At 45.5% G+C, this 72,089-nt stretch overlaps 1 pseudogene; it reads left to right on the top strand.

The window, feature by feature from the left end:
* Window positions 1-48,206: 48,206 nt before the first annotated feature.
* Window positions 48,207-48,814, top strand: LOC112628896 (annotated as a pseudogene).
* The last annotated feature ends 23,275 nt before the right edge of the window (window positions 48,815-72,089 follow it).

Raw genomic sequence — 72,089 nt, 5'->3', positions numbered from 1 at the left:
ACTATGTATGTCTTGTCTACCACTGTGCTTCTCATTGTGCCCGGCACATAGGAGGTGGTCATTAAATATGTGTTAAATAAAAAATGAATGAATGTAGGGATGAGTGCATGTCTTAAGTCCCTAGTGGCAGACTTTATGCAGATGATAGCTAAAGAGACTGCCCTTTTTGGTAATACACTTAATAAGAATTGGATTTAAAGTGATCTTAGGGGCCAGGTGCGGTGGCTGACGCCTGTAATCCCAACACTTTGGGAAGCCGAGGAGGGCAGATCACTTGAGGTCAGGAGTTCAAGACCAGCCTGGCCAACCTGGCGAAACCCCATCTCTACTAAAAATACAAAAACTAGACAGGCGTGGTGGCAGGCACCTGTAATCCCAGCTACTCAGGAGGCTGAGGCACGAGAATGGCTTGAACCCAGGAAGCAGAGGTTACAGTGAGCCGAAATCGCACCACTGTATTCCAGCCTGGGCGACAGAGCAAGACTCTGTCTTGGGGGGAAAAAAAATACAAGTAACTGAGCCAGAGCAGTCCAATGTGGAATGAGAATGCAGACTGTGGAGGATGAAACATCTAGATAGGGCCAGGTCCCCAAGCAGCCCCTTGGTCACTTCTGGCTAAGAGCAGTCATGGGTGCCTTGGTGAAGAGGAAACTAGAAATCTGTGTAGCAGCCCTGGTGGCCCCTGCGTAGTACGGAATCTTGCTAGATTGCTCCCTTTCATAGTGTAGGTGTCTGCCATTCTCAGTGAACCATGTTGTCATCTTCATCAAATGAAATTTAAAAAGCTTAAAGTATAATAAAAATAAATACATAAAATAAATTAATTAATTCATTAAATTAAATTAAAACATTTTTTTTTTTTTTTTTTTTGAGACGGAGTCTCGCTCTGTCGCCCAGACTGGAGTACAGTGGCCGGATCTCAGCTCACTGCAAGCTCCGCCTCCCGGGTTTACGCTATTCTCCTGCCTCAGCCTCCCGAGTAGCTGGGACTACAGGCGCCAGCCACCTCGCCCGGCTAGTTTTTTGTATTTTTTAGTAGAGACGGGGTTTCACCGTGTTAGCCAGGATGGTCTCGATCTCCTGACCTCGTGATCCGCCCGTCTCGGCCTCCCAAAGTGCTAGGATTACAGGCTTGAGCCACTGCGCCCGGCCAAAACATTTTTTTTAAAAAGCCCTCTGGGGACCGCAGGCAGGGGAGGGGGCTCGTGGCCCTACCTCTCCCTGATCCAGGCTGTGATTGTAGGACCTACTGTCATATTCTGCTGGTGGGAATGTGCTGTGTTGCAACTTTTCTGGAAGCAAATTTGGCAAGATATATTAAAAGCCTTAAATATAGGCAAGTCCTTTGACTCGGTAACTCCACTTTAAAGAAGCTAAACCCCACTGAGAGTTTATTTATTTTCCTATTATAATCTCATTCATACTTTGCAGTTGTTACATGGATTAGTTTACATCATACACATCTGTACTTCCTTTTTTCAAAAGATAGAAAAGTTTCACAATGTTTTAATTTAATTTTATTTGTTTTTTTGAGACAGGGCCGCTTTCTGTCACCTAGGCTGGAGTGCCGTGGCACAATTACAGCTCACTGCAGCCTCAGCCTCCTGGGCTCAAGTGATCCTCCCACCTCAGCCTCCTAAGTAGCTGGGACTAAAGATGCAAGCCACCAAGCCTGACTAATTTTTGTAATTTTTTTTTTTATAGAGACAGGGTGCAAGGTAATTTGAATTTTAAAAAAAATCCCACAAAATACAAACCTGAGTGTCTAGTAGGAATCTTCTTGTGCCAAAGAAACATTCAGATGCAATTATTAAAACGTTTCATCAAATGATTAATGGAGAGTATCTTTATCTGATGAGAATATTAATTAATTTTATCATTACTTTCCAAATTTTCTACCATAAGCATGTGCTGCATTTATAATTATAATAAAACAATAAGCAATTTTTAGTCCCAAGAGAAAAAAATCCTGTTGCTGTGAGGCCACATGTGAGATAAACTACTCCCCCATTACAGAATTGGTCTTAGCAGAAATGTGCCCATTTGCTTCAGCTCTAGCCAGAACTGGCCAAATGTGCCCAAAGGCATATCTAGCTGCAAGGGAGGCTGAGATAGAGAAGGTCCAGCTGGGTAGCAAGAGCCCTGCTAATAGGGTGTTCACTGTGAGTGTGAGTGGGCAGGTGGGTGGGATTGTGGTATGTTCGTAGGGATGCATATACATATTCACTTATTCATTTTAATTTGTTTTGTTTATTTATTTAAAAAAAAATGAGACAAGTCTCACTATGTTGCCAGGGCTGGTCTTGAACTCCTGGACTCAAGTGATTCTCCCACCTCGACCTCCCAAAGTGCTAGGATTACAGGATTGAGCCACTGTGCCAAGCCTATGTATTTATTTGAGATAGGGTCTCACTATGCTGCCCAGGCTGGTCTCTAACTACTGAGTTCAAGCGATCCTCCCACCTCAGTCTCAAGAGTAGTTGGGAACACAGGTGTGTGCCCCTGTGCCTGGCTCAGTTGTACTATTTATAATGACGAAAGAAAAAAAGGAGAGAATGGATGTTGGGATGTAATTAGCCATTTGAACAAAGTGAGGAAAACAGGCAGCCAATGGGCATGGAACACACAGCTGTCTTTTCTGAGCCGGTATAAAATGTACTAATTCATCTACATGGGACAGTCCCCAAAGATTCCAGCACAGCCAGCCCTGAGCCAGCAGGCCTGTCTGCTCTGCTCACAACCACAGCGGGACTCGACTCATAGTAGTCAACCCGCAGGAAGCCCTTCCCCGGGGCCATTCAAAATGGGCATTTTGAATTCAGAGATCTTGGCATTTTTCTCACAGCCACAGAGCTTGGAAATTTTCTCTTACTAATTCTTCCCCGACACTGTGTGTACTTGTCTAATGGTTTTCCATTCGACACATGTTTATGAAGTGGCCGTTCTATGTTGGACACACCATCGCATGTTACGCCCTGACTCCCCAGAGTAACTAAGGAGCAATGTATTACTGTCCCCATTTTACCTATGAGGAAACAGAGGCCAGGTAGCAAGAGGCAGAGCTGGGACCTGAAGCCAGATTTCTCAGCTACAATGCTGGCAAGCTTTCCAGCACACCACAGCCGCCTTTTGCTTCAAAGCCTGGAAAAGTTGATGAGCCCTGCATCCTTCTGTGAAAGGCCTGCAGAAATGAACTGCCAAGCCTGCTTGACAGAAATAGTTGTGGTCCTCAGCTTCCTGGAACGAAAACACTCTTTCCCGAGTGGGGACCAGCCCATTAACCCATCCTTTATTTCATGCAAGGCGACTCCCCACCACCCATAAATCATTTTCCAGGCCTTTCCGCCGGGCAACTCTACTTCAGAGATGCAATGTCCCACGCAGGGTGACTGTTTAGCCTTCTGGACTCCATCAGTCAGGCAAAACAAAACCAGAAATGTCATGTGGAGCTGCAAACCTAAAATAGATTACGACTGAGACCCAAACACACAACCCAGAGAGGAGAGGGGGCAAACACACAGCCTCCAAGTGCAATTTTAAAGTTTCCAGGTCTTGCAAATGAATTAAATAGTGCTACTACCTGCCATGGCCGTCCATGAGGTTTCCTGCTACGGGTTCACAACAATAATTTTTTCGTTTTAATTTTTGATCAGATTCTGCATGGGGCGTAAAATGGGTTCCCAGAAGGTTCAAGCTGGAAGTTTACCTGGCTCTGTTACTGGACTCCATGTTGGTGAGAGAGGGCATCTAAGCTCGACCCTTGGCTGCTCCGAGAAACAATACCGTGGAGAAGGGACATCTGATTTGATCAAACACAGCATCTCTTGGTCGCAGGAACAGACACCAAAATAACAGAAAGGAGCAGAAGAGGACAACGATTTGCCATTTATTCGGGGCCTGCCTCGTGCTGTGCACAGTGCTAGGCACTTCACATATACTGCCGTATTCATTTGTCGGTAAGTACTGGTATTTTTATCTTACAGAAGAGGAACCTGAGGGTTGACAAAGTCAGAGGCCGAGTTCACCTCATAGAGAAGGGATAGAATGTGAACTTTAAGCTGGTGTGTAATAAAACATGATATGGTTTAGCTGTGTCTCCACCCACATCTCATCGTGAATTGTAGTTCCCATAATCCCCACGTGTTATGGAAGGGACCCAGTGGAAGGTAATTGAATCATGGGGGCGGTTACCCCCCTGCTGCTGTTCTTGTGATAGTGTGAGTTCTCAGGAGATCTGATGGTTTTATAAGGGGCTTTTCCCCCTTTCTCTGGCACTTCTCCTTCATACCACTATGTGAAGAAAGACATGTTTGCTTCTCCTTCTGCCATGATTGTGAGTTTCCTGAGGCCTCCCCAGCCATGCTGAACTGTGAGTCGATTAAACCTCTTTCCTTTATAAATTACCCAGTCTCAAGTATGTCTTTATTAGCAGCATGAAAATAGACTAATACAAAACACTAGTTCCCATTAGTGAAAGGCTATGGACTAAGCCTTCCTAGGGAAGGCTCATGTATTCCCCTCATCAAGACTGTGAGATGGACACTATCATTATGTGCATCTTACAAGTGGAAAACGCAAGGCCTGGCAGAGATAGATGCAGCATCTTGCCCTAGGTCAAATGGGGTAACTTGCAAATCGGGGCTTGAACACAGCCAGTCTGCCCCAGACCTCGTACTTTGATCACTACACTGCGTCTCTGTTTGTGTGATGCTGCATTAGGGAGGTGAGGTTCTGTAGAAGCCATATGGCTCTTGAGACCTGAGAGGATCCTTCAGTGACCCTTCCCCTAACCTCTGTTATACTGGTGGACTAACTCAGGGATGGATGGGAAAGCGAATGACTCAGGTCTCTAGGCTGTTCAGCTGCACCACTAGGATTTGCCCAGGGATCAAATTCTGGGGCTCTTTCTACTACCGTATGCCATCTTTTTATTCCTGAATTGGCTGCCATTTAATCGTCAATAACCAAGAGAAATAGAATGTGAGCCACAAGTGCAAGTCATCTATGTAATTTAAATATTTTTACTGGGCACATTCTTAAAAAGTAAAGAGGAACAGGTGAAATGAATTTAAATAACATATTTTAAACCCAATACATCCAAAATTTTACCATTGTAACATATAATCAATGTAACAATTATTAAGGAGATATTTCACCTTTGTGGGGTACTAAGTCTTTGAAATCTGGCATGTATTTCACACTTAGAGCACATCTCAGATTGGATGTGACATTTCAACAGCTCAGTGGCTGCATGTGGCCAGTGTCTTTGTTATTGGACAGGATAGCCTTCAGCCCTGTTATTCAAAGTGTGGTCCATGGGCCAGCTGCATCAGCATCACCTGAGAATGCATGAGAAATGCAACATCTCAGGCCCCACCTAAGACCTCCTGAATCAGGATCTGTATTTTATTTTATTTTATTATTTATTTATGTATTTATTTTGAGATGGAGTCTTGCTCTGTCACCCAGGCTGGAGTGCAGTGACGCAATCTCTGCTCACTGCAACCTCTGCCTTCCGGGTTCAAGCAATTCTTCTGTCTTAGCCTCCCAAACAGCTGGGACTACAGGTGCCTGCCACTACCCCCAGCTAATTTTTGTATCTTTCATAGAGACGTGGCTTCACCATGTTGGGCAAGCTGATCTTGAACTCCTGACCTCAGTTGATCTGCCTGCCTTGGCCTCCCAAAGTGCTGGGATTACAGGCATGAGCCACCGCGCCCAGCCAGAATCTGCATTTTAACAAGATTCCCATGTGCACATTTGTCTGAGAAGAGCCATACTATAGTTCTTACCCTTTTATGGAAGGAGTCCCGGGAACCCTTCAGAATAGTTGAAAGCCATGAGTTCTTCTTTCCAGAAAAATATTAATATGCAAATGCACACAGATTTCTGCTTACAATTGCAGAAACTTCCCCAACTCTTGGAAGCCCAGTCAAGGACCCTTAGTTCCATGGATTCCGCATTAAGAACTCTGGCTCTGGAGCAGTGGTTTAAAAAATAACTGTAGAACCAATAGGAGACAGATGGATGGACAGATGGATGGATGGATGGATGGATGGATTGATAAATAGATAGATAGATAGATAGATAGATAGATAGATAGATAGACAGATCGATAGATAGACAGATAGACCTAGATTATTACATGGAATTGGCTCACTGATTATGGAGGCCGGGAAGTCCCACAATTGGCTGCCTGCAAACTGGAGACTCAGAAAAACTGATGGTGTAATTTAGACTGAATCTGAAGGTTGGAGAACAATAGAAGCCAGTGGTGGAAATCACAGCCCAAGGGCAGGAGATGAGATGAAATGTTCCAGCTGAAGTAGTGAGAAAGAAAAAAAGAAGGGGATTCTTCCTTCCTCCGCCTTTTGTTCTACTGAGACCCTCAGTAGATAGCATGGTGCTCACTCGCACTGGGGAAGGCCATCTTCTTAAGCAAGCCTGGTAATTCAAATGCTAATCTCATCTGGAAACACCTTTATAGACACGCCCAGAAACAATGTTTAATCTCAGCGCCCGTGGCCACTTAAATTGCCATACAAAATTAACCATCACAGGCCAGGCTCCGTGGCTCACGCCTATAACCCCAGCACTTTGGGAGGCCGAGGCGGGCAGATCACCTGAGGTCAGGAGTTCAAGACCAGCCTGACCAACATGGTGAAACCCCGCCTCTATCAAAAATAGAAAAATTAGCTGGGCATGGTGGTGGGCGCCTGTAATCCCGGCTACTTGGGAGGCTGAGGCAGGAGAATCGCTGGAACCTGGGAGACGGAGGTTGCAGTGAGCAGAGATGGCGCCTTTGTACTCCAGCCTGGGCAACAAAAGCAAAACTTTGTCTCAAATAATAATAATAATAATAAATAAAATTAAATTAACCATCACAGTACCTTAGGCCCAGTGTGAAACTCCCATCCCAGGCCAGCGGTTCCCCACCCCTGGTCTACTGATCACAGCCCATGGCCCTACACAGGTCACCTGGATGTAACTTCTTCTTTTTTCAATGTTTTTTATTTTAAACTCCCCGATAATTCTGACAACCAGCTGGATTTTGGAAACCGATCTAGGTGATCTAGGGTATCCCACCTGCCAGCAATGTTATAAGATCACTTCCTGTGAAAAAGTCTCAGAACCCAAGATGGCCTCAGGTGGCTTTCTGTACCTCCTGAAATTACCAAATGACAGAGGTGGAAGGCCCTATGTCATCAGTTCTCCTCACCCCTCAGAGTGACAGACTATGATCCAGTGAGCAGATGGAACATGTCCCAGGTCAGGCCACATCCCCCTTCCCTGTAATCTCCTTGTGCTGGCCAAAGACCTCTCTTTGGACCATATAAACTGAAAATTTCCGATGGGATGCAAAATGTAGTTCCCCAATTTCTTTTCCATGCTTTGTCATCAATGATTTTCCCATCTTTCTCTCTCACATTCACAGCTTGTATGGGGGCCACACTGCTTCGATAAGGCCCACTTTTGACTATCTCACATCTCTGCTCACTGGAGATGATTTACTGCCATGCTAGTGAAGCATAAGCTCAGGGCCTGTTACTTGAGTGGGCTGCTTCCATGACCCGTACTTTTGTATGCTTTTATCTTAAGGAGAATCGCTCAAATTATATCAGCTTTGGATCTCTCAAAAACTGCATCTGCAACTGCTACTCAGACCCTTAGAGGTCTCCAAGACGAAGTCTTGACTCCTGCAACCTTGTCTGGCATGGTTTCTCTCCCACCTCCCTGCACACCCCAAGCGCTGGCCAGCTTTTGGTTTCTGCCAATTGCTGAACTTCTCCTGCTCTTCCTCTAGCTGTGCCCCTGCTTGGTGCATCCATCCAGGTCTTGCTTAAATACCTCCACCTGGATGAAGCTGTCATGGTCTTACAAGCCAGCCCTTGCCCTGTCCTGTCCTCCTGTATCCTCACCACTCTCAGGATCACCTTCTGGGTTCATATTTCCAAAGCGCTGAGAACAACGTCTGCCAGAGTGCAAGCAAGCTGTGTTTGTTAAATGAAATTAAAACTAGAAGTACACACCAACAATGTGCACTGTACCTTCCCCGACTTCCCAGACTACTGGAAGCAGTCGAGGAACAAGAACAGCCTGTTGCTGTTCCTTGATTATAGGACACCTCACTTTGCAACTTGCCTCATATGTCCCATGTCTCCAGGGGCAGAGCTGGTTTAGGTCCCTCGTCCCAGAGTCATCATCAGCAAAGTCCACGTTCTCTCGTGCAGTGTCCTGATTTGGAGGCTAAATCACTGGTCATCCCCTCCGTGGAGTTCCCTCCTGGTTAACTCTGGGCATCCTTAAATGCTCAGCTTAAGAAATCATGTCCTTTAAGAAGACTTTCCTACTAACTGATATGTTTTTGCCTACAGATAAGGGAAGATCCAACAAAAGGTGATGAAAACAACAACAAAAACTTTATTATCACGCAGAACCAAAAGTCACAGATGAAGCAATTCTAGGTGAATTGTGCTGGCAGTTTAATGGGCTCTAAGACAGTGTCACCTACTGATGATGAAGACCAGAGGCAGAAAATGGGATAGTTCCTCCCCGAAAACGTTTTATTTTGTTTTTTGTTTTTTGAATCAGCAAGGAAAATGTTTCCGAGAACCTCCCACCCCACACCCATGCCAAAGGACTTCCCCTCATTTATAATTGGCCAGAATTGTGTCACATGTCCCTGGCTTAACCAATGGCTTGTGAAAGAATGGATGCCTCCGGATAGACTTGGACCAATCACGGTTCATCTTCCAGAGCAGGGGTGAGGCTCAACCTTCTGGGAATACATGGCCGCCATGTTTGAAATATTTTGTAAAATATTGCTGCAGGAAGACTACTTGGCTTATAGGAGGGAAGGGGGAAGGAGAGACTATCTGTAGGCCAGGCCACCAACAATGTGTACTGTACCTTCGCTGACTTCCCAGACTACTGGAAATAGTCGAGGAACAAGAACAACCTGTTGCTATTCCTTGATTATAGGACACCTCACTTTGCAGCTTGCCTCTTCCCCTGGCCCCAGGCCATAAGCTGCACAAGATCAAGAAGCATATCTTATCCACCTTACTCACCTTGCATGGGGCCTGGCACCTTGAAGGAGCTCAGATATTTAGATACATAAATGTCCTCCCTCACAGTGTTTCCATAGAGTATAACTGACTCCCTGTTTTGGATATCTGTTATGAAACGGTTCATATTGGGAAAATTGGAGAATGTTTCACATCCAGCTTTTAAACTGTGTACTCCCTGAGTGCAAGGCCTGCGCAGGGCACATCACTGTATCTCTGGCACCTCGCACAGTGTCTAATCTATAGAATATGTTTATAGTCCAGGAAATAATGCACAATGGAAAGTTTTTCGTGCAGTACAGCAATGAAAAAAAATGAACTCTGCTACACAAAATATGCATGAACTTGTCAGATATATGGTTGAATGAAGCAAGAGGAATCATGTAAGATTCTGTTTATATAAAGTTTTAAAATAGGAAAAGGAATCCTTGGTGATGTAGGTGAGAAGAGTGGTCACGTTTTGGGAGGGCACCCAAAGGAACCTGTTGTGGAATGGGGATGCCCTGTCTCTTGATCCATATGGTGTTACTTCGGTATGCACACAGGAAAAAGGTATGGCGCTTTAAACTGTGGTATATCCAGACAACAGAATATTATTCAGCACTAAAAACAAATGAGCTATCAAGACATGAAAAGACATGGAGGAACCTTAAATGACTGTCAGGAAGTGAAAGAAGCCAATCTGAAAAGGCTACATGCTACAGGACTCCAACTGTAATGACACTCCAGAAAAGGCGAAGGTTGGGTGTGGTGGCTCATGCCTGTAATCGCAGCACTTTGGGAGGCCAAGGTGGGAGAATCACTTGACCCCAGGAGTTTGAGACCAGCCTAGGCAAAAGTGAGACCCTATCTCTAAAAAATATCAAAAAATTAGCCAGGTGTGGTGACATGCACCTGTGGTCTCAGCTACTTGGGACACTGAGGTTCGAAGATCCCTTAAGCCCAGGAGGTGGAGGCTGCAGTGTGGGCTGTGTTCCTGCCACTGCTCTCCAGCCTGTATGACAGAGCAAGACCAGAGTCTCAGAAGTATATATTTATTATATGTAATATATTTTTATTATATAAAATACATATGTGTGTGTGTGTGTATGAAAAGACAAAACTATGGAGACAGCAAAATCAGCAATTGCTGAGGGTTGTGGGGAGAGAGAGATGAAGAATTAGAGCACACAGAATGTTTAGGGCAGTGAAACTCTTCTGAATGATGCTGTAATGTTGGATGCATGTCATTATACATTTGCCCAAAGCCATAGAATGTACAACACTAAGAGTGAGGCCTAATATGAAGTATGGACTTTGGGTGGTGACGATGTGTCAGTGAGATTCACCAGCTGTAACGCATGTGCCACTCTGCAGGTGGATGTTGATGATGGGGGATCCTATGCACTTGTGAGGGTAGGGGGTACATGGGAACTCTCTATATTTCTTGATCCATTTTGCTGTGAACCTAAACCTGTTCTACAAAAAATAGTCTATTTTTTAAAAATTATTGAGCTGTATACTTTGTGCTCTATACCATCAAAAAGGAAAATGTGTTATTCATAATAACATTAACTAGCACTTGCTAAGGGCTATAGGAAATCAGACCCTGTTCCAGCTCTGTGCTTTCAGTATTTCTAGAATGCAGATGGCACAAGGCCAGGGACTTGCCTGGCTTGACCACAGTACCTAACAAATTTCTCAAATGAAGAAATGTGCTCCTTTCAATGTCACAAAAGTCCTCGTGCTATAGGACCTATTATTACTCTCCTCATTTCGCAGAAGAGGAAACAAAACCTCAGAGAGGTAATGGATGAATTCAAGGCCACATAGCTGGTAAGTGTCAGAGCTGAGACTTGCGCCCAGGTTATCTTGGTAGAAAAGTTGGCATTCTGAACCCCTGTGCTGGATTTCCTCGGATTGCCACTGAGGTTGAACCCCAAAGAGCTCAAAGTGTTCAGAAGATGCACAGGTACTAATAAAATTATTCATAGTTTTCACTGTGGTTGCATTTTCTCTAAATTAATTGCTATTGTCCCTGAGATGTGGTTACAAAGTGCTCTGACTATAGCTGTGATAAAGGATATCCCAAGCCCAAGTTCAACCTGCCAGCCTGTCAATAACTTTGACACCTTGATTCCCTGTCACCTGGTAACTACTAAAATGTGTAATATTCTGAAGCCTTTAATTTTACCTTCTGCAGGAGAAGAAAATTGATGGAGAAAGGTAGGGTGCAATTTGAGACATGTGCAAATTACCTTTTGACTCTCATGAATATATATTCTGCATCGGATGCCTGCCTGGGCAAGAATCTCGGTCCCCTGGACAAGCTACGCTGACGGCCATCAGCCCATAATTGCTGGGCTCGGGCCCGTCTCTCCTGTTGAGGAATGAAACCTTGCTCAAGGTCAGCATTGAGTTGTCAGTCTGAAAGTTTCCAACGTCAGGGAAGCTGCACCAGGAACAAAACAGTCTTCGGAGAGAGCAGCTTACCTCAAATGGAAAAGGTGTGTGTGTGCTGTCTGCATCAGTAGTGTGTGTTGTGAGGTGATGCCTGAGGGTCAGGTAAGTGGAAAGGTATAACAGTCATCTAATGGGACAACTTCCCGAAACCATGGTGCCTGAAGCCAGACTGGAGGGGAGCCGAGAGCGAGGGGTGGTAGCAACAGGAGACAGCCTGTATGTGCAGCTCTTCTGAGAAGTTTGCCTAGGACAGGGAGGAGAAGGAACAGGCAGCAGCAGGAGAAATCCACTGACAATTCTTTTGGAAACATTTTTATTGTGATAAAATACACATAACATAAAAATCATCATTTTAATGTGTATAATTCAATGGCATGAAATATATTCACAATGTTGTGCAAGCACCATCATTGTCTAGGTCTAAAACATTGTCATCACCTCTGGAAAGGAGAGCCCCATATCTGTTAGGCAGTCACTCCTCGTTCCTCCCTTCCCTTATCCCCTGGCAACCACCAATCTGTGGTTTGTCTTTTTGGATGGATGTATTTTCTGGCATTTCATATAAAACAAATCATACAATATGTGGCTCTTTCTGTCTGACTTCTTTCACTTAGCATAATACTTTCAACATTCACTCCTGTTGTAGTGTGCGTCAGTACCTCATTCCTTATTCCTTTTATGGCTGGACCACATGTCGTCATATGTGTGGATATGCCATGTTTTCTTTATCCGTTCATTTGTTGTTCAACATTTGGGTTGTGTCTACCTTTTAGCCATTGTAAATAGTGCTGCTATGAATATTAACATACAGGATTTTTTTCTGAACACCTGTTGTCAATTCTTCTGGGTCTATACCTAGGAGTGGAATTGCTATGTCATATGGTAACTCTCTGATTAACTCACTGGGGGACCTCCCAGCTGTTTTCCACAGTGGCTGCACCATTGTACGTTCCTGGCAGCAATGTGTGAGGTTTCCAATTTCTTGTCAGTAAAATGAGGATAATACTATTTATATAGTAGGGAATATCTTAGTCTTTCTTGTGCTTCCATAACAGAATACCTGAGATTGGGTAATTTATAAAGAACAAATATTTATTTCTTATAGCTCTAGAGGCTGGAAAGTCCAGGGCCAAGAGGCTGCATCTGAAGAGAATCTTCTTGCTGGGTCAGCCCATGGTGGAAAGTGGAAGGGCAAGAGAGAGAGAGACAAAGGAGCCCAAACTCATCCTTTTATCAGGAACTCACTCCTGTGATAATGACGTTAATCCTCTTAATCACCTCTTAAAGTTACCACCTTTCAGCACTGTTGCATTGGAGGTTAAGTTTCCAACACATGGACTTCAGGGGACACATTCAAACCATAGCAGGGAGTTATAGTGAGATGCAGATAGATAAATGACCAAAGTGAAGACATAGCACAGGGCCTAACACTTTCAGTAGATGTTCCATAAACAGGCCTTCCTTTCCTTGGGTCATTGGAGAAGAAGAGACATCATCTAATAAGAACGGGTGTCTCTTTTCGATCCAGCACTGCCTGTGGGGATATTTACTGACTGGGGAGGTGGCCTCAGCTGTGAGCCAGGGACATGCCATTGACAGGCTCCCTTCCACTGCTCTGGGTCCTCCCTTACCTAACAGCCTCCTGTGGCATCCCTCAGTCTCCCCAGTAATTCTGTTGCTCAACAAGTGTTAGGGGTCACGGACTACCTTAGTCTCCTAGGGCTGCCATAACAAAATACCACACGCCGGGTGGTTTGAAACAACAGAAATTTATTTTCTAACAGTTCTAATGACCAGAAGTCTGAAATCAAGGTGTTGCCAGGGCCATGCTCTCTCTGAAGGCCCTGGGGAACTCCTTCTTTGCCACTCCTAGCTCCTGGTAGTTCTAGACATGCTCAGGTAGCCTTCCCTAGCATCCTCTGACTTATAGATGCATCACTCCCATCTCTGCCTTTGTCATGCCACAGTCTTCTCCCCTGTGTGTGCTCACAAATTTCCCTCATTTTATAAGAACAATGGTCATTGGATTAGGGTCCACCCTAATCCAATATGATTTCATCTTACCTTGATTTTATCTGCAAAGGCCCACTATATTTCTAAATAAGGTCATATTCACAGGCACAGGGGTTAGGACTTCAACATATGTTTTGGGGGGATGCCATTCAGCCCATAACACTGGCTTGTGATTAAACTCAGGCACGGAATCGGATTTTGTGGAGCAAAGAGATTTGACAGTTGGAAAGTCCTCTTTAAGGAAAAGAATACAAAATTTATTAATGCAAATTTAGGTACAAAGCCTTGGAAGGGGCCAAGCAAGTGAGGCATCTTAGAGTTTGTTTCATTCACTTCATAGAAAATCTACCTCTGGATAAACCTCATTTATCCCTATTCAATTTCTAAATTTGTTACATGGAGCTGAAGGAATGAAACAATTAAAAATGGCAAACTGAAAATACAAATTTTATACACAGACATAATATCTGCATTCACATTGCAACACATGAAAATTGTGGAGTTGTGGGTGGCTATTTCTTTTCTCTTTGCTTATCTGAACTTGCTGGTCTTCTACAATGAACATTTATTACCTGTATAAAAAACATGGCCATCATCTCATTGCTGGCTTGAGGGTGTGTCGATTAGGCCTGAGATGTGTCTGAGACACTCACCGAGAGCGACACGGCTGGTGGTTGTCATAGATATCTTTCCTGGGGAAATGCTATTTCCTCAAGGGCTCCTGGAGCTCACACAACGCCCCTTTGGCTTCCTGGGTCCTCCCCGCCCCCAGAAGGCTGCCTGGCTCAGATTGGTAAGGTACCCAGAGAGCCACTGGCTAGTCTGTGCACAGGAGAGGCCCCATGATGGAGAATGAGGTGCCGTGGCTGCTGATCCGTTTCCCTGATTTACATCAATTTACATTCAGCTCTCGAACAATCTACATGAAAATCAGGCGGCCTCCATCTATTCCCCTGAAATCAGATGAGGCTGCTGGGCCTGTGGAATGATATACTGAGATGACCCCTCACTTCCCAAACCCTGGGCAGATTAATTTGTCAACCAAAACAGGGGCTGGTATTATAATCATGGCTGCCTAGCACTCTGTTACTTTCTCCAAATTGGATAGATAAATGGATATTTGTTATTTATTAATCTGAATGTTTTGTCTAGCTTCATTTTCCATTTCCTTCCCTTCTGTAAGGAGTTGGTGCATTTTTTCATGTAATATTATTGATGCCATTCTTTCCTTCATTCCTCTAACAATAATTTGCTGAGGCCTTCTATGTACCAGGCAACTATTATTGGCGCCTTGACAAAAAAAAAAAAAAAAAGACTCCTTTGTCCCATGTTCACACTTGGATTTGATGATCCTCCTCTTGGCTTGTGTTTTAAAGTAAGTTTCAGGCTGGGAAAGTGGCTGTGTCCTGTAGGCCCAGCATGTTGGGAGACCAAGGCAAGAGAATCACTTGAACCCAGGAGTTTGAGACCAGCTTGGACAACACAGGGAGACCTCATCTCTACAAAACAAAACAAAACAAAACAAAAAACAGTAAATAAAAATAAGTTTCAATGTAGGTATAACCTACAGGCAGTAAAGTACGTAAACCTCAAGTTCACAACTTGACAAATATAAACATACTTAATATCGCCACCATGATCAAGATGTAGAACATTTTTAGTACCCCCAGAGGCTCCCTCAGGTCCCTACCCAGTCAATATCCTCCACCCCACCCAAGATAACCATTGCTCTGATTTCTTTCACCATCAGCAAGTTCTACCCAGGCTTAACTTCCTATAAATGGAATTATGGAGTATGTAGATGCAAAAGGGTGAATATTGCCAAATTCCATTTATAGGAAGTTCAAACACTGGCAGAACTTTTTCTAGTCATCTTTATATGTGTGAGATGTTTCCACATTGCTGCATGTATCAATGACTTGTTGTTTTTCATTATTGTGTAGTATTACTATTTAGTTCTATAGATACCACTATTTATCCATAAATAAATGGATACTTGGGCTGTTTCTAGTATAGGGTAATTATGAATAAAGCTCCTATGAACATTCTTCTGCGTCTTTGGGGTGTGCATTTTCTCTTGGGTCTATACCCAGGGGTGGAATTGTGGGTCAAAGGGTCAGCCTGTGTTCATGTTAGTAGACACTGCCCATCCTTGTCTCTTAGATTCGGCCTCTTTGGTTCATACTTCCCAAGTACCATCTCTGGAACCTGCCTCCATGAAAGGGACTGGTTACAAAAGTAACCACCCACATTCATAGTCTCCCTTGCTAGGAATTATTCCTCAGGCATCACCCAGCGTGGCTTCTTATGTAGAGAACCGGCTGAATCCAGTCCACAGTTTTTCCAGCACTCACAGTTACTGCCTCATTGTGCTCCTCTGCCCTGAGGATACCAACACTAGCCCGCTGGTGGGCTGGTGCCCCACCTCAAAGGTGTGGGGCCGAGACCACTGGACTCTCCTGTAAGTTTCTCAGTTGTAATAATCTCACTCTTCCCTTTGTCTTTGTCTTTGTTTCCCAGCCCTGGAGGTGGTAGCTGCTTCCTGCCATTGCCACCTGTATTATGCCTTAGTGTTCTCTTTTCACCTTGCAGTTACCCAGCTGACAACTTGATGCCTAGTTAACCATTCTGTGTGTCAAATTCTCTCTGTTCGGCCGAGCATGGTGGCTCATGCCTGTAATCCCAGCAGTTTGGGAGGCCAAGGAGGGCAGATTACTTGAGGTCAGAAGTTCGAGACCAGCCTGGACAACATGGTGAAATCCTATTTCTACTAAATACAAAAATTAGCTGGGCGTGGCGAGGGGGTTACCTGTAATCCCAGCTACTTAGGAGACTGAGGTAGGAGTATTGCTTGAACCCAGGAAGTGGAGGTTGCAGTGAGCGGAGATCATGCCACTGCATTCCAACCTGGGTGACAGAGCGAGACTCCATTTCAAAAAAATAAAACAAAAATCTCTGTTCAACTACCATGGTTTCTGTCTCCTGGCTGGACCCGACTCCTAGCCCCACACCAGGCCTTCTGCCATCCATTCCCACCATGGTGGGTGCGGAACATCACAGAGCCTCAGCTTTTTGATGTGTGAAGTAGAAAGAATGATAACAAAACACCATTAGCACTGAAGCACCTTTTGGGTTCAGCCCCTCTTCTAGAAGCTTCCTGTACCCTCCAGGGTGGCTGGGGTCCCCTGAATTGTGAGCACGTGGTTCCCTAGACCTTGCCCTTTCATTCATTCAGTATGCATTTGTTGGGTGTTCCATGGGCTGAGTTGTATCCCTCTCGCAATCATATGCTGAAGTCCTAACCCCTGTGTAACTGTAGTGTTTAGGGAGTAATTAAGGCTAAATAAGGTCATAAGGGTGGAGTCCTGATTCAATAGGACTAATGTTCTTTTTTTCTTCTTTTTTTTTTAGAAATAGAATCTTACTATATATGTTGCCCAGGCTGGTCTCAAACTTCTGGGCTCAAGAAAGCCCCCTGCCTCAACCTCCCAAAGTGCGGGGATGATAGGTGTGAGCCACTATGCCAGGCCAAATAGGACTACTGTTCATATAGGAAGAGACACCACAGAGCTCTCTTTCTCTGTGTCTGTCTGAACCCTTGCACTGAAGAAAGGCCATGTGAGGGCACAGCAAGAAGGCAGCTGTTTGCAAGCCAGGAAGGGAGCCCTCGTCAGAAACTGAACCCTGCTGGAACCTTGATCTGGGACTTCCAGCCTCCAGAAAGGTGAGAAGTTCATTTCTGTTGCTTAAGCCACCCATTCTGTGGTATTTTGTTATGGCAGCCTGAGCTGACTGAGACAAGCACCTTCTGTGTGCCAGACAGACCTTCACGCTGAGGATAGAACAGTCATCAAAATAAGCGAAAGGCTCTGCCCTCAGGTTGCTTCCATTCTCTAGTGAGGAGAAAGAAAATGCTTAAAAAGTGCTGGTAAAGACGTGTTACATTACAGGGTACTAAATTCAAGCAGGGAAAAAAGCACAGAGTTCAGGAGTAGGGAGTAGCAGGGTATAGCATTTAGGTGCTTGGGAAAAGTGACAGCTTAGTGGAGACTATAAGGAGAGGTGAAGGAGCCAGCAATATGCAGATATATGGGGGAGAGTGTGCCACAGAGGAAACGGCACGTGCAAAGGTCCTGTGTGAGAAAATGCATGATAAGGTGTGGCCTGATAAGCAGGGAGCAAGTGCTAAAATGAAGTTAGAGGGAGCTTGGCTGGGAGAGGGGCAAGGAGAGCAGAGAGCCTAGGGGCTACTCAGAGGACCTGGGCATTTATTCTGAATAAGATAGAAGGCTTGTATCAGTCAGGGCTCTCCAGAGAAACAGAGTCAACGGGGTGTGTGTGTGTGTGTGTGTGTGTGTGTGTGTGAGATATTTATTTCAAGAAACTGACCCACGTGACTGTGGAGGCTAGCACATCCAGAACTCACGGGACAGGCCTGAAGTCTGGGAACTCAGGCAGGAGTTGCGGCAGGAGTCTTGAGGCAGAATTTCTTCTTTCTGGAAAGCTCAGTTTTTGCTCCTAGGCCTTCCATGGATTGGATGAGGCCTACCCACATTATCAAGAGTAATAGCCTTGCTGGGCATGGTAGCTCATGCCTGTAAACCCAGCACTTTGGGAGGGCAAGGTGAGTAGATCACATGAGGCCAGGAGTTCAAGACAAGCCTGGCCAACAGGGTGAAACCCCATCTCTACTAAAAATATAAAATTTAGCCAGGTGTGGTGGTGGGCACCTGTAATCCCAGCTACTCGGGAGACTGAGGCAGGAACATTGCTTGAACCCAGGAAGCAGAGGTTTCTGTGAGCCGAGATCACTCCACTGCACTCCAGCCTGGGTGACAGAGCAAGACCGTGTCTCAAAAAATAAAAATAAATAAAAAATAAATAAAATAAAATTTTAAAAAGAGGCCAGGAGCAGTGGCGCACTCCTGTAATTCTAGCACTTTGGAAGACCGAGGCAGGCAGATTACCTGAGGTCGGGAGTTCAAGACCAACTTGACCAACATAGAGAAACCTCATCTCTACTAAAACTACAAAATGAGCCAGGCATGGTGGCGCATGCCTGTAATCCCAGCTACTGGGGAGGCTGACGCAGGAGAATCACTTGAACCCGGGAGGTAGAGGTTGTAGTGAGACAAGATTGTGCCATTGCACTCTAGCCTGGACAACAAGAGCGAAACTCTGTCTCAAAAAAAAAAAAAAAAACAGTTAATAGCCTTTACTTAAAGGCAACAGATTACAGGCGTTAACCACATCTGCAAAAATACCTCCACAGCAAGGCCTAGAGTCATGGTTGATTGAATAACTGGGTGAGGACTAGACCTCAGCCAAGTTGACACAGAAAACTCACCATCACCAAGCTCCTGGAAGGTTTTATGCAGATGGCATCCTCTCCGTTCAGGTACCTGGTGGTTTCTGACTTTTAAGTGACCTGGCTTACTTTGAAAAGGATTCCTCTGGCTTTCTCATGGAGAACAGGCTGGAAGGGCACAGCTGGCTGCCACCAGGGAGATGAGTCAGGAGGCTTCTGCCAAGACCAGGTGGGGCTGCAGGGGCTGGGGCTCTGGAGCTGGGAGGGGACGGTGGCTCAGAGGATGCAAACATACCTGCATGGGGCTGTACCGTGAAAGCAGAGTTGGCAGATGCTGTTTGCTTCTGTCCTCCCAGAAACCAATCCAGTGTGCATTGTGCCTGGCACACAGCAGGTGCACAATCAATGCTTGCTGACAAGAAACGTATGAAAAAACAAGTAGCTGAGAGCATTCTGCAAACTGTAAAACACTGTCCATCTGTTCTTTTGTCACCCACAGGCTTCCTCTGCCCCACGACCTCCCCTTGAACTGAAGCGCCATTTGAGGAAACTCTGCTGTGGCCCAAATCCATTTCCACTGTGGAACAGAGCTTTGACAGCCCAGCTGCAACAGTTCTCTCTGGCTTCCCTTGACCCTCCCTCAAGGGCAGTAGAGCAAAGGTTACCATCTTGGTTTTTTTCGTTTGTTTGTTTCTTTTTTGTTTTTTCTTTTTTGAGACTGAGTTTTGCTCTTGTTGTCCAGGTTGGTGTGCAATGGTGCGATCTCGACTCACTGCAACCTCTGCATCCTGGTTCAAGCAATTCTCCTGCCTCAGCCTTCTGAGCAGTTGGGATTACAAGCAGGCACCACCATGCCCAGCTAATTTTTTGTGTTTTTAGTAGACACGGGGTTTCACCATGCTGGCCAGGCTGGTCTCGAACTCCTGACTTCAGGTGATCCACCCGCCTTGGCCTCCCAAAGGGCTGAGATTATAGGCATGAGCCACTGCACCCAGCCCCTACATTACCCTCTTAAGGGACTGCCCAGCTGTATAGAGCCCGTGGATTTGGCAGTAGATTCTCTACTATTTCCCAAATTCCTATTTCCCTCTGATCCACAGAACTCATGAGAATGTCACATTGTATTTGCAGTCTTTCCAGAATCTGAGGGCTGGGTGGAATCCATCCATCTTATCTCCTTGGGGGTTAATTAAAGCACGAGGAAGAACAATGAAGCCTGGCAGAGTCCCTCACCCCCAAATGCCAGCACCAACCCACCCAGAGGGTTACTAACCCTTGACTTTCATGGCTAAGCAGGTTCTTCTTCAAAGGCATCTCACATTTAAAACAAAAAAGTGTCTAAGAAAAAAAAAAAAGAGAGAGAGAGAGAAGAACTCACTGTGTTTACATGGAAAGTGGTTCCACATTCCTGCCCTGTGGAACACAAACCGTCCTGGAACCGGCAGCTACCTGGCTCTGTTCCCTACCGTATTATAGTGCAAGGGAGCCAAATTTCCCTCTGATGTCTATAAATAAAGTGCTTCGTCCCCAGGCAATTAGGTGGAAGCATTTTTCCAACCAGTGTGCATACTAGTTTCATTTCTCCAACAAAAGGCACAGCACATCAGACATGTTAGTTTAAGTCCACTGCTATGTGTAATAATAATTTTTTCACAGCACCTATTTCCTTTCTTTCCAATCCTCCCCTCCCTGCCTCAGTCTAGATTTTATATAGAAATTTTCCCCAGGAACAACATTCCAAAATTCTTTCAATTCAAGAAATTTAGAAGGGTATGGAATGTACTTGTTTATGTATGTAGCATACTCCTTTTCTGAGATGGCTGGTGAATTCTTCCTGTTCTGATAGTAAAGGCTATGCAATAGATCATATTCCCCTTTTCACCTGGCCTGCCAGGTGGCTCAGCACCAGCAATTGCAGATGCCTTCTAGTTACTGCCTGTAAGTCTTTTATCTTCCTAACTTTTGATTTCCCCTTTGATTACCCTTAATGAAATTGAAAGAGGCAGGATGCAAAGAAATAAGTTTTAAAATAGTTTTTATTTTTAGTGCCTGCTTCTTTCAGAATGGAAGCTCAGGCTGGATGAGGCACAAGACATATGAAATGACAGGAAAAAATAAAACAGAATGGTGTGAAGGACAGGAGGAAAATGACCCTTAATGGGCAAAGACTATGTGTCCTGCATTATGTAAGCACTTTACATAAACTTAAAAAAAAATTAATCTGCACAGCAGATTCTCTAAGATAGAATAGCTGAGTCAAACTTGGACCCAAGCCTCTCATAGTGCAGATCTGATGTGTGCTCCATGCTATCATGCCACTCTTCAAACAGCTAATGGGGGACAGGCCGGCCGGTGGCACAATGTGCCTATGAAAAGCACAATTCCATGTGCTAAAGGGCAGAGAGGATGTTTGGCTGTGTCAATAAGGAGGTCCAAAGAGAGTGGACTTCAAGTGAACAGGTTAAATATAGCAAGCCCAAGGCATCCATTCATCCATCCATGTGTCTGCCCATTTGTCTTTCATCCATCCATCCACCCATCTATCCATCCACTCTTCCATCCAACCTTCCATCTGTCCATCCATCTTTCTTTTTTTTTTTTTTTTAATAGAGACAAAGTCTCACTATGTTGCCCAGACTGGTTTTGAATTCCTAGACTCAAGCAATTCTCCTGCTTCAGCCTCCCAAAGTGCTGGGATTATAGGCCTGAGCCACTGCACCTGGCCCTCCATCCATCTTTCCACCTGTTTGTTCATCTATCTGTCCATCTGTCTAGCCATGCATCCATCTGTTCTTCCTTCCATTCATCCCTCCCTCCACCCATCCATTCATCCATACAACCATCTGTTCATCCAATAGTTTCTAACTCTACTACATAACAAGTTCTTGAAAAAATGACTTTTGGAAAGTGGAGGAAAGCTGGGGTGCGAATGGAAAGGAAGCCAGGAAACCAGTCAGGGAGCTTCTCACAGGGAACTCTAGACCTGGGATGACCATTTTGAATTTTCCAAAATTGAGGCAAGGCCTTTATATCCCCACATCAACCAGTCATTGGATGCAGATGCCCCAGGAAGTGAGGATGACCTTGCATGAGGTGGCTCTCTTCAGCTGAGGGCGATTGACAGAGAAGGACTCAGCTGACAGCCATTGGCAGCCAATGCTCCCAGTGAATGGAGAATAAGGGTTGCTGTTCTGAAGAATGGGCATCTGGTGGCCCAGCACAGGCCCCACCACACCCTGCTTTATAGTTCTCCATTTGATTATTTGTTCATTGTCTGTCCCCTCTGCCCTGGAATGCAAACTCTATGATGACAGAGACTTTTGCTTGGTTAATTGCTGTTTCCACAGAGCCTAGAACAGTGCCTGATGCAGAGTAAGTACACAATAAGAATTTACGAACAAAACTGAGGATGGATGGTTTGTTAGTCTGCTTGGGCTGCCATAACAAAATAATGTGCTCAATGGCAAGCCGACAGTAGATGGTATAGTCTAGATTCCAAGGATCCTGAAGGCTGGTCATTTGGCTCTAGGGCCTCCTCTGATTCACTAGATGACATTATTCAGGATAGGTCCAGGGAAAGTGTATTTCAGAAACTGAGTGGCTACTGGGAGTTTAGGGCAGACTGAGAGCCAGAGAGGAAACTTCAGACCCAGCTGCTCTTCTCATTTAGGAGAGCATGAAAGGTTCTGCAGAGTACACACACAGGGCTCAGTTCCTGGCTGCAAAGGGCCAATGTCCCATTGCATAGCTTCCATTTCACCAAGTCCACATCTCCATCTCCATCTCCATCCCAGGCCTCCCCACACGCTTCAGACCTTCATACCCTCCCTGTTGTCTCACAGGGATCTCAGACCTCAGCCAAAAAGTAGCTTCATGATAGCTTCATGGAAGCCTGCTTTTTGTCATGGAGCGAGAACCTCATCCCTCAAGCTTGCTCATCAAACTTCCCCTCTACCAGTCTTCCCTATCTCGCTAAGTAGCATCACCATCCGTACAGATGCTTGAACCACAAACTAGGGGACACCCTCAATTCCTCTCTTTCCCTTATCCCCTACATTGGCAATATCTAAACACTCTGCCTCCCAAATAATCCCAAATCAGCCCACTGCACTCTATTTCCACAGTCAGCCACCTGATTGATTTCTCTGCTTCCTTTCCATCCATATCCCGCCTCCTCCCTCCCCCTCCTGGAACTGTCAGGAACTGTGAAGGGGCTGAGATTTTACCCTACTTGCAACCTACCAAATTAGCATGCCAGTTTCATGGATGCTGACAGAAGACATGAGATTCCTGGGTCAGAGACAAAAGATGTTGTTACTCACAGTGAATGCAATAGACAGAGTGACAGCACGTTCCCCTCAGTTTTCTTAGCCCCAGTTGCCACAGGGGCAACTCGAATAGGCCTAGACAGAGACAGGCCTGCATGTGCTGGGGGGTTCCCTTACAGGAGAGGAGCTCTGAGCTTGGGAACTCACCATTTTATAGCAAGCAGGAAATAAGCCTGCTCTTTGCCACGGAGGGAGATAAAACCTCACCCCTCAAGCTTCCTGGCTGCAAACATAACCTTGAGAAATTGCCTACATAATAAGTGAATGATCAGAGCTGGGCATTTGTGGCATACTTAGTAAGATGAGTGCCCACTGATCTCAAACAAAATTCAGCTACTTAACACAGCTCTCAAGACCCAGATGACCTGGCTCCTGCCTGCCCTCTGACCTCCCCTCCTAAGCCTGCTCCCTTCATCCATTCTGCTCCAGGTTCATAAGCCTCCTCCAGGGCTCCTCCCTCAGGGCCTTTGCACTTACTCCCCACTCATCCCTCCACTCGGGTTGCTCTTTCTCACCATTTCAATGTCCCTACCCTAAAGAAGTCTTTCCCAGCCATTCTAGCTGGCTTTGCCCCCCACCCTCATTGTATATCATATAAGTCATATTTTTTCCTAACGTTATCATACTCGGAAATGATCTTTCCTTGTAATCATGTTTTCTCCCACTTGTGTACCAGCCTCAGGAGGGCAAGGACCTCATCTGTCTTGTTCCCTGCTGTACCCTAGTCTAGAACAGGGTCTAGGTGCAAAATAAACATCTGGGGAATATATAAACGCAATGCAGGGAGCATCCCCAGCTCAGAGGCCTGAGGCTCTGACAGTGTCCCTAGCGGTGGGAAATGCCAACCAAGGAGCTTCTCAGTGCTTTGGAAACATAAAACCTGGCATGACTCAGCTTAATACCAGGGTGCAAGTGCTGCGTGACTCAATGTCGGGCTTCAAACAAGAGGCTTCTCTTTGTAGTGGCCTCTGAGAACATCAACAGGGACACCACGGTATGATTGTAGGGGAAGCCTGTGGCTGAGTGATGAAAAGTCTTCAAATATATTTATATAAATCTATCTATATATAAAGATTTACTGTTAAAAAAACACACACACACACACACAACTACCAATATGCTTCTAGTCACTGATTTGTCCCTTTCATGGAGTGGTGAAGAGCTTGAGCACTTGAGCTCTGGACTCAGACCAACCTGGATTAAAGTCCTGGGCTCTGCCTGCCCCCTGCCTCTGCCCCCATGAGTCCGAGTAGTGGGAGGAATGCTTTTAACTAGCAGCACTGTCTGGAAGGTGAGGAAGAGGATGGGGTATTGAGGGAAGCTAATCAGGGAGATTTCAAATAGAGTTTACAAGAACCATGGATCCCCCCAAGGGTGTTGCATTCAGGGCTTGGCCAAGGACTGGCCAACCAGGCTTCAGGCAATGGTGGCTCAGTTCGTCCAGATGACACGTTGCCCTTGAGAGGGTTCTTAGACCCCTCAGAATGCCCACAGCTAGACAGGGAGGGCAACAACTCAGAGACAGGAAGATGAAAAGACTGAGAGGGAAAAGTGTGAGAAGTTGAAGACACTAAGAAGATGCTCTCTTCTCAGGAGCTGATGACAGAGGAACCAAGGGAGAAAAGAGCGAGTCCCTAGGGGAGGGAGAGGTGGTGGCCAGCAGCAGCTGATGCTGGCAGAGATGCCGGGGGAATGAGGCTGCTCATTCACCAACTGAACGTGGGCAAGTTCCCCAGCCTCTCTGAGCTTCTTTGAGTTAACTGTTATCAGTAGGAGCTGTAACTGCAGGAGGAATAATAGACCCTGAGGACGATGGATCTCTGCCCCTAGGCTTGGTTCCCAGGAGGCTCTTTGAATTCTATTGCAGCCCTTTTCAACCACTAGAGGATGTGCAAGAATCAGCTACAAAATGGTGACTGGATTTCCACTGGGCAGTAGGGAAGGTAGTGGGAATTGCTGCCTGTGGGATTCAAAGTTAGTGAAGTAACACGTATTCCTTAGGCTCTGGCAATAACCAAGGAAAGTACAAGCAGATCTTGTGTTCATCTATTTGCCAAACATGGCCTGACCCTCTCCTGGGTTCCAGGCTTGTGCTGGGCTCTCAGGACAAAAGATAAATGAGACCCTAGAGCCCAACGCAGTGACTTGTACCTGTAAGTCCCAGCTACTGGGGAGGCTGAGGTGGGAGGATCATTTGAGCCCAGAAGTTTGAGGCTGCAGTGAGCCGTGACAGCACCACTGGACTCCAGCCTGGGTGACAGAGTGAGACCTTGTCTCTAAAAAAACAAAAAAAGATAAATGAGACCCTGTGACAACATACGGGGAAAAGAGCAGGCCGGCCCTGCACTCATGCCCAAGCGCCTAGGGCTACGATGGAGGTGAAAGGGCTCCTCTCTGCTGTCCTCATGGGTCTTGTTCAGGGAAGTGGGCATGGGAGCCTCTTGGGGACACCATGTCCTTTGGGAACAGACTGCTCTGCAGCCCTTCCCTTTGGGGGTCATCTCTGTATCTACCTCGGTGTCCTCCAACCAAAGAAAGGGGTACAGGAAGCTCTATGAGGCTCCCCAAAGATTATAAGCTATCACTCATCATCATCCAGCCAGCCCCTTTTTGCCATGAAGGCAAATAGGTGGGGTGTGGCTATACCCTGAATCCATATAAACCCATCCTTCCCTGTAAACTCCATGTCTGTCTTGAATGCCCAACATCAATGTCGTCCATTCACGCATTGCTATCAAGACAGCATACAATTCCCAGACTGCCCTGGAGGGTAGCCATGTACCTCTGGGCAGCTGACTTGATCCCTCTGGCTTTTGTCAACTGCAAAGAGCTGAGGGACATCTGGAGTTGGGGACTGAACAGCCACCACCATCTTCCCTCTACAGCTTCGGTAAGAGTTAACAGGGCTGGCTTCATGGCTGGCACCTCAGGCTGGAAGACTCCAAACCCCTCTGTTTACTATTGGGGAAACTGAGGTCTCACACATAGAAGTGACTGGCCCAAGGTTACACAGCAGAAGTGGGATAATACCAGAGCTCAGACCTCCCTGTGAGGTCTGATCTCAAAACCTGCTGCTCGAAAGCATACTGACATTGTGCTGACACTGCGCTTAAAATCCACCCAAGAGGACTGATTTTTTAAAAGCAGATTCTGGCTGGGCGTGGTGGCTCACACCTGTAATCCCAGCACTTTCGGAGGCTGAGGCAGGTGGATCACATGAGGTCAGGAGTTCGAGACCAGCCTGACCAACATAGTGAAACCCTGTATCTACTAAATACAAAAAATTAGCTGGGCATGGTGTCACATGCCTGTAATCCCAGCTACTTGGGAGGCTGAGGCAGGAGAATCTCTTGAACCTGGGAGGAGGAAGTTGCAGTGAGCGGAGATTGTACCATTGCACTCCAGCCTGGGCAACAAGAGCAAACTCTGTCTCAAAAATAAATAAATAAATGAAAATAAAAATAAAATAATATAATAAAAAGCAGATTCTATTGTACAAGAAATTTACAAGTAAAAAGAAAAGAAAGCTAGGCACAGTGACTCATGCCCGTAATTCCAGCACTTTGAAAGGCCGGGGCTGGTGGATCATTTGAGCTCAGGAGTTCCAGACCAGCCTGGACAACATGGCAAAACCCCATCTCTAAAATAATTCAAAAGTTAGACACAGGTGATGGTGCATAGCTGTAGTCCCAGCAACTTTGGGGGCTGAGGTGGGAGGATGACTTGAGCCCAGGAGGTCGAGGCTGCAGTGAGCCATGTATGTGCCACTGCACTCTAGCCTGAGCAACAAAGCCAAATCTGTATCAAAAAATAAAAAATAGGGGAACATCACACGCCGGGGCCTATCATGGGGAGCGGGGAGAGGGGAGGGATTGCATTGGGAGTTATACCTGATGTAAATGACGAGTTGATGGGTGCTGACGAGTTGATGGGTGCAGCACACCAACATGGCACAAGTATACATATGTAACAAACCTGCACATTATGCACATGTACCCTAGAACTTAAAGTATAATAATAATAAATAAATAAATAAATAAATAATAAAAAATAAATAAAATTTGAAATACGTATTTCAAATAAGAAAATAATTTTAAAAAGAAAATTAAAAATAAAATAAAAGACAGGTCCTGGAGATGCCTCACAGGCCTACTAAATTAGATTATCTAAGGCAGGGAAGGGGCCAAAGGCACTGTAGGTGGCAACTTGTAGAATGGGCAAGTGTGGGCACCTATGTTTTGCTTTATGCCTCCCTGCTGGATTTCCTACACTGGCCCCCAGGTCACCCTCCCCCTTTGGCCACCCTTCCTGCTTGCCCTGAAGCTGACCCTCCTGGAAGGCATCCCCAGGCGCCTTGCCCTCCAGCGTCCTGTGGGGTTTCACTGTGAGAGGCAGGGTAAGGACCAGAGACAGCAGAATAGAGAGGGTGGGTGGCTGTGGCTCCTGCAGGGAGCCCTCTTAGAGCTACTCCCTCCTCTTGTCCCCTCAGACTTAGCAACAGTAGCTACTTCCCCACCCTGTGGCTTGCCCTGGGGCACCTCAGAGCCCCTGGAGACCCCCTCAGCCTTGCCCAGCCTCAGTCTCTTCATTATTCTCTCTTCAGTGACATCCCCTGTGGATGCAACCACTTCCTGCTGGGACCCCAACCACACACCCCTCAATCGGTGTCAACATGGAGTCTACCTCCACCTCCAGTCTTGGAGAGAAGGTTCTGGAATCTGTTTGCCATAGGAGTATAGAGAAAGGTCAGTCCACCTGCCTGGGGGTTGGGGCAGCTTCCTGGACAACCCTGTCCTAATTCCTGCACTGGAGCAGAGGGAAGTTTGCTGGGGAGGGAGAGTGAGGAGGGGCTGGGTTTACACCAGGCAGAGGATCCTGCAAGCAACACAGACCCCCAGGAGCCCATGAGGGCCCAGCAGGAGGAGGAAAGGAAAGGGGTGGCCAGGGAGGGTGAGGAATACTGTGACGGGGGTCCCAAAGATGGCTTTGTTAGACTTCAGAGGAGAGCAAGTTCTGAAAGCCCCACTAACAGGAGGGGTGTGCCTGTGATGGCAGTGGCTGCTGCAGTGAGCCACGTTTGTGCCACCGCACTCTGGCCTGAGCAATAAAGCCAAATCTGTAGCAAACAAATAATAAATAAATAAATTTTGAAAGTTCAAAAGAAGAAAATAATTTTAAAAAGAAACTTTAAAATAAAATAAAATAAAAGGCAGGTCCTGGAGACACCTCATAGACCTACTAAATAGATTATCTGAGGCAGGAAAGGGGTTAAAGCCACTGCAGGAGGCCAGGCCGCTGGCTGGGGGCCAGGCAGCTAGTCCCGTGGACTGGAGTGCGGACTCGTGGTGCCGCTTCCAGGCACCCCCATGGCCACCATGGACCAACTTATGTGTACTTCCTGCCCTCTGAGGTCCATAAAAGCCCTGGGCTCAGTCAGAGCAGTGGCTGGCTGAGTCCCAGAGGTCCCTGGATGCTGCTACAGCTGCCCAAACTGCAGCTGCTGACCCAGGCCTCCTGGTCTACAGAGCGGACAGGAGCCCCACCCTCTTGGGTGGGGCTATAGCTGCCCAAACTGCAGCTGTGGATCTGAGCCTCTCTGTGCTTTTGGGGGAGGATAGGGAGCAGGAAGGATCTGCCTTCCCGGGTGCCGCTGGGGCCACCTTCCCAGGTGCAGAAGCTGGGTGTCTCTGCAGCCTGCACCCTTCAGGGCCCCAGGAAGGACCCCACCTGCTCATCCCTGCAGGCTCAGGGGTGTCTTCTCCCACTGTCTGGCCCCTCTCCACTCTTGGCGCCTGCTCCAATCTCAGAGTGGGGGTTGGGGCCGAGGCCCCAGGGCCATGAATGGCAGCGGGCAGGTGGATTAATTCTTTGGTGGAAGGGGGTGGGTCCCCAGTAAGGCCCCACCTTGGGGCCAGGAGGGCCTGAAGGCTGAGGGCCAGGCAACCAGTCCCATGGACTGGAGTGGGGACTGTGGTGCCTCTTCTAGGCACCCCCATGGCCACCCATGGACCAATTGGCACGCACTTCCTCCCCTCTGAGGTCCATGAAAGCCCTAGGCTAGCCAGAGCAGGTGAGAGGATGGCCAGAGGATGAAGAGGGCAGAGAGACAATTGTATAGGACGATAGCTGGATGAGAGGAGCATCCTCTCTGATGATAGCTGGAGATAATAGGATGACCAGCTGCAGAGAGCTGAGAACTGCAGAGACAACCTGCTGGCAGAGGAGCTACCCTCTCTGTTGAGAGCTTCACAGACCTGCAGAGACGTCCAAATGACTTGCCTGCAGAGAGGAACCACCCTCTCCAGGGCCTCCTCTCTGCTGAGAGTTGAACACTTGGCGAGACAACCTGTCTACAGAGAGGAGCTACCCACTCCTCTGAGCTGTTCTAACACTAAATAAAACTCTTTTTCTTCTTCACCCTTCACTTGTCTGTGTACCTCATTCTTCCTGGATGCGGGACAGGAACTCAGGCAAAGGCACCATGGCCACAGAGGTTTCCAGCCAGAAAAATCGACACCCCACAGATCCTGTAATACCTGGAGGTGAGAAATGACACAGGCGACCCATGTGAGAAGGCAGGAGACACAACTCAAGACTAGACTGCCCTCTGGGCCTCAGTTCCCTCAACGATGACACTGGAGCCACAGTCCAATCTGTCCCCATCCCTGCAGTCATAGGAAAGACTTGTGAATGTGAAAGTGCTCTGCAAACTGTTAAGTGCTGGACTTAAGAGAACAATGATGACCAGGTTTTTTTGTTTGTCTGTTTGTTTGTTTTTGAGACGGAATCTCGCTCTGTCACCAGGCTGGAGTGCATTGGCATGATCTGGGCTCACTGCAACCTCTGCCTCCCGGGTTCAAGAGATTCTCCTGCCTCAGCCTCCCAAGTAGCTGGGACAACAAGTGCCCGCCACCACGCCCAGCTAATTTTTGTATTTTTAGTAGAGACGATGTTTCACCATGTTGGCCAGGATGGTCTTGATCTCTTGAACTTGCGATCCACCCACCTTGGCCTCCCAAAGTGCTGGGATTACAGGCGTGAGTCACTGCACCCAGCCTAATGATGATCATTCTTTAGGCAACAGTGACAAACGGGGGTGTCTGCCTTACTGGAAATGAAGGCTTCCTCAGCACCTGAGTGTTCTCCATGGCAGTAGACTTCCCCAATGGAATCACCAAGTCCACAGCTGCTCCCCAGACAGACAGATGCCTGTGGATGTCTCCAACTGCCTCCATCTGCCAGGGCAGCTGCCCCATTGCTCCAGAGTATAAGTGGAAGGCATTGAAAATTTATTATCGGGCTCCTGGATTAGATGATGACAGCTTTGGTTTTAGCCAATTAAGTACCATTTTCATTTACATCTATCAGGCCCAGAAATGGGGGTATTTGTGATTGGGAGGACTTCTCCCTTGGGTTTCTGTCTCCTCTGTATTTACATTTATGGCTCCTTTGAGGTCATTTGCTTTGCAGGCTCTCAGTCTCGAGCTATGCTAGATGCTGGTGCCCCAAAGGGTTCAGAGTCTAGTGGGGAGACAGGTACTTGACTAGTCCTCCAATATTGCTGAGCTCCTTCTCAGTACTGGACTCGTAATACAGACGGAGACAGGCCTGCTCCCTGCCCTTGGTGAGGTTCTGTTCCAGCATAGGAAAATGAACAAGTAAAAAACAAACAAGTGAACAAGTGATCACCTCGCAATGTTTTTTTGTTGTTGTTGTTTGTGTTTGTTTTCATTTTTTCTTTTATTCTGAGACAGGGTCTCGCTCTGTCACCGAGGCTGGAGTGCAGTGGTGCAATCTCAGCTCACTGCAACCTCTGCCTCTTGGGTTCAAGCAATTCTCCTGCCTCAGCATCCTAAGTAGCTGAGACTACAGGTGCGCACCACCACACCTGGATAATTTTTATATTTTTAGTGGAGATGGGGTTTCTCCATGTTGGCCAGGCTGGTCTCAAACTCCTGGTCTCAAGTGATCCCATCTGCCTCGGCCTCCCAAAGTGCTGAGATTACAGGCATGAGCCATCATGCCTGGCCTCACCTTATGATGTTCTAAGAGCTTTAGTGGAAGATGTAAGAAGAGCATGATACTCAAGCCATGTGCCAATGCTCCAGCCAATGTCCTGTGCCCCTCTTAGAGGCAGCTGCAGTGAGGTTGTTAACTTAAGAACATGAACTCTGGCCAGACAGGCCTGTATTGGAAGCCTCAGTTTTCCCATCTGTGAAATAGGATAATAATAATAGTTGTTGCTTTGTAGAGCTGTTAGGAGGAGAAAATGAGGCAATTTGTGGATATACTTTGTTCAGTGCCTGGCACATGGTAGATGCTCAGTAAATGTCCTTGATGTTGTTGGTATTATTATTATTTCTTGGCTGACTTAGTTTCCCTAAAGCCACTGGCCTGGGCAAGGTCTCTATAAAAAGTTGGCTTGGAAAAGTGAAAGGACCTAAGAGAAGCTGCTGACTGGCCCCTGGTGTTGGACAGTCCAGCACTGAAATAAAGAGCAAACTGAAGTCAGGCACAAACTGAGGTTCGTTTAATTTTCTGACTTCCTGGCCTCTTTGAGTTTCTGTTTTCTTACCTATAAAATAGGATAATATTGTACCTGCTTCGGGTGTGTTTAGAGGATTAAGCGAGTTAAAGGAGTTAGAGGGGACTCGGTGCTCTATTCATTTTTAATATTTTCTAATGGTGGTGGCAATGGTTGCTGGTGACATGTATCATTCTTAATTGGCTCTGGGCGAGGTATTAGTTTACTAGAGCTGCCATAATAAATTACCACAGGCTGGATCGCTTAAAGCAACAATTTATTCTCACAGCTCTGGAGGCCAGACATCCTAAACCTGGGTGTTGTCAGGGCCAGGCTCCCTCTGGAGGCTCTAGAGGAGAATCTTTCCTGGCTTCCTCCAGCTTCTGGTGGCTCCAGGCATTCTTTGTAGCTGCATCACTCTGATCCTCGCCTCTCTCTTCCCACGGCCCTCTCTTCTCTCTCCTCCACTTCTGTCTCTTAAAAGATTACTTGATCATTCGATTTAGGACCCATCTAGATAATCCATGACAATCCCATCTCAAGATTCTTGATTACTTCAAACCAGGCACAAGTGTCTAAGTGGCTCACGCCTGTAATCCCAGCACTTTGGGAGGCTGAGGTGGGCGGATCACGAGGTCAGGAGTTTGAGACCAGCCTGGCCAACATGGTGAAACCCCATCTCTACTAAAAATACAAAAAATTAGCCAGGCGTGATGGCAGGTGCCTGTCATCCCAGCTACCCAGGAGGCTAAGGTGGAAGAATCGCTTGAACCCAGGAGGCAGAGCTTGCAGTGAGCCGAGATTGCACCACTGCACTCCAGCCTGGGTAACAGAGCGAGATTCCATCTCAAAAAAAAAAAAAAAAAAAAAAAAAGATTCTTGATTATGACTACAAAGGATCTTTTTACCAAAGATAAACCCAAACCCAAGGGGCTTGGCCTCAGGGATGCTGGTATAAGGCAGGCATTTCAGAGACTTCTGGTGCATGTCCTCCAAGCCAGGCGCTGAGTCAAGGGCTTTAGATAGCCGTGTCGTCTCCTCCATCCTCGTGCTGCTGGGAGGTCTATGCTGTTGTGATGGCTGACTCTCACCTTACAGCTTGGCAGCTTACGTCACTCATAGAAGACCACAGGGCCAGCTGTGCAACCAAGGAGCACTCTGAAGCCATAAACGTAAATACGGAGGAGACAGAAACCCAAGGGAGAAGTCCTCCCAATCACAAATACCCCCATTTCTGGGCCTGATAGATGTAAATGAAAATGGTACTTAATTGGCTAAAACCAAATCTCTTTGGGGGTCCATGATTCAACCCACTACAGGTGGGGAGGGCAGACATGGGATTTCACTCCATTTAGGCCCCTCGCACAGAGTCTGGCACCTTAGAGAGCACAGGCACTTACTGAATGAAGCTGTCAACAAAGCATAAGGAAAAGGAGTGAAGCCGGGCATGGCGGCTAACACCTGCAGTCCCAGCACTTTGGGAGGCCAAGGCGCATGGATAGCTTGAGGTCGGGAGTTCGAGACCAGCCTGGCCAGCATCCTACCAAAAATATAAAAATTAGCCGGGCATGGTGGTGCACGCCTGTTATCCCAACTACTCAGGAGGCTGAAGCAGGAGAATCACTTGAACTTGGGAGGCGGAGGTGGGAGTGAGCTGAGATTGCACGACTGTACTCCAGCCTGGGCAATAAGAGTGAAACTCCGTCTCAAAGAAAGAGGGGGCAAGTGGGGTCTCTACCTTGACCTCCTTGACCTGTTGGCTGACCTTAGGGGTGGGAAGTTACTTTTCCTATCCAAGTCTCAGGCTTCCTGTTATAAGATCAGAAAGCTGGGTGCCATTGCCTCTGGGTACCATTCTAAAATGCAGGCCTCCGTGTGTATCCACAGATAGGCCTGGCGGTCTTCAGGTGTCAATAACCAGGTACCAGAGAGCCCGGCTCTCCTCCTGGCCAGGCCCTGGAATGCCTCAGTGGCAGGAAAAGCAGCCCTGACCAGAACCTGGAGAGAGGGACAGGAGTAAGTGTAAAGCCCCAGACACCTTGCTCAGAATTTCATGTGATTTAATTTCCCCAGCAACATTTGCAAAGGCAAGCACTATTCCCATTTTACAGCTGCCCAAACTGAGGATCTGAGAGATCCAGTTACTAACCGGAAGCCATGCTTCTGGTGTTTGCCTGTGTGTTTGTCTGCCTCCCAAAGCCTGTGCTTTGGTGGTGGGAGGGATCTTGCTTCTGCCTCAGGGATGCTGGTATAAGGCAGGCATTTCAGGGGCTTCTGGTGCATGTCCTCCAGGCCAGGCGCTGAGTCAAGGGCTTTAGATAGCTGTGTCGTCTCCTCCATCCTCATGCTGCTGGGAGGTCTATGCTGTTGTGATGGCTGACTCTCACCTTACAGTTTGGCAGCTTACGTCACTCATAGAAGACCACAGGGCCAGCTATGCAACCAAGAAACACTCTGAAGCCAGATCCCAGCTATGCAACCAAGGAACACTCTGAAGTCTGCCACCGAGTGAAATATGAGGGCGCAAGGGGTTAAAAAAAAAAAAAGAAGTGAAAAGAGTAGGAAGATGTCACTGGCTTTGATGCAATACCATGGAAACCAACCAGTGGTACCTTTTCAATTTACCTATATTTATTATGGAATTATTCAACTCAATAATACAAAATTATCGAATCTATCTAAACTAATTCTTTTAATATATATCCTGTCCTCCCACCCACATATTCTTTTAGGGTGCCTTCAGAGTCCCTGTAGTGGTCTCAGCAATGGCCCATCAGTTGCCTGTGGGCATGGCTACATCCCTGTGGGTTGGAAGCTGGTGAAGGGACCAGAGCCCTAGCCAGATACACCACCCAGCATCATGAGAACAAAGGAGGCACGCACCCCTACAAGTGTCTTCCAGCTATTAACTCTCGGGGTCTTTATACTACGTGATTCCAATGTGTTGACCTCAGGTCCACACTAACCCTATTACCCCCACCTGTCAGCCCAGCAGTGGACATCTATACAAATTTGGCAAACCCGATATGTTGATTCCGATAATGTGTGCATATGTGTGTGGGAAGGAGGGAAGGGGGGATTATATTAACTAGAAGGTTTACTTTGTAGAGATAAGATCATTTTTTCCTGTTGAGTTGGATCATTCTGTAGCTCTCACACCCTCTCATGGCCTGCACCTGACACAGGCAGTCCTGGGTTGGTTCTGATGCAGCACAGAGTGGGCCTCCGAGTCAACATTCATGTACACCACCAGAGCTCTCAACCTCTGCACGGTTGGTATTTTGGCTTGAGTCATAATTTGTGGGTGGCTGTCCTGTGCACTGTAGGATGTTTAGGAGCCCCACTGGCCTCTACCCACAAGGTGCCAGGAGCACACCAACCCCTGCCCCCTTCTCTGGTTGTGACAACCAAAAATGTCCCCAGACATTGCAGATGTCCCCTGAGGCCAAAATCTTCCCTTGTTGAGGAGCCGCTGGTTTATGGGAATGCTGTATGCCTGCCCTCCAGAAATCTGCTTTCATTTGCACCCCTCGCAGAGGTTTTAGGGCTACAGATTTGTTTTTTGTTTTTGTTTCTGTTTTTGTTTTTGAGATGGAGTTTCACTCTTGTCACCCAGCTGGAGTGCAATGGTGCAATCTCGGCTCACTGCAACCACCACCTCCCGGGTTCAAGCGATTCTTCTGCCTCAGCCTCCTGAGTAGCAGGGATTACAAGCACCCAACACCACGCCCAGCAGATTTTTGTATTTTTAGTAGAGACAGGGTTGCACCATGTTGGCCAGGCTGGTCTTGAACTCCTGACTTCAGGTGATCTACCCACCTCCTCCTCCCAAAAGTGCTGGGATTATAGGCGTGAGCCACCGCACCCGGCCAGTGGAATTCTGAAGTTCTAGGAAGGACATGAATTTTAGGGGGTGTGGGACACTATTTAACTCAGCACAAGTCTCTACAGAGATCATGGAGTCCATCCTGGTCTTTGCAGCTGAGAGGGCCTGGAAAATCAGGTAACTTCTTCTAGGTCCCAGCATCAACCAGAGACAGAACCAGGACCACTGCTGGGATTCCTGACACCCCATCCAGCGTCCAAGGGCATGAGGAACAGATGGGACCAAAGCGTGCCCATGGGAACCCACAGCAAGCCCACAGTGAGCCCACGTCCCTGGCTCCACCCGCACATCTGCACATCCCAACCTGAGGGGACCTCCTGAGATATTTGAGGTCTCCCCAGGAACCTCTCACTTCTTCCTACTGCCAGTCGGACCCAGTCACCAAAGGGGACAAACCTTGTTGGTTAATTTTTTTCTCCTTCAAAAAAATAAATTCATAAATGGTCCTTGGCAAGCTGTTTACTACCTGACTTTAATGGCCTGTTTATTACCTTGAGCCTGCGTCTGTTAACACGCCCCCTCGTCATTTTCCCTCATTAACTGTCAATTTGGAAGCCAGTTTTGGCATTAACCATGCCTAGACTAAATGGCTGCGGACAGTTGATTTTATGACCATGCCTTGTCTTGGAAACGTGGGGGCCTGTCATCAAACAGGAGGGCTGCAAACAGAGGGGTCTCAGCAGCGGGCGACCTGGAACGCGGGGGGCTGCTGGCTGGAAGGCCAGAAGGGTAGGGATTTCAGAGCCTGGGGCACAGGGATGTGCAACCTCCAGAGGTGGATGTCCCTTCTGACTGCTGAGGGACAGGCACATGTTTAGAAGGACATTTAATTTCATAACTTCAGAGAGGGACTGTAAAGAATCTGTCACCTGGAAAAAAAAATCACTCACAGTAATGCAGAAAATACCCCTTGGAAAATGACCATAACAAGTTGATGCATTGGCTCTGAGTCTCATCTTCTCAGGCTTCCCATTCTATGTCCCATCCACTGTGCCCTACCCTTGCTGGGTGCAGGGGATACAGAAATGAATGAGAGCTAGTCCTGGCCCCCAAGGTGCCCCAGCACAATGTGGAAAGAGAGGCTTCACTGCAGGACCCAAGCCAGCCAAGCTCCATGAGCCCAGGGCCAGGGAGGCCAGAGTAGAGGCTGGGAGGTGGACTCACCAGGGCTGGCCAGAGACTGTCCCCAAAGGTGCTGGCATGAGCCTGGGAGAATGGGACAGTTCATCACAGGCAAAGAGAAACATGGAGATATAAAAGGGCATGGGGGTGGGGCAGGATGTTGCCTGCTCTAAAACCAACCTGCGCCATCACTGTCAACCTTAAAACCCTCCATGGGCCGAGAATAAAGGCCAAATAGTGAGGGAAGTCTGGGGGCTCAGCCCTTCATCTGCTTTCTGGCTGTCTTCTGCCATCTCACCTTGTCATCTCCCCCTGAGATCCAGCCACACATCTGCATTGGGGCGACTAATGCCCCCCCAAAATTCACATCCAGTTGGTATCTCAAAATGTGAGCTTGTTTGAAAATAGAGCTTTGCAGATGTTATTTGTTAAGATGAGGTCATACTGGATTAGGTGGATCCTAAATCCAACAACTGATGTCCTTAGGAGAAGAGGAGAGGGTCAGGTGCAGTGACTCACACCTGTAATACCAGCATTTTGCAAAGCCAAGGCAGGAGGATGGCTTGAGGCCAGGAGTTTGAGGCTAGCCTGGGCAACATGGCAAGACCCCATCTCTAAATTTAATTTTTTTTTTTCTTAAAGGAGAGGAGACAGAGGGACACACAGGGAGAGGGCTGTGTGATAATGGAGGCAGAGACTGGAGTGACGCAGCCACAAACCAAGGAGCACCAAGGATGGCCAGCCACCTCCAGAAGCTAAGAAGAGGACAGCCACCAGGCACGGTGGCTCACACCTGTAATTCCTGCACTTTGGGAGGCTGAGGTGGGAGGATTACTTGAGGCCAGGAGTTCGAGACCAGCCTGGCCAACGTGTGAAACTCTACTAAAAATACCAAAACAAACAAGCAAACAAAAAATAGCCAGGCATGGTGGTGCGTGCCTATAGTCCCAGCTGCTCAGGAGGCTGAGGCATGAGAATTGCTTGAGCCCAAAAGGCGGAGGTTGCAGTGAGCTGAGATTGCACCACTGAAATCCAGCCTAGGTGAGGGAGTGAGACTCGATCTCAAAAAGAAAAAAGAAAAAAAGAAGAGGACAGATAGAATGATTCTACCCAGCGTCTCAGGGCAAGCATAGCCCTGCTAACACCTTGATTTTGGATTTCCAGCCTCTAGATACATGAGAGAATAAATCTGTGTTATTTGTGGCACTTCACAGCAGTCCTACGAAAGGAACACACTATCAGTCACCCCTCACACATCCCTAGCCCTTCAGGAACACCGTTTCCTGAATGCCTTCCCGAACCTTCCTTGTCATCCAGAGACCTGGCTAAGACTTTCTCGGCTCAAGAGGGCAGACTGAACACATTCTATTACTTTTTTCTTTTTTTAAGTTTTTTTTTTGTAGAGATGGGGTCTTACTTTGTTGCCCAGGCTGGCCTTGAACTCCAGACCTCAAACGATGCTTTCACCTCATCCCAAAGTATTGGGATTACAGGCGTGAACCAGCAACCTGAACACACATTTTAAATTCTACTCCCTTAAAGAATCCCATTAAGTTACATTAAAGGGAATTTTTTTTTTTTTTTTTTTAAGGCAAGGTCTTATTCTGTTGCTCAGGCTGGAGTGCAGTGGTGTGATTATAGCCCACTGCAACCTCAAACTCCTGAGCTCAAGCAATCCTCCCATCTCAGCCTCCTAAGTAGCTGGGACTATAGGTGTGTGCTACCACACCTGGCTAACTTTTTCTTTTTTGTAGAGATGGCGTTTCACTGTGTTGCACAGGCTGGTCTCAAACTCCTGGCCTCAAGCAATCCTCCCATCTCAGGCTCCCAAAGGGCTGGGATTACAGGAGTGAGCCACTGCACTTGGCCAGTAAACGGATTTTTAAAGAAGACCATTCCACACAATGGCAAGAGCGGGAAAGGCGAAAACAACATGGAGTTTGTTTCAACAAAGGGGCCAATCTGGACTGGCTGCGCCCCTTGGCTCAGTGCAACTCCCCACTGACCCGCCTGTCCTGAGGTCTCCCAAGTAGGTTGTCCATGGTGCCATCACTAACATCCCCGCTGTCAAAGCGCTGTTGCGGCAAGCCTGGCCTGGCCCAACCTTGCACTTGACTGTGAGCTGATGAAGTGTCTGCTCTCTCCAGCAGGGCCCGGGTCCGGTGGAGACACTCATGCCAGCCCCGAGAAGTCTTCTGCTTTGACCTACTCTTTTTTTATAAATTAATTTATTTTTTATTATACTTTAAGTTCTAGGGTACATGTGCACAACGTGCAGGTTTGTTACATCTGTATAGTGTGCCAAGTTGGTGTGCTGCACCCATTAACTCGTCATTTACATTAGGTATTTCTCCTAATGCTATCCCTCCCCCAGCCCCGCACCCCCCGACAGGCCCCGGTGTGTGATGTTCCCAGCCCTGTGTCCAAGTAATCTCATTGTTCAATTCCCATCTATGAGTGAGAACATTCGGTGCTTGGTTTTCTGTTCTTGCGATAGCTTTGACCTACTCTTGAGCTTGCAAGCAGAAACTACAGAGCAGCCGCTTGCTGATCTCTGTCCCTGCTCATGTGGCAGGCTCTCCAGATGCCCCATGGAGTTGAAGGGGGACCACATCTGCCCTCCCCGTGACATCCTTTCCACAGAGCTCAATGGGAAGCTGAAAGGGACTTGCCCCAGAGACAGCCGGGTTCATGCTGCTGTTCAAAATGAAACAGGATTCTGGGGAAATACCTACACAAGTGGAAAAGCTGCTACAAGTTGGATAGAGACTGCTCTGGTGTCAGGAGACAGAGGGGCACAACTGAGAATTGTACATGGGGCTGCAGAAGTCGCCTTTCAGCTCTAACGTGCACACGCATCGCCTGGTTCCCTAGGGCTGGGGAGGAGCTGGAGATGCTGCATTTTCAGTGAGCCCCAACAGGAGGCTGGTGATGCCAGTCTAGGGGCCAAAAAGGTACCAAAATCCAGGTGATGTCCAATTTCTCAACCTGGGTAGTAGGTAAATGAGTATACATTTTTTTCTATTTTTAAATTATGTTTTGGGAGTCTCACTATGTTGCCCAAGCTGAAGGGCAGTAGCTATTCACAGATGTGATCATAGCACACTGCAGCTTCAAACTCCTGGCCTCAAGTGATCCACCCTCCTGAATAGCTGTACGCGCGTGTCAGTCCACCCAGGTCTTCTTGTTCTTTCAACTGTGGGTATATATTTTATATTCTTCACTACATATGCTATGTCTCATAATTTTTTGAAAAGGCCTGCTGAAATGTCACCTTCTGTTAGAAGTTCTTACCCTTGTTGGACCATGCAAGAAGTCACACCCTCGGCTGGGCTCAGTGGCTCACACCTGCAATCCCAGCACTTTGGGAGGCCGAGGCGGGCAGATCACCTGAGGTCAGGAGTTAGAGACCAGCCTGGTCAACATGGTGAAACCCCATCTCTATTAAAACAAAACAAAACAAAACAAAACAAAAAACATACACACAAAAAATTTAGCCAGGCGTGGTGGCAGGTGTCTGTAATCCTAGCTACTCAGGAGGCTGAGACAGGAGAATCACTTGGACCCAGGAGGTGGAGGCTGCAGTGAGCCAAGGTCGTGCCACTGCACTCCAGAGTGGGTGGCAGAGTGAAACTCCGTCTAAACAAAACAAAACAAAACAACACACAACACCCAAAAAGCAAAAAACAAAGAAGTCACACCCTCTTCTGTGTCCCTGAGAGACTTCCAACATGGGTCACCAACTTCGCTGCCTACAGGGACCAGGTAAGTGATGCCCCCCACTGAGGCTGGCAGGGAAGACCCACACATGCTAGCCTTAAAGAGAAAACTGTCACCTACAGGATGTGGGCCCAGGGCTGCCAGATCTAGCTTTCCAAGAGAAACTGGATATTCAGATTTTTGTGTAAAGTCTCCTTTTTTTCCCCAAGGACATCCAGGCTGGAAGAAGATTGTGTGCTGCTGAAGCTCTGACTCAGGACTCAGATCATGACTGGTCTGGTTCTGTGTCTCCCCAAGCCCACGGTGACGTCCTCACATTGATAAGCAGGGTCTTATCTGCAGCCTGGGTGGTCCCAGAATCATCCCCATCAACAACAGTAATCATAACAAGCAATTAGATAGCAGGTACTCTGTGCCAAGCCCAACTCTAAGCACTTTGCATAAATTGGTGCTTTTAATGCTCACAAATTGTGTGCCAGACGCTGTTCTAAGTTCTTTAGGTGTTTCTAGCAGATAATAGAACCCTTGCAAAAATACTCTAAAGCCGAAGTTAGCCCCATTTATTTTATTTTATTTTATTTTATTTTATTTTATTTTTTTGAGATGGAGTCTCACCGTGTCGCCCAGGCTAGAGTGCAGTGGCGTGACCTTGGCTCACTGCAACCTCTGCCTCCTGGGTTCAAGCGATTCTCCTGCCTCGGCCTCCCGAGTAGCTGGGACTACAGGTGCTCGCCACCACGCCTGGCTCATTTTTGTATTTTTAGTAGAGATGGGGTTTCGCCACATTGGCCAGGCTGGTCTCAAACTCCTGACCTCAGGTGATCCGCCCACTTTGGTCTCCCAAAGTGCTGGAATTAAAGGCATGAGCCACTGTGCCCGTCCAAGCCCCATTTTAATATGACGACATAAGTCTCACAGCAGAGGACTTGCCTGTGGTTTGAAAGCTGGTAGATGATAGGCTTGGGAATCTCAGCCCAGGGACCATGGTTGAGCCAGGTTACCTGTGAGTTGCTATACATCCCCACCTCCGGACAACCCTGCCCCACTCCTTCCAAGCCTTCCTCAAAGAAGTTAGTGACCCATTTCTCAAGTAAGAGGACTCTTGGGTAGAATACATATTTTCTCTTTCTCTTAGCACAGAATTTGGAGACAACCAAAAATCAAAAGGATTGCTCTGTTTATGTCTTGGGGGATGGGAAGATCCCTTTTTAATATCCCAACCACCGTGCTACGGTAACTGACAGATCTACAGCAAATGCATGTTCCTGCTACTACAAGAAGCCTTGCGACCTCAGCAAGATACACAAACTGGGTGTAACAATGCTGCCAGGGTTCTAGGAAAGAATGAGGATTAAATGGGATAAAGTAGGCAAGCGTTGGCACAGATTAAGTGATGGCTAAATTGCAGCAAGTTTCATTATTGTGATTGTTTATTTTATTGATGTTAATCTTCATCATGACTATGGCGGTCCTCCCAGGTCTAATAGCTCTCACGGCTGTGTGCTCTGTGATACATTCACTTGCATCCCCATTTAGGGTTTGGAAATCAACATGTACCTGGAAACTGCTGGCTAAATGTTCGTGGAAGGTGGAAGGTGTAAGGGAGAAGAGTAGGAAAAAGGGGGACAAGCAAAGGAGGTTAAGAGGGAGGAAGGAACTGACACCTCAGCAGATGTCTCCCAAGAAAGAAGGAGGTGACAGAACTTGACTGAGATACTATTAATACCATATGCCAGGCTGTGTGCTACCCAGGTGACACAGGTGATCTTATCACATCCTGAGGGTGGGTGTTGTCACCCCATTTCCATAGGAGAGGAACCTGAAGCTCAGTGTCCCCAGCTTGCTCCCTGGCTGCTGTCTCAGCTTGCAGGCTAAAGGGCTGGGAGTTTGTAAAACTCCTGCCACAGGCACATTTACTCTCAATCCTTCCTCCTTTTGCTCCTGGAGGCTTCTAGTGCACAGTAGAACCAAGTTGTGGAAGCAGGGTAACTCTGGCGGGGAAGGGACCCCACCCTACCACTGATAAAAATCACCCTTTGTAAAATCCTTTGCACATATGTTAATCCCATTAACTTAATAATTACTGTATTCTAGAAGGCAATTAGAAAACTAGAATTTTTATTTTCCTATTTACAAAACAATTTGACTATCTCAACTGACTCACATCTCCTCTTGAGCCAGATTACCTGCATTTGAGTCGCTACACATCCCCACCTCTGGACAACTCTGCCCCGCTCCTTCCTAGCTTTCCTCAAAGAAGCTAGTGACCCATTTCTCAAGTGAGAGGACTCTTGGGTAAAATACGTATTTTCTCTTTCTCTTAGCACAGAATTTGGAGACAACCAAAAATCAAAAGGATTGTTCTGTTTATGTCTTGGGGGATGGGAAGATCCCTTTTTAATATCAATATTGTTTCTGTAAGCTTGCTTGTTTTTTTCAAATTAGATTATAGTAGTTTTTTATGTATCCTGGATTGTAATCCTTCATTACAGTGCTGCTATTGTCTTCTTCATCTGTGGTTTGTTTGTTGAGACTGAATTTAATGAACAACAGTTTACTGCAGTCACATTTACCAATCTTCTTTTCTACAATTGTCCTTATGCAGAAAATACTTCTTCACTTGGTGGTCACAAGAATATCCCCCTATACTTTCTTCTGAAAGTTTGAAAGCTGTGCCTTTCTCGTTTACATATTTAATTTATCTGTATCTAGTTTTTATCAGTGATGGGAGATAAGGGACCACTTTCCTCTAGGATCCTTGACAGATTAGTCCCTCCTTTCTCCCATGGCCTGCAAAGCCACGGCAGTCACAGATCAGGTTACCAAAAGTGTTTGGGTTTGTTTCTGAGCTTTTTCATTCTGCTTCCCTGGTCTGTTTCTCTGTGCCAATAGCATACTGCTATAATCCAAATAACTACAATAAATTCCAACATTGTCCGGGCAAACTGCCCTACTTCAGGCTTCTTCAGGAATGTCTTGGCTATTCTTGGGCCTTGGTTCTTCCATATAAATTTTAGAATCAACTTGTTCAGTTCCTTGAAAAATCCAGTTGGGATTTCGATTGAAATTGTATTAAGTCTGTGGCTCAGTTGGGGGATACTTGAGATCTTTAGCATATCAAGTCTTCCTAGCCATGAACTGAAAATGTTTCTCCATCTACTTATGACTTCAATGTTTTTTCTCTAGCATTGTACAATTTTCTCCACAGAGGTCTTCCACGGCCAGGTACATGGTTCATGCTCATAATCCCAGCACTTTGGGAGACCGAGGTGGGAGGATCACTCGAGCTCAGAAGATTGGGACCAGTATGGGCAATGTAGCAAGACCCCATCTCTACAAAAAATAATTGTTAAAAAAATTAGCTGGGTGTAGTGGTGCATGCCTGCAGTCCCAGCTACTCAGAAGGCTGAGGTGGGAGGATCCCTTGAGTCCAGGCTGTAGTGAGCTATGACTGTGCCATTGCACTCAAGCCTGGATGACAGAGGAAGACCCTGCCTGAAAAAAAAAAAAGAAAAGAAAAGAAACAGAAAAAAAGAAAGGGAAGGGAGCGGAGGGGAGGGAAGGGGAGAGGAGAGGAAGGGGGAGAGGAGGGGGAGGGAATTATCCCAAGGTGCCTTTTATCTTTTTTTTGCTATTATAAATGGTATTATTTTTGAAATTACATTTTATAACTGCTTATTGCTTATTGTATTACATAGAAATTCAATGTTTAAGTTATTGACTTTATATCCAGCTACTTTGCTGAACTCTCATTAATCTCAATAATTTGTAGATTCTTTTGGATTTCCTACGTAAACAATCACATTATCTGTGAATAATAGTTGTATTTATTCTTTTCCAATCATTACTGTTTTAATTTAATTTAATTTGGCACTAACTGTTTTGATTTAATTTAATGTAACTTAATTTGGGAGAGCTAAGTAATTAAACATGAGGCCAAAGTACATAAGAAAGTGGCAGTCTTTTATTGCAAATATGCATACACTCTCGGACGAGGTTCTCTGGTCCTTAGGTGTGGGGGGCCAGGGAAGTCGCGCCGGCGCTCTCGGGTGATGTTCTCCGGTCCACAAATGCGGGGCCGAAGAAGTCACGCTGGCTCCTGCCAGTGGCAGACTTTTATGCATTGGTACTGGAAGGGGGAGGGCAGTGGGCAGGATAAGGGCGTGATAGGGGCGTCTCCATAGGCGTGGCCGGGTAAGTTTTGATCTCTTCGGATTGACATCACCTGGAGCATGCTTGGTTGATCTGCATCTTCCCGCGCGCGGGAAAGTTGGTGAGGAAGAACCCGGAAGCAACATGGATTATGCCTTCTTGTTCACCTTCCTCCATCTTGTCCTTTCTCCTTCACCCAAACAGTTACATCTTTTTCCTGCCTTATTGCACTGGCTAAGACCTCTAGGGCAATAGTAATGATAGAATACACTCTTGTCTTATCTCCAACTTCTTAGAAATAGGTTCTAACTGATCAGCATTAAAATTGGTGATTTTGGTAGATACTTTCACCTTGTCAAAAAAGCTCCCTTTCATTTTCTATTTTGGTAATTTTTATTTAATTGATTAATTATAAATGGGTATTAAATTTTTCAAAATCTGGTTATTTTTTTTTGTTTTTTTTTTTGTTTTTTTTTTTTTTTAGACAGAGTTTCACTCTTTCCCCCATGCTGGAGAGCAGTGGTGTGATCTTGGCTCATGGCAACCACTGCCTCCCCAGTTCAAGCTATTCTCATGCCTTGGCTTCCTGAGTAGCTGGGATTGCAGGCATGCACCACGCTCGGCTAATTTTTTGTATTTTTAGCAGAGACAGGGTTTTGCCATGTTGGCCAGGCTGGTCTCAAACTTTTGACCTTAAGTGATCCGCTCACCTCAGCCTCCCAAAGTGCTGGGATTACAGCCGTGAGCCACTGTGCTCGGTCTAAATTTTTATTTTGACACATAAGGTCAAAATAAATGGTTTGCTTTTCAATCTGTTAAAGTAGTGAATATTTATAGATTTTTTTTCTCGACACTAAATCATCTTTGCATTTTTGGAATTAAACCCAACTTGTTTCTCATGTATTATCATTTTTATTCATTACCAGATTCTGTTTGGTAATATTTTATGTAGGACTATTGCATTCATATTCATGAATAAGACTAACTTGTCCTATTCCTTTCTCGTATTCATTCCTTTCTCATTCTCAACACCTAACTCATTTTTAGCCCTATAAAATGAATTAGGTGTTTTTCACTAATATCCAGAAGACTTTATGTAAGATTGGAATGAGTTTAAAAGTTTGGTAGAACTCTCCTGTTTAAAATAATACACACACACACACACACACACATATATAATTGTAGGTCCTATGTGTGTATATATATATACACGTGCGTGTGTGTGTGTATGGGATATATATATATATGTGTGTGTGTGTGTGTGTATATATATGACCTGAAATTATTTTTTCAATGGAAAGATAGTTAACCTCTTAATCATTTTTTAAATTTTGAGACAGGATCTTGCTATGTTGCCCAGGCTGGAGTACAGAGTCTATTCACAGGTGCAATCATAGAGCACTGTAACACTGAACGCCTGGGCTCAGCCAATCCTCCCTTGGTCTCCCAAGTAGCTGGGACAACAGGTGTGTGGCACTGCACCCAGATACTTATTCATATTTATATGGTTAAATAAAAATTTGAGCTTTTGATTTCTTTTCAAATCAATTTTGGAGTTACATTTTTTTCTAGGAATTTCAGTATTTCATCTAAGAATTCAAATTTTTTATGTAAACATTTGCATAATATTTTATTGGTCTACTATTTTAAATCTTTGTTGTCGCTCTAATTCTGATTCATTTTCATTTCTAATATTGTTGGGTGTGTGAGCTTTCTTTTTTTAATCAGTCTTACCAGAAACTTGACTATTTTATTATTTTATTCGAAGAACCAATATTTAGCCTTATCGACCTGCTCTTTTGTATCTTTTTTTTTCCTATTTCAGTGATTTCTGTTCTTATCTTTGTCTCTTTCCTTCTACGTTTTTGGGGGTATATTTTCTTTTTATTTAAAAAAAAGTATTTTATTTATTTATGTATTTTTAAGACAGGATATTGCTCTGTTGCCCAGGCTGGGGTGCAGTGGTGTGATCTTGGCTCCCTGCAACCTCCACTTCCAGAGCTCAAGCAATTCTTCTGCCTCACCCTCCTGAGTAGCTGGGATTACAGGCACACACCACCATACTGGCTAATTTTTGTGTTTTATGTAGAGATGGGATTTTGCCACGTCGCAGAGGCTGGTTTCAAACTCCTAAGCTCAAGTGATCTGCCCGCCTCAGCCTCTCAAAGTGCTAGGATTACAGACATAAGCCACCGTTTCCAGCCTATTTTATTTTTAAATAGACAGGATCTCGTTATGTTGCTCAGGCTGGTCTGAAACTCCCAGACTTAGGTGACCCTCCCACCTCGGCCTCCCAAAGTGTTGATTTTATAGGTATGAGCCACTACACCCAGCCTCTCTATTCTGTAACAATACTTAAGTCTATGTATTCCCTTTCAATGGACTATTTTTGCTTCATAACGGAATTTTTAACATGTAATATTTTCAGTAGCATTCAATTCTAATTATTTTTCAATTTACATTACTATTTTTTATTTCATTCCAGTGTTATTTTGAAGTGTGCTTTTAAATTTCCAGACATAGAAAATTACTAAAATTTGGCCGGGTGCGGTGGCCAATTCCTATAATCCCAGCACTTTGGGAGGACGAGGTAGGCTTATCACCTGAGGTCAGGAGTTCGATACCAGCCTGGCCAACATGGTAAAACCCCATCTCTACTAAAAACACAAAAATTAGCCAGCTGTGGTGGTGGGCGCCTGTAATCCCAGCTACTCGGGAGGCTGAGGCAGGAGAATCGCTTGAACCCTGGAGGAGGAGGCTGCAGTGAGCTGAGATCATACCACTGCACTCTAGCCTGGGTGACAGAGCAAGACTCTCAAAAAAAAGATTACTAAAATGTGTCTTTGTATTATCTACATCTACTTTTTAAATTCTGTTGTGATCAGAGACCATAGGATATCTGTATGATACTGATTGTTTTAAATATAATGACACATTTTGTAGCCTAATAAAGTGTATACCTTTCAATCTTATTGTCTAACCACAATGCAACTAAGTTAGAAATCAATTTTTTGAAATGGTAAGAAATCTTAAAACACAGGTTAACGTTCCACATGTGCTTGAGAAGAATGAGCATAATCTAACTGTTGGGGGATTATGTTCATCAAGTCATGCCTGTCCATTTTAAATTTTAAATCTTCTATGTCTTTAAAATTTTGTCTCTTTGACCTACCAATAATTAATTAAGGTGCATTGAAATCTACTATTGTGGCAGATTGAACTACTTCTTGTAGTCATTTTCAATTTTTGGTTTATATTTTTTAGATTTTATAAAAATGGATGCAAATTTATAACTGTTGTATCTTACTGGTGAATTAAACTTCTTATCACTGTATATTGACCCTCTTTACCTTTAATAATGCATTGTTCTTAAAAGTTATTTTGTTTGATGTTTATTATTATTTTTCTGGTGTATGTATCTCTTATTCTACTTTTGCTTATAAACTTTCTATTTTCTTAGTTTCATCTATGTTTCTTATAATTAATATATGGCTAAATTTAGAAAAAAATCTAACACGACAATCTTAGTCTTTTACTGGTAGATTTGGTCCACTTACATTTATTGTGATTATTAAAATATTTGAACTTTGGGGTAGCACAGGTCTTTCCTTTCCGTCTGGAGGCAGCCATCAGGTAAGCCAAGATGGGTGCATACAAGTACATCCAGGAGCTATGAAGAAAGAAGCAGTCTGATGTCATGTGCTTTCTTCTGAGGGTCCGCTGCTGGCAGTACCACCAGCTCTCTGCCCTGCACAGGGCTCCCTGCCCTCTCTGGCCTGATAAAGTGCACCGACTGGGCTACAAGGCCAAACGAGGTTACATTATATGTAGGATTCGTGTTCGCTGTGGTGGCCGAAAATGCCCAGTTCCTAAGGGTGCAACTTATGGCAAGCCTGTCCATCATGGTGTTAACCAGCTAAAGTTTGCTCGAAGCCTTCAGTCCATTGCAGAGGAGCAAGTTGGACGCCACTGTAGGGCTCTTTAAGAGTCCTGAATTCTTACTGGGTTGGTGAAGATTCCGCATACAAATTTTTTGAGGTTATCCTCATCCATCCATTCCATAAAGCTATCAGAAGAAATCCTGACACCCAGTGGATCACCAAACCAGTCCCCAAGCACAGGGAGATGTGTGGGCTGACATCTGCAGGCTGAAAGAAAGGGCCATAAGTTCCACCACACTATTGGTGGTTCTCGCTGGGCAGCTTGGAGAAGGTGCAATACTCTCCAGCTCCACCATTACTGCTAATATAAGTAAAGTTTGTAAAATTCATACCTAATAAACAATTTAGGACAGTCATGTCTGCTTACAGGTGCTATTTTTTCTGTTAAAACTGGTCTGCAGATTGTTTCCTGAATGCTTTGTCAAGGAAGTTAAAGTATAATAATGTTTGAAAACAGTAAGTGATGGTGTATCTTGTTTCTAATAAGACAAACTTTTTTATCTTTGCTTTATCTTATTAGGGAGTTATATGTCAGTGCATAAAACATACTGTGTGGCATAATAGGTTTAAACTAAATTCTTTAAAAGAAAAGTACTGAAACTAGGTCTGTAGATTTGTCTGGTGCATGTGATGAAACCTGCAGCTTTATGAGGTGATGGCAATGCTCTGCTGCCTTACTTTCCAGTGACTGTGGGGGTTTTTAACTTGGTAGGCACGGATTTTTTTAATTGGGCTTTGCTTTAGAAATTGCAGGGTGGGAGGAGGACATCTTAACTATGTCATGATTATATTTAGAAAATTATGGGCACAAATCTGGGTTAGACTGAAGAAAACTGCCTCAGTCTCCACAGTACCATTTTAAGTTCACATAAAAGGTGAAAGCTCCTGGGTCAGTGCCATTGCTTCATGGCATTCAATGGTTAGTGGTCGTGGTTTTAACACTGGTGTGTTTTGAAACTGAATGTGATATAAAATTATTAGCCTTAAGGTTGGTAAGCTAGCAATCAATGGGAAGCTGGTGAGCCGGTGGCCATTAGATAAATACCTTTCAAGTGTGAGTTCAGAAGTCAACCCTAAAATACTTAATCGTAACACTAATTTGTGAACATTATGAATACTTACAGTCACATTAGTGGGAAAGTAGTTGGCTATAAGTACCTCATTCTTAGTCCAGTCAGTCTTAAAAAAAAAATCTTGGGTTACCCACTCTGTCCACTCTCATAGGCTACAAAAAGAAAAAGTCATACAAGCGCATGAATTCCAACCACATGTGTTGTCTGTAGTTGTTTGTCTTGTTCCCGGCCAAAGCATCCTAAAAATCCTTACCATTCCACAAAGTTGGGCCATCACTTCCACACCAACATTCACTGTAAGTATAGCACCACACTGCATTTCTGTTTGCATCACGTCTTCCGGGAGACTAGGCTACTGTTCTCCAGGGTGAATTTGAGTGCAAAGGAAATGTAGACAAGGAATTGCCCAATTCTAAATTCTGCCTTTGCTGACTTAATTTAAATGCTCGTTTCTCTGAACCAATTTTCTCCTGTCTTCTCTAGGGGTTTCAAAAGGATCAGCTAATTGATTTCCAGGAAGTACTCATAGCAAGTTCACAAAAGTTCTTGAGACCTAAATTCCTTCTCAAAAAAAGAAAAGATCTTAAGTCATACATTTTGATTGTGTAGAGGTTGTTCGACTAAAGGCATAAATGTCTATTAAACTAAAAAAAAAATTGGATTTTGTCTATATCATTTTATTTTGTTCTTTTTCTATGCTTTTTTTTATTTTTATTTTTTTTTATTGCTTGCCTGTTTTTAGAGAATCCAGAGCTCAATACAGATGTCTTAGGTTCAGTTCTCCTAGTTTGATAAGAGCCTGAAAGTTGGTTTCCTTTTTTTTTTTTTTTTTTTGAGACAGGGTCTTGCTCTGTCACCCAGGCTGGAGTGCAGTGGTACAATCTCAGCTCACTGCAGCCTCTGCCTCCTGGTTCAAGCAATTCTCCTGCCTCAGCCTCCCAAGTAGCTGGGACTACAGGTGTGCGCCACCATGCCTGGCTAAGTTTTGTATTTTTAGTAGAGACGGGGTTTCCCCATGTTGCCCAGGCTGGTCTTGAACTCCTGACCTCAAGTGATGCACCGGCCTTGGCTTCCCAAAGTGCTGAGATTACAGGCGTGAGCCACCGCGCCTGACCAAAAGTTAGTTTTCTATAGATGGTGCTGATTTAGATCTTCAAACTCAGGACAATCCTATCTCATAGTTATTATTCAATGTACTTGTTTATTACCATTCCTTGCTTTGGCTTCAGCCCTCTGGCATACATTTATTTATTTATCACGGCCCTCAAAACTTTCCTTATTTCTAATAAGCCCATCAATGCAGTAAAATACATGTTTTCTGTAATTTCTACAGGACCTAGTTGTGATAAGAACTCTGGAGAGTATCTATAGTACCATGTAGCCAAAGTGCCACACTTTGTGATCATTGCTCTACTTCCTTAAAGTGGAGGTTCCAGGCCCACAAATATTAGACAAGCTTTTGAACCTCCATGTGAGCACCAAGGAGTCCCATGCAGTGCGTCTGTAATGATTATCTCTGTACATGTATGGCTATTTTTCAAATGGCCATCGGTGCTGATGTACCGAGGGAAATACCCATTCCGTCAAGTGTTTCTGAAATCATTGTAGTTTCTGTGACGTCTTATTTCGGTCAGTCAATATTTACTATATACAAAACTACGAATGTGTGAGAACCATAAAAATGTCAGGTGCCCCCATATCCACTAAACGCAAGCAGTGCTTAGCTCTAGACGTTGGGCGTGTGGGTGATCCTGTCTTCTGTCTGTTACTTTTCTGTGTTTCTTGAGTTCCTGCTGTGAGCATGTCTCTGTAAATATTAGTTTCATATTTACAGAGAGAAAGTTATTTTACAAAGGGGCTCTCATACTTAAAAGAGTTGGGAACCACTGCTTTGAATGATTAGTTAGAGCATTAGAGCAAGAGAAGCAAACTCAAGACTGGCGGGGCCAGTCCTGTGATGGGAATGGGGAAGCGGGCCAGGAGAGTCCAACCTGAAGGTCAAAGTGGGACTCAATGGGAGCAAATGCTACTCAGCTCCAACTGACTTTTGTTTTGTTTTGTTTTTGGAGACAGGGGCTCACTCTGTCACCCAGGCTGGACAGCAGTGATGTGATCATTGCTCACTGCAGCCTTGAACTTCCGGGGTCAAGGGATCCTCCACTTCAGTCTCCTGAGTAGCTGGGACTACAAGCAGACATTGCTATGCTAATTTTTTTATTTTTTTGTAGAGACGTGGTCTCGCTATGTTGCCCAGGCTGGTCTTGAATTCCTGGACTCAAGAGATCCTCCCATCTTGGCTTCCCATAGTGCTGAGATTACAGTCATGAGCCACCATGCCTGGCCCCAACCAATTTTTTTCCTGTAAAAATACAGGTCTGATGTTGTCAGATCTTTTAGTTAAGTGAAAATGGATATCCAAATTTGGGTTGGGCACAGTGGCTGACGCCTGTAGTCCTAGCACTTTGGGAGACCAAGACAGGTGGATTGCCTTAGTTTAGGAGTTCGAGACCAGCCTGGGCAACATAGTGAAACCCTATTACTACTAAAATACAAAAAATTAGCCAGGTGTGGTGGTGTGCACCTGTAATTGCAGCTACTCAGGAGGCTGAGGCATGAGAATTGCTTGAAATTGGGAGGCAGAGGTTGCAATGAGCCAAGATCCTGCCATTGTACTCCAGCCTTTTTTGGAGACTCTGTCTCAAAAAATAAATAAATAATAAAAATAAACATAAAATCAAAATTTGTTATTTGAAATCTTTAGAGATTTTTAAATGTTGTTAACCAATTCAAAAAAGTTTTTGAAACATGGTGCAGTCCTAACCAACCATCTGCATAGACTGGATGGGGCTCCTGGGTGGCCCATTCACCCTTCCTGTTTTGGAGTCAGTCTCCTTATCTCTCACCTCCATGCGCAACTCCATAGTCAGTCACCAAGATCAAGTCCAGCTCTGGTATATTTCTCAAATAGGAGGACTACACCAAAAAATTTCTTTCCTAGATTCAGATTATAGGCCACTTCTCTCACTCGCATTGAAACAGTCACTGGGCCAGGCACAGTGACTCATGCCTGTAATCCCAGCACTTTGGGAGGCCGAGGTGAGTGGATCACTTGAGGTCAGGAGTTTGAGACCAGCCTGACCAGCATAGTGAAACCTTGTTTCTACTAAAAACACAAAATTAGCCAAGTGTGGTGGCCCACGCCTGTAATCCCAGCTACTTGGGAGGCTGAGGCAGAAGAATCGCTTGAGCCCAGGAGGCAGAGTTTGCAGTGAACCAAGATAGCGCCATTGCACTCCTGCCTGGGCGACAAGAGGGAAACTCCGTCTCAAAGAAGAAGAAGAAGAAAAGAAAGTCACCAAATGTGTTTATTCATTCTTCATTCATTTGTCCATTCATCATCCATGCAGTCAGTCAGACATAAGTATCTTTGAATGTCTGCCAGATATCCTAAAACAGTATCCTAAAACAGAGGGAAAGAAGACAACAGGTCAGGGTGGTAAAGAAAGAGGAGGATGAGGAGATGACACCACCAGGAGCTGTGGTCAGAAAAAGGCCTTCTGTCGGTGGTTTTGACTAGGACCTGATTGCAGAGAAAAGGGCAGCTGTGCAAACTGGGGGGTGAGCTTAGCTCAAGGAGAAAGGACACGTGTAAAGGCCTTGAGATAAGGATGGATTGAGATAGATTTGTCAGAGGAAATTTGTTAAGCCTCTCAGGAGGAACCCACCCAAGGCGGCCCTCCTCCCTAACTCCATTGTCAAGCAATTGGGGCCTGGGTTATCTCTTCAGTTCAGGCTGCGGGCCAACCCCACCTCTCCACGGGTCCAAGTTTCCAGGAATGTAGTTCTGGCCCTTCCGCTCCCCAGTTGAGACCTAGGGCAAGTTGAGGGGAGCCTGGACCCCTCCTCTTTGACCATCCCTCTGCTATCTTCCCTGACAGCGGCCCACCTCCGCTCAAGGGCCTGCTTCCTGTTCCTCGGGAGTAGAACCACTTAACCCCTTTCTAATGCTGTTGGATAAAAGTCCAAACGTCCTTAATACCTTTACTGGGCCCTGCACCATGTGCCCACCCCCTGCCTCCAACCCTCCTTCTCCTTCCTCCAATTCCACCTCTGCTTTCAGCCTTGCCCAGTCCCCAAAGTCCTGCCCCTTTCCAGTATTTCACCTTTGTGCAAGCAGCTCTTTTCTCTCAGAATGCCATCGGCTTCTACTTCCTCTTACTTGCGAAACATGCCACTGAATGTCCAGGCACTGGAGTCGGGAGCTACTTCTTCCACCTTCTCAGTCCCTTGGTCTGAATGAGGGTCCCGACGTATTGTATTGTCATCCTTCTGCCTCACTGTGGGCTTTGTCTTGTTTCTCTGCCACTCCATCTTGACTGTCTCTCATTGCCCATTCCCCATCTCCCACATCTCCAGGCTCCTTGCCTAGTTCACCTTTAAGCTCCTTTGCCCTGGTCTCAGTGAATTGCTATTTCCTTTCCCAGTTCCCGGCATGACGACTCATCCACAACAAATACTTATAGAATGAACAACCTGAATAATCAAGCCCCCAGTTGTTTTCCTTGGAGCACTCAAAGGATGGTCCACCGTGGAGCTAGGAGTCATCACAAAGTTCAGGTGATGTTACAGATAATGCAGATCCCTTCTCATCAACTTTAATTTTTTTTCCTTTTTTTGAAACAGAGTCTCACTCTGTCACCCAGGCTGGAGTGCAATGGTGTGAACACAGTTCACTGCAGCCTCCATCTCCCAGGCTCAAGTGATCCTTTTGCCTCAGCCTCCTGTGTAGCTGGGACCACACACATACACCACCATGCCCAGCTAATTTTTTGATCCTTTGTAGAGATGGGGTCTCATTTTGTTGTCCAAGCCAATCTTGAACTCCTGGGCTCACAAGATCCTGTCTGGGCTTCCCGAAGTGCTGGGATTATAGGCTTGAGCCAGCACTCTGGCCTCAGCATCTTCAATGCGTTTATCACAAGCATGGCACTGTCAGCACTTGTCTTACTTTATACATGATCAGTAGTTTGCTCAGTATAAATAGAATGCTCGAGTCAAGGGCTTGTTCCCTGCTGGGCTCCACCCAGAGTGTGGCAAGCCCTCCCTGTTGAATGGATGAATCAACAAACACTCCATAAAGCACTTTACACAGATTATTACCTTTTCTCTTCTAAACAACTCTAAGAGATAAATAGGTTCCCTTGTCAAATCCCATGTTACAATTTAGGAAGCATTAAGGCTTAAAGAGGTTCAATGATTTACCCAAAGTTAATAAAGCTAACAAGTAATGGGGCTGTGATTTGAACCCCCACACTGTCTTGTTTCATGGTCTAATGCTGTGACAAATGTCTTACGTGGTGGCGACCAGCCACAGGTGACTCCTGAGGATTTGAAGCATGGCTGCTACAAATCAAAGTGTGCTCTGCAGGTAGCACATGCCCCAGATTGCAAAAGTTTAATATAAAAAATAATAATAAATATCTTATTTTTGAGCTATGGATTGCTTATTACTTGAGCTAGGGATTAGTGATGAATTACAAAAGGAGACCAAACGATTCCTAGTAATTCAAAGGGAGAAAATCTGGTAGACACTACCTCAGTCAGTGATTACAGTTACCCCCACCAGGATGGGACCACTGACACCGTGAGCCCTGTTACAGGGTGCAGTGGGAGCCAAAAGCATCATTTAGGTCTCATATTTGCAAAACTTTTTAAGCCTGAATCTAATAATGAAGAAGTAATCAGACACATCCAGATGGTGGGGTACTATATAAAACAGATGTTCTGTAATCTTCAAAAATGCCAGTATCATAAGAAGTGAAGGAAGACTGAGAAATTGTTCCAGATTATAGGAGACTAAGGACGCGTAACAACAAAACACAATATGAGATCCCAGTTTGCATCCTGGATCAGGGGAAAGAACCTTATTGTGAGCTACTTGGGAGGCTGAGGCAGGAGAATCGCTTGAACCTGGGAGGTGGAGGTTGCAGTGAAATATATATATATATATACACACACACACACATATATATATGTGTATATATATATCTCACTACAACCTCAAACTCCTGACTCCTTAACGTACCAGGCTCAAATGATCCACCCACCTCAGCCTCCCTAGATGGGACCACAGGCACATGCTACCATGCCTGGCTAATTTTTTAAATTTTTAGTAGAGACAGGGTCTCTCTATGTTACCCAGGCTGGTTGTGAACTCCTGGGTTCAAGTGATCCTCCCACCTTGGCCTCCCAAAGTGCTAGGATTACAGGCATGAGTCACTATGTCTTGCCCATAAAATACATTTAAATATGTGAATTCATGATACTTGAAGGAAAAAGAAAAGAACATAGCGGGTCATTCTTGGAGTATACTAAGAACCAGTGGCTGGGCACGGTGGCTCACGCCTGTAATCCCAGCACTTTGGGAGGCCAAGGCAGGCAGATCACCTGAGGTCAAGAGTTCGAGACCAGCCTGACCAATATGGTGAAACCTCATCTCTACTAAAAATACAAAAATTAGCTGGGTGTGGTAGCACATGCCTGTAATCCCAGCTGCTCAGAAGGCTGAGGCAGGAGAATCACTTGAACCCAAGAGGCGGAGGTTGCAGTGAGCCGAGATCGCGCCATTGTACTCCAGCCTGGGCAACAAGAGTGAAACTCCGTTTCAAGAAAAAAAAAAAAAGAACCAGCTTATTAGTTTGAAAACTGGTAAATAAAGGGAAAAGAACATGCATTATATATTATGCAGGGGAATGCAAGATGGTATGATCACGCTGGAAATAATTTTTGGCAGTTTCTCACAAAGTTAAACATACTGTTAACAGATGATCAGCAATTCCACTTCTAGGTTACCAGAAAAGATTATCCAAGATAAATAAAGACATTTAGGCTGGGCAGGATAGCTCAGGCCTATAATCCCAGCACTGAGGGAGACCGAGGTAGGCAGATCACTTCAGACCAGGAGTTCAAGATCAACCTGTGCAACATGGCAAAACCCTGTCTCTACAAAAAATGCAAAAACTAACCGGGTGTGGTAGTGCACCCCCATAATCCCCACTACCCGGGAAGCTGAGATATGAGAATTGCTTGAACCTGGGAGGCAAAGAGGCGAGGTTGCAGTGAGCCAAGATCGTGCCACTGCACTCCAGCCTGGGTAACAGAGTGAGATCTATTAAAAAAAAAAAAAAATTCAGGTATAAGTGTTTGTATGGACAGATTCCTTCCTTCCTTCCTTCCTTCCTTCCTTCCTTCCTTCCTTCCTTCCTTCCTTCCTTCCTTCCTTCCTTCCTTCCTTCCTCCGTTCCTTCTTTGCTTTCCCAATTAAAAATAACTCAATTAAAAATGGGTAAAGGCTGGGCGCAGTGGATTACACCTGTAATCCCAGCACTTTGTGAGGCCGAGGTGGGTGGATCATGAGGTCAGAAGATGGAGACCATCCTGGCTAACATGGTGAAACCCTGTCTCTACTAAAGAGCGAAACTCTGTCTCAAAAAATGGGCAAAAACTGGAAGCATTCCCTTTAAAAACTGGCACAAGACAGGGATGCCCTCTCTCACCACTCCTATTCAACAGAGTGTTGGAAGTTCTGGCCAAGACAATCAGGCAGGAGAAAGAAATAAAGGGCATTCAGTTAGGAAAAGAGGAAGTCAAATTGTCCCTGTTTGCAGATGACATGATTGTATATTTAGAAAACCCCTTAAGCTGATAAGCAACTTCAGCAAAGTCTCAGGATACAAAATCAATGTGCAAAAATCACAAGCATTTTTATACACCAATAACAGACAAACAGAGAGCCAAATCATGAGTGAACTCCCATTCACAATTGTTTCAAAGAGAATAAAATACCTAGGAATTCAACTTACAAGGGATGTGAAGGACCTCTTCAAGGAGAACTACAAACCACTGCTAAACGAAATAATAGAGGACACAACAAATGGAAGAACATTCCATGCTTATGGATAGGAAGAATCAATATTGTGAAAATGGCCATACTGCCCAAGGTAATTTATAGATTCAATGCCATGCCCATTAAGCTACCAATGACTTTCTTCACAGAATTGGAAAAAACTACTTTAAAGTTCATACAGAACTAAAAAAAAAAAAAGCCCACATTCCTAAGACAATCCTAAGCAAAACGAACAAAGCTGGAGGCATCACGCTACTTGACTTCAAACTATACTACAAGGCTATAGTAACCAAAACAGCATTGTACTGGTACCAAAACGGAGACATAGACCAATGGAACAGAACAGAGCCCTCAGAAATAATACCACACATCTACAACCATCTGATTGTTGATGAACCTGACAAAAACAAGCAATGGGAAAAGGATTCCCTATTTAATAAATGGTGCTGGGAAAACTGGATCCCTTCCTTACACCTTATACAAAAATTAATTCAAGATGGATTAAAGACTTAAATGTTAGACCTAAAACCATAAACATCCTAGAAGAAAACCTAGGCAATACCATTCAGGACATAGGCATGGGCAAGGACTTCATGTCTGAAACACCAAAAGCAACGGCAACAAAAGTCAAAATTGACAGATGGGATCTAATTAAACTAAAGAGCTTCTGCACAGCAAAAGAAACTACCATCAGAGTGAACAGGCAACCTACAAAGAATGGGAGAACATTTTTGCAATCTACTCATCTGACAAAGGGCTAATATCCAGAATCTACAAAGAACTCAAACAAATTTATAAGAAAAAAACAAACACCCCATCAAAAAGTGGGCAAAGGATATGAACAGACACTTTTCAAAAGAAGACACTTATGCAGCCAACAGACATGAAAAAATGCTCATCATCACTGGCCATCAAAGAAATGCAAATCAAAACCACAATGAGATACCATCTCACACCAGTTAGAATGGCGATCATTAAAAAGTCAGGAAACAACAGGTTCTGGAGAGGATGTGGAGAAATAGGAATGCTTTCACACTGTTGATGGGACTGTAAACTAGTTCAACCACTGTGGAAGACAGTGTGGTGATTTCTCAAGGATCTAGAACTAGAAATACCATTTGACCCAGCCATCCCATTACTGGGTATATACCCAAAGGATTATGAGTCATGCTGCTATAAAGACACATGCACACGTATGTTTATTGCGGCACTACTCACAATAGCAAAGACTTGGAACCAACCCAAATGTCCATCAATGATAGACTGGATTAAGAAAATATGGCACATATACACCATGGAATACTGTGCAGCCATAAAAAAGGATGAATTCATGTCCTTTGTAGGGACATGGATGAAGCTGGAAACCGTCATTCTGAGCAAACTATCGCAAGAACAGAAAACCAAACACCCCATGTTCTCACTCGTAGGTGAGAACTGAACAATGAGAACACATGGACACAGGAAGGAGAACATCACACACCAGGGCCTGTCATGGGTTGGGGGGAAGGGCTGGAGGGATAGCATTAGGAGATATACCTAAGGTAAATGACAAGTTAATGGGTGCAGTACACCAACATGGCACATGTATACATATGTAACAAACCTGCACTTTGTGCACATGTACCCTAGAACTTAAAGTAGAAAAAATAAATTAAAAAATAAAAATACAAAAATTAGCCGGGCGTGGTGGCGTGCGCCTGTGGTCCCAGCTACTCAGGAGGCTGAGGCAGGAGAATCATTTGAGCCTGGGAGGCAGAGGTTGCAGTGAGCTGAGATCATGCCACTGCACTCCAGCCTGGGTGACAGAGCGAGACTCTGTCTCACACATAAATAAATAAATGGTAAATAACATTAATAGATATCTCTTCAAAGAAGATATCCAAATGGCTAGTAAGCATATAAAAAGATGCTCACCATCATTAGTCATCAGGACAAACAAATCAAAATTACAGTAAGATGTCACATCATACCATGAGGATGACTGAAATTAATAAGAAAGGCTAATATGTGTTGGTGAGGATGCAGAGAAATTAGAACCCCCATACCATTGCTGTTGGAATATAAAATGGTGCATCTGCTTTGAAAATGATCTGACAGTTCCTCAAATGGTTAAATATAGAGTTATCACATGACCTGGAAATCCCATTCGCAGGTAGGTACCCAAGAGAAATGAAAACAGACATCCACACAAAAACCTGTTCATGAACATTCACGGCAGCAGCGCTCGTAATAGCAAAAAGATGGAAACAATCCATATGTCATCAACTGATAGATGGATGAGCAAAATGTAGCATATTCATATAATGAAATATTATTCAGCCATGAAAAGGAATGAAGTACTAACACATGCTAAACATGGATGAACCTTTAAAACATTCTGTAACATCAAGGATGGCAACACAAAAGATCACATATGATTCCATTTATATAAAATGTTCACATTGGCCGGGCGTGGTGGCTCAAGCCTGTAATCCCAGCACTTTGGGAGGCCGAGACGGGCGGATCACGAGGTCAGGAGATCGAGACCATCCTGGCTGACACGGTGAAACCCCGTCTCTACTAAAAAAATACAAAAAACTAGCCAGGCGAGGTGGTGGGCGCCTGTAGTCCCAGCTACTCGGGAGGCTGAGGCAGGAGAATGGCGTGAACCCGGGAGGCGGAGCTTGCAGTGAGCTGAGATCCGGCCACTGCACTCCAGCCTGGGCGACAGAGCGAGACTCCATCTGAAAAAAAAAAAAAAATGTTCACCACAGGCAAAGCCATAGAAACAGGAAATAGATTAGCATTTGTCAGGGGCTGGGGGGAGACAAGAATGGAGTGTAATTGTAATTTGTTTATGGGATGATGAAAATGTGGTGGTATTTTGTTTTCCTTTTTGTTTTTTTGAGACAGGATCTTGCTCTTTCACCCAGGCTGGAGTGCAGTTGTGTAGTAACAGCTCAAGCCTGTAATCCTAGCACTTCTGGAGGTGAAGGTGGGAGGACGGCTTAAGCCCAAGAGGTTGAGGCTGCAGTGAGCCTAGATAGTGCCACTTCATCCAGCCTGAGCTACAGAGTGAGACCCTGTCTCAAAAACAAAAACAAAAACTATTCTATGGCTACGTAAGCTTAAATATCTCTTTACCTTACCCACTTTTTGAGACAGAATCTCGGTCTGTTGCCAGGTTGGAGTGCAGTGGCGTGATCTCGGCTCACTGCAACCTCCACCTCCTGGGTTCAAGCAATTCTCCCACCTCAGCCTCCCAAGTAGCTGAGACTACAGGCTCACGCCACCATACCCAGCTGAGTTTTGTGTTTTTTGTAGAAATGGGGTTTCTCCATGTTGCCCAGGTTGGTCTTGAACTCCTGACCTCGAGTGATCCGCCTGCCTCAGCCTCCCAAAGTGCTGGCGTTACAGGCATGAGCCACCACACCCAGCTTAGAATAGTTTTTATGAACATCATTTTTGTGCACATAAAAAAATACAAGCAACGTGAGTTGCTTTTCTCTAATGTCAGAGTCTAATGTTTGTGAATCAGGCCCACGTTTTTTGACATAGCATCATCTTCCAAGCCATCATGCTTGCTAAGTGATTTATAATTAGCTCCTTCAGTCCTCACGACAACCTAAGTGGACAGGAGTACTGTTAACCCTGAAGTACAGATTCAAAAACTGAAGATCAGGGAGGTTAAGAAACTTGCCCAAGCTAACATAGCAAGAGGCTGGCTAACTCGAAAGCCGTTGCTAGAAATTTCCATTCTACTGCATCTCCTCCTTGCCTAGCTATGTGTTGTATGAAGAGAACACAGGGTTTAGGGCCAGGCAGATTTGGGTTTGTACACTACTTCTGCCACTTCCTTACACTCTGAGCGATCACTTAATTTCCTAGGACCTCATTTTCTTATGTGCAAATTGGAATTATAATGCAAGTCAAAAGGGCTTTCAGAGGGGTGGCTCAAGCCTATAATCCTAGCACTTCTGGAGGTGAAGGTGGGAGGACTGATGGAGCCCAGGAGTTTGAGACCAGCCTGGGCAACATGGTGAGATCCTGTCTCTACAAAAAATACAAAAATTAGCCATGTGTGGTGGCACATGCCTGTAGTCCCAGCTACTTGGGAGGCTGAGGTGGGAGGATTGATTGAGCCTGGGAGGTCGAAGCTGCAGTGAGCCATGATCGTGCCACTGCATTCCAACCTGGGTGACAGAGCACAACCATCTCAAAATAAAAAATAATAATAAAAATAAAAGAAAAAAGAGAGAAGGAAGGGAAAGGATGGGAAAGGACAGAAAAGAGAAGCAAAGCAAAGAAAAGAAAAAGCAGAACGGTTTAAAATAGATAACTAAGTACTTTCAAAGTCTCCTTTATCTTTCCCCCTCTTTCCTTAAGGATGACTTAGGTTAATTTTCTGAATCATATTGAAAATCCATACAATGACTGAAGTCTCAGAAGTGCCTCTCCAGCCCCCATTTAGTGACCAGCCTGCGTAGGAGTACAGATGTCTTGCTGACCTTCCAGTCTGGGCCAGAATGACTTCCACTGGTTGAATTCCTTCTGTGTACTGGGGTCATGCACCAAGGAGAGGTAACTAAGGTGAGTACCCCAAGAACAGTACTAATAAGCCATCTTACAATCATAAACTCTGAGGCTCAGAAACCCTGGTCACCTGCCCTGGTCACCCAAAGTGCATAGCTGTGAATTGGTGAAACTGGAATGTGAGCTTTAGGTCTGTCTGAGTGTGATTGTCAGTGCAAAATATCATGACATCAAAGTTACATTCCCAAAATTAGCCAGGTGCCCATAGTCCCGGCTACTGGGGAGACTGAGGTGGGAGGATCGCTTAGGCCAGGAGATGGAGGTTGCAGTGAGCTGTGATTGCACCACTGCACTCCAGACCAGGGAGTGAGAGCTTGCCTCTTAAAAACAAAACAAAACAAAAAGTTGCATTCTGTGGCCAGGCACGGTGGCTCACACCTATAATCCTAGCACTTTGGGAGGCCGAGGCAGGTGGATCACCTGAGGTTGGGAGTTCAAGGCCAGACCGGCCATGTGATGAAACCTCATCCTTACTAAAAATACAAAAATTAACCAGGTGCAGTGGCGCATGCCTGTAATTCCAGCTTCTCCGGAGGCTGAGGCATGAGAATCGCGTGAACCCAGGAGGCGGAGGTTGCAGTGAGCCAAGATCACGCCACTGCACTCCAGCCTGGGTGACAAGAGTGAGACTCTGTCTCAAAAAAACAAAGAAAAAAAGTTACATTCCTCAAGAATGTCAGATAAAGACAGAGCAGGCTTATTAGAAAAAGTCTTAGCACAATATATGTGTGTGTGTATAAATGTATAAATCAAACTTGGTGTCTACGTTTGAGTTATGAGTCTGTGACTCCCAATGACTTGGACATTTGAGCTGTGTCCACTGCAACACTTTAAACTGTGACAATAATTTCCTATCCCTGTCCACCGCACCAAGCAGCTAAGATCAACTGTTTTATTTCCTCCTTAGCAATAGTTTACATTGTTGAAAACCTCTTTTGTGTGTCAGCTCCAGGAGGTCAGGAACGTTTTCACACTCACCATTTTTTTCCTAGCACTTACGAGCGCCCAACACACAGAAGGAAAATGATAAATACCAGTTGAATGAATACACTGAAAACATGAATTTGAACATCCAAAATATTAATTTTTTGCTTTAAAATAACAACACTTTTATTTTAACTCCTTATGAACTATTTTCAGTTCAGTTTTGTAAATATCCACTGAGCACCTACAATGTATCAGGCATTGTTAGGTGGTGCCAAAGAACAAAGGTAATTATAATGATGTTCATACACATTCCACTTATTTCTCAAGAATGGAGAGGAACACGAGGCAAAGATGGGGATCCCTGTTGCAGAGATGAGAAGCCACCCATCCAAAGGGCAAAGTTTGGGACTTGGATCCAGTCAAGACTTTAATGTGGCCAGGTGTGGTGCCTCACGCATGTAAGTCCCAGCACTTTGGGAGGCCAAGGCGGGCAGATCATTTGAGGTCAGGAGTTCAAGACCAGCCTGGCCAACATGGTGAAACCCCATCTCTACTAAAAATACAAAAATTAGGTGAGTGTGGTGACATGCTGGCGCATGCCTGTAGTCCCAGCTACTAAGGAGGCTGAGGCAGGAGAATCGCTTGAATCCGAGAAGCAGAGGCTGAAGAGAGCCAAGATCACGCCACTGCACTCCAGCCTGGATAACAGAGTGAGACTTCATCTAAAAAAAAAAAAAAAAAAAGACATTAAATCTTTAATTTGGTCTTTTGTGTGTGTGCATGTGTGTGTTTTGTTGTTTGTTTTTGAGTTGGAGTCTCGCTCTGTTGCCCAGGCTGAAGTGCAGTGGTGCAATCATGGTTCACTGCAGCTTCAACCTCCAGGTGCAAGTGATCCTTCCACCTCAGGCTCCTGAGTAGCTGGGACCACAGGCATGCGCCACCATGCCCAGCTTATTTTATTATCATTATCATTATCATTATCATTATTATTATTATTATTTGTAGAGACACAGTCTCGCTATGTTCTAGGCTGGTTTTGAACTTCAAGGCTCAAGTGATCCTCCCACCTTGGCCTCCCGAATTGCTGAGATGCCAGGAGTGGGCCCCCTCCAGCCCAGCCTAAACCTGTAATTTGTTCACTCAGGACCCTCCCCTCTTCCGCAAACCCCAGCTGCTGCCCAGGAACCCAGGGGAGCGAGTCGTTAGCAAGTGGGACTCATTCCCAAGGACGATGTTTGCCCGTAATGAGGTGTTAGTTGAGGAAATGAGGACTGGGCCCGTGGGTCCCTTATCCCAAGTTATTTGTTTGGCCCTAGTGCTATTTCCCTCTAACACCACCAGTGTAGAGAAGAAAAGGAGTTTCTTATTTTGGAGGTACTTTTTAGATTTAGATGCATATCTAATTTTTTTCACAAGTAAAACATGAATGTGGTGTTTTTGTGCAAAGATAAAACAATAGCGATGAGGCTCAAGTCCTTGTAATTATCAGTCCCAATCCCAGCCCCACCCCAGAGGTGACCCACCCACCGCAGAGGTGACCACTACTGTTAATTCCATGTATATTCTTCTTCTTTTTATTTTATTTTATTTTTTTTGAGATGGAGTCTTGCTCTGTCCTCCAGGCCGGAGTGCAGTGGCACGATCTCGGCTCAGTGCAACTTCTGCCTCCTGGGTTCAAGCAATTCTCGTGCCTCAGCCTCCCGGATAGCTGGGATTACAGGCATGCTGCACCAATACACCTGGCTAATTTTTGTATTTTTAGTAGAGATGGAGTTTCACCATGTTGGCCAGGCTGATCTCGAACTCCTGACCTCAGGTGATCTGCACACCTCAGCCTCCCAAAGTGCTGGGATTACAGGCATGAGCTACCGCGCCCCATCAATTCTTTTTCTTTCTTTCTTTCTTTTTTTTTTTTTGAGACGGAGTCTTGCTCTGTTGCCCAGGCTGGAGTGCAGTGGGGCAATCTCCACTCACTGCAAGCTCCGCCTCCCATGCCCAGCCAGTTCTATATATATTCTTCCAGACCTTTTCCTCTTGCTTTTATATTTATTTCTCAAACATGATACAACACTTACTATGTGCCAGACATTGTTCTAACTGCTTTTCATATTTATATTTATGAACCTGTATGTCATATATATGTGAATATATATAAACACACAAACACCCCACGCACACAGACACACATGCGAACACGTAATCACACTATGCTCGAGTTCTGTAACTTCTCTTTGTCACTCGGCCACATGTCTTGGAGATCTTTCCACATCAGTTCATGTAAGATGGACTTTCAGAAAAGAACACAGCCAGAAAGGAAAAGATTGCCTTATTATCTTCAAGGGTTGTGTGCTTATTCATTACAAGAGTGTCCCTGGGTTATTTAATTAGTACCCTACTGGTGAACATTTAGGTTGTTTGGATTTTTAAAAAAATATTTATTTATTCAGTTACGAGATGGATTCTCATTCTGTTGCCCAGGCTAGAGTGCGGTGCTACAACCATAGCTCACTGCAACTTTGAACTTCTGGGCTCAAACCATCCTCCTACCTCAGCCTCCCAAGTAGTTGGGACTAGAGACGCTGACCACCTAGCTCAGCTTCAATTTTGTTTCAAAATTTCAAACCATGTTGCATGAATGTCCTCCCACAGATATTACATATGTTAAGAGTAGGAGGGTTTCCAGCTCAGATTTACTTAGGAGGTCTTAAGTCTTAACCCTTAGTGGATTAATCTATGAATAACATATACCGCACCCAAACGGGTCATCAGTGGGTGATAGGGAGTAAGGGAGGGAGGGTGTGGAGTTATAATTGAAGTCCCATCTGCTATCTGCCCCTTCACTCCAGGCTTTCTGGGAAGGGAGAGATAGGTTAAGGACTGACCTCTGCCTTGGGAGGACCCCACCCTCCCAGCACAGGGACTCTCAGCTTCTAGACTCTTCACAGTGAAAACTACATTGGTTCTTACCAAGGTAGAATTGGAGTGGCTTGCTTTTTGAAGGAGCAAAGGCCTGTGCAGAGGCAGATCAGGCTGCATTGAAGGGGTTCTGGGGGCCATCAGCCCCAGGGCTACCTGGAGGCCTAGCAACAAATGGAAGTGACAAGACACTTGCAGCTCTGACATCTGTTTTTGTTTTTGTTTTTTTTTTTTTAGAAAAGGTCTCACTCTGACACCCAGGCTGGAGAACAGTGGCACAATCTCAGCCCACTCCAACCTCCACCTCCCAGGTTCAAGTGATTCTTGTGCCTCAGCCTCCTGAGAGGCTGGGATTAGAGGCGCGTGTCACCATGCCCGACTAATTTTTGTATTTTCATAGAGACAGGATCTCACCAGGCTGGTCTCAAACTCCTGGCCTCAAGTGATCCCCCTACCTCAGACTCCCACAATGCTGGGATTATAGGCATCAACCACCATGCCTGGTCCAGCTCTGACATCTGAAGTGTGTCACTGGGCTTCTCTGGGCCTTGGTTTCCCCATCAGTAAGACTTCCTAGTTCCTGCCAGCCAGCCCCTATTGCTCTAATCTGAGAATCAAATGAGATTCCAAAGTGAAGCACTATTTTATTTGGAAATTCCCTAGGGTGGGATTTGAGCCTTTGTTATGCAGATAGTAGGCTCTGGCCTCTATCTCTAAGTGGCTCCAGATAGCCAGTCTCTACAGTCTCTTGATGAATAACTTCCTTCAACCGTTTGTGTGGGAGAGCTGGGGGCCTTAATAGAGAAAAAAAATCCCTTAACTTGCCATGGATTTCACACCGGTAACAACTGCTGCAGGCCTTTGAGGAGTGCTTACTGTGCACCCCTCACGCCCAGCTCAGGGAGCTCTCGCTGCCTTGAGAAGAGGGTCATGCCTCTGATTTTACAGAGGAGAAGCCTGAGGCTGAGACTGGCTCCAGCTCAGACCCCTCCAAAGCATCAGAGGGAGAAGTCGGTCTAGCAACAAAGCCTGGATTTTAGCCAGCACACCACCCACAGGGAAACAGCACAGGCTCCTCTCCTCAGCTGCTGCCTGGGCATTGGAAGCTTTGGAATCAGAGGTGGCTGAGCTCTGCCAGCACTGGACATGATGCTCTTACTAGATAAGCTGCCAGTTCCACCTCTGGGATCGTTCTGCTGGCTGAGCCAAGCAATCATCTTTCTTTGACTGGCTTTGTCCCCATGTAGGGGTAGAGATGGTAACCAGGATCTCAAAACATGCCCAAAAGGTGGAGGAGGGCCTGCTAACAATACATGCCACTGCTTCAGACTTTTTGGCCAGGTGCAGTGACTCACACCTGTAATCCCACCACTTCGGGAGGCCGAGGTGGGCAGATCACCTGAGGTCAGGAGTTCGAGACCAGCCTGGCCGACATGGGAAACCTGTCTCTACTAAAAATACAAAATTACCCAGGTGTGGTGGCACACACTTGTAATCCCAGCTACTTGGGAGGCTGAGGCAGGAGAATCACTTGAACCCAGGAGGTGCAGGTTGCAGTGAGCCAAGATCGCACCATTGCACTCCAGCCTGGGTGACAACAGTGAAACTCTATCAAAAAAAAAAAAAAAAAAAAAAAGACTTTTTCAACTAGTCAAGGCCAAAAGAAAAGCACAGTGAGAAATCAGTTGTGTCCAGGGCCTTGGTCCAAGTGACTGACACTTTCTGCCCCTCAGACTACTCTCCTGGGAAATGGGACACTCGAATTAAATGCTGATGAGTGGCAGGTGTCTGAGCCAAGAGAGAACATGAAGTTTGTTTCCTGATTACTCTCCCATTTCACAGACGAGAAAAGGAAGACTCCAATGACGGCTCCAATAGTGACTCAGTTCTCAAGCTTTCTTCCCTCAAGACCCACCCAGAGGACTAAGGGACAGTCCATTGGGATGTGACAGTGCTCAGGTTCAAAGATGACAGTCAGCCTGCCTGTGTACACAGGCGTGACTGAAGAGACACAGGTGTTCCCTGCAGGCTGACCCACTCCTGTGCTCACATTGGCTGCCTAATGTGAGCTTCTAGGGGAGCTGCCTGGGCTGACAGATGGAGCTGACAGAGCTCCCCAACTCCTCCTTTATCTATTTCAGGAGAGTACCCACTGTGTTTAATTAACACCCTCCTGCTAATGGTCTCCGGCCTGGAACTTGGGGAGCTCTTGAAGCAAAGAGATGGGGGTGGGAGGCAAGAGGCAGGGTGACAATGTATTGTTCCCTTAAACAAAGAGTTACTTAGCACACTCACTGGGCAGAGGCCTGTGGTCAGCTGGTGGGAGACAAGGAGCTGAGTCAGGTGCTGATTTGGGCATACTTGTGTGGTCCCAGGTCAGACACCTCTGACTCCAAACAGACTTGTTCTGGAGCACAGACAGGTCCCAACAATTATCTCCAGGTCTTCAGAGTGGGAGAGGCCACGTCCACATGGCTGGATGGGGAAGCCAGGTCTGGATATGCACAGCCAGCAGAGAAAGGTAATGGAGCGGGAGAGGTCAGTGCCGGCCAAGAGTGAGCAGGATGGAGCAGGAGAAGCTCCCCAAGTGGCCAGTGTCCCAAGGAAGGTGGTGGGAGGGAAGGCAGAAAAGGTCATTTGGTGCCAGGGAACAAAAGGTCTTGCTTTCCAGCTTGAGGCATTTCACTTATTTTACAATAATTGGTATGGTAGAATGTAAAAGGGTGGCTTTTGAAGATGAACAGACCTGAGTTCATATCCAGGCCTCAGTTGAGAGACCTGGGCAGGTAACAACCCCTGCCTGGCCTTGATGTCCTCACCTGTAACAGGTGACAGCAACAGGGCACACCTCCCAGAAGCATAGTGACCATTCACAGAGCATGTGAAGATCGTCCTTTCCTTCTCCCTCACTTCTGGGCTAGCCCTTCACGGTTTTATGCCAAGTCCATTTGCTCCATTTTCTAGAACAACTAGACTGGCAGAGTGCCCCCATGCTAGTTCCTTCTGCTTTACACTTTAGCATGCAGACATTTGATCTCATTTAGAACATGAACCCATTAAAAGGCAATTTGTGGGGTTTTTTTTTGTTTGTTTGTTTGTTTTGAGACAGAGTTTTGCTCTTGTCGTCCAGGTTGGAGTGCAATGGCGTGATCTTGGCTCAATTCAGCCTCCACCTCCCAGGTTCAAGTGATTTTCCTGCCTCAGCCTCTCCAGTAGCTGGGACTACAGGCACCTGCCACCACACCCAGCTAATTTTTGCATTTTTAGTAGAGATAGGGTTTCACCATGTTGTCCAGGATGGTCTCGAACTCCTGACCTCTCAGGTGATCCACCCGCCTCTGCCTCTGCCTCTGCCTCTGCCTCCCAAAGTGCTGGGATCACAGGCATGAGCTACCACACCCTGCATAAAAAGGCAATTTGTTACTAGGGTTGGGAGACCCAGGTCAGTACCAACAGAGATCCAAGGAGCAAGGTTTCCCAGTGACTCCAGCTTTGTAAGCAAAACATATTCAGTAAGGAATTTCCCTGAAATATGGAGTGGTATGCGTTCGCCACACATATTCAATATCCACATTTCATCGGAAGTGCCAGAATGCCTCTGCCAAGGAGAGACCTTTGAAAAGCAACTCACTCTGCCCCTGCTCTCCTTTATGAAAAGACTAGAATGGTTAACACGTTATTTTAAAAATTATTTCAAGTCAAACATTCACTTGATCACCCTAGTCCAGTTTAACTTGGAAAGCTACTTTCTGAGGGTTGTGGGAAAAAAAAAAAAAAAAAAAAAGAATGGCCACAACTTAAATCAGAATGTGGATAACATTATCAAAAACTTATGTTCCCATCTCAGAGTCAACTGGAGACACTTTAAGATATAACTAATTTCAGAATTCTAGAGTTTCGCAGAAAGTATCATCATTAGTGGGGCATGAACATGTCCTGACGTCACCATTTGCTTGCAAATCCTGTATTGACCTACCAGGCAGAGCTGGAAATAACTATATCTACAAACCCCAAGAGGAGGGAGTCAAATGTTCTTTAGGGACTTGCTTTTTTTTTTTTTAAGAAAAAAAACCTGTGAGGTATCACATAGACAAGAGAGGTTCTTTTTTAGTTCAGTTGTCCTCTGTTTGGCTCATATACTGAATTCCCCAAGCTATCATTACTATGAACAGACTACTTTCTCCCCTAATGTATAAATTACAAATAACCCAATGACATGGGAGATGGACCCTTGTGATTTTTAAACCCAAGAACTCCTGGTCTGCAGAAAGGATTTTACTGCTGAGTGAAACCAAACCCACAGTGTGGATCAGGAATCATTCAGTTGTTTTGTCCCTGGCTGTGGTTATATACCCCAAACAAGAAAAACACACACACACACACACACACACACATACTCCAGAAAGGAGGTGAGAAGGAAGCTGGTATCGACTGAGCCAATTGTGCAAAACAAAGGAGGAAGGGGTTGAGGGCAGTGCAGTGTGTGTGTGTGTTTATAAGTGTGTGCGGAAAAGGGTATATTACAACATTCTTGATCCCTTGGCTAAGAAAACACAATGAAAGCCTCAACACAAATCAAACAAATTGAAAGTTGAGGTTGTTTCTGAGAATTTTCCTCCTCTTTCCCATCAGGAATAAGCAGGGAAGAACTGGCCTGATTATCCAAACAGCCTGGTAGGGGCTCTGTCTCCGAAGCTGCTGGTCAGGCTATGCTATCATTGAGTCATAGTGTCAGATTCTATGGAGGGTGGGACTCAGCAGGTAACATGACCTGTGACCTCGGAAAGTGGCTCTCCCAACCCCCACCACCAACAATTTTCTCTTTCTCTGCCTAACTCCTCTTGCTTCTGGTTTCTGCACATAAGCAGTGGGCAAAGGCGTATGGCTGCTTCTTTAAAAGGCAAACAAAAATTAATAGGCCCAAGGAAGTGACCTTCTAGGAGGTCAGAACACTTCAAAACCACTACTTTGAAGGACAAGACACATCTATTGTTAGTTTCCTCATTTCAATGCTTACAGAGTATCAGCAAGGTTGGTGCGGTGGCTCACACCTGTAAACCTAGCACTTTGGGAGGCTGAAGCGGGTGGATCATCTGAGGTCAGGAGTTCGAGATCAGCCTGACCAACATGGTGAAACCCCATCTCTACTAAAAATACAAAATTAGCCGGGCTTGGTGGTGCATGCCTGTAATCCCAGCTACTGGGGAGGCTGAGGCAGGAGAATTGCTTGAACCCAGGAGGCGAAGGTTGCAGTGAACGGAGATCACACCATTGCACTCCAGCCTGGGCAACAAGAGTGAAACTCTGTCTCAAAAAAAAAAAAAGAGTATCAACAATGCTGCCTGACATAAAGTTCACTTCCAGATCTGGAGATGATGTACCAGCAAATGGCCATTTCATCCAGTCTTGTTTAAAAAGATGAACACGCTGACAAAGCTCCTTACTACACTCAGTCCACAGATACTCACCTTTCTAGACATGTAACACTGTCACCCAGGCATGGTGAGATTCCCAGCATATTCAGTTTCATTTTATGATGTTCCTTCCTTAAAAAACAAACCTAAAAAACCTCTGTCTCCCAACTTATCTCTTAAGTATTAAGTACCCTTCTTTTACCTCCCAAAATATACCTTGTCCAGCTAATTTTGATCACAAGCACTTTTGGGGGCTACATTTCCCAAAGTTAAGCAGTTGAAGCTACAGAACTATTTTATTAGCAAATCAATTGTTTTTTCAGGAACTTTAAAACTACAGCTAATCGGGAAAAAAAAATTGTGCCCTTATTCATTTCAAAATGTACTGAAAGGCTAGACTGGAGTGCAGAAGCTTAGGGGAAAAAAAGCCTCCTGCTTTTCTTACGTCATCAAATGTGTCCTTTCCTTCCCAGATTGCTGACCAATATGATAGGCTGGAATGCCTAAGAAATGTAAACAAAACACCTCCTTCTGTCTTTCTCAGTGCGTCTTTTCTTCTTAATTAGATTTCGCCCCAGAATTATCTTTTCAGTTAAGAGGATCTCAATCTGCTCAGGCGGCTCAACTGTTTACAAAGGAACTGGTCTTCCTTGTCAAGTGAGCATTCTTTCTCCCCAGTTCCTTCAAAACTTCACAAAAGGGGCGGCATCTCTCAGAAAGTCTGTATATGACAAAACTGACACACAGGATAAATACGGCAAGACTGTGAGAGCAGAT

This window comes from Theropithecus gelada, chromosome 7b (genome assembly GCF_003255815.1).
Source record: "Theropithecus gelada isolate Dixy chromosome 7b, Tgel_1.0, whole genome shotgun sequence".
NCBI lineage: Eukaryota > Metazoa > Chordata > Mammalia > Primates > Cercopithecidae > Theropithecus > Theropithecus gelada.
The sequence above is the reverse complement of the archived record's forward strand: the minus strand, read 5'-3'. Positions and strand labels throughout refer to the sequence as shown.